At 47.2% G+C, this 52,856-nt stretch overlaps 1 protein-coding gene and 1 pseudogene across 1 annotated transcript; one reads left to right on the forward strand and one right to left on the reverse strand.

The window, feature by feature from the left end:
• Positions 1 to 13,253: 13,253 nt before the first annotated feature.
• Positions 13,254 to 14,673, reverse strand: LOC125507197 (cytochrome P450 89A2-like). Its single transcript, XM_087522964.1, has one exon. It carries the CDS (start codon positions 14,671 to 14,673, stop codon positions 13,258 to 13,260), a length of 1,416 nt encoding a protein of 471 aa, XP_087379090.1. The 3' UTR covers positions 13,254 to 13,257.
• A 21,832-nt stretch (positions 14,674 to 36,505) lies between these two features.
• On the forward strand, positions 36,506 to 37,412 carry LOC147972164 (putative F-box protein At4g21240; annotated as a pseudogene).
• The last annotated feature ends 15,444 nt before the right edge of the window (positions 37,413 to 52,856 follow it).

The raw sequence follows: 52,856 nt of genomic DNA on the forward strand, positions 1-52,856 counted from the left end.
CCTAGTCCTCCTCTCCTCTTCCTCCACTAGGCCCATTAGGTTACCGGGGGGTTCCGGTAACCTCTCGGTACTCCGGTAAAATGACGATTTCACCCGGAACACTTCCGATGTCCAAACATAGGCTTTCAATATATCAATATTTATGTGTCAACCATTTCGAGACTCCTCGTCATGTCCGTGATCACATCCGGGACTCCGAACAAACTTCAGTACATCAAAATATATAAACTCATAAAGAAAATGTCATCGTAACGTTAAGCGTGCGGACCCTGCGGGTTCGAGAACAATGTAGACATGACCGAGACACGTCTCTGGTCAATAAACAATAGCGGAACCTAGATGCTCATATGGGCTCCTACATATTCTACGAAGATCTTTATCGGTCAGACCGCATAACAACATACATTGTTCCCTTTGTCATCGGTATGTTACTTGCCCGAGATTCGATCATCGGTATCTCAATACATAGTTCAATCTCGTTACCGGCAAGTCTCTTTACTCGTTTCGTAATACATCATCTCGCAAGTACCAAGTGATTCATAATCAAGTGGTTCCAAAAGCCCATCAGTATGGAGTTTCTTCATGCGCTTTATACCGATATGACCTAAACGGCAGTGCCACAAATAAGTTGCACTATCATTATCAACTCTGCATCTTTTGGCTTCAGCACTATGAATATGTGTGTCACTACTATCGAGATTTAATAAGAATAGACCACTCTTCAAGGGTGCATGACCATAAAAGATATTACTCATATAAATAGAACAACCATTATTCTCTGATTTAAATGAATAACCGTCTCACATCAAACAAGATCCAGATATAATGTTCATGCTCAACGCTGGCACCAAATAACAATTATTTAGGTCTAATACTAATCCCGAAGGTAGATGTAGAGGTAGCGTGCCGACCGCGATCACATCGACTTTGGAACCATTTCTCACGTGCATCATCACCTCGTCCTTAGCCAATCTTCGTTTAATCCGTAGTCCCTGTTTCGAGTTGCAAATATTAGCAACAGAACCAGTATCAAATACCCAGGTGCTACTGCGAGCATTAGTAAGGTACACATCAATAACATGTATATCATATATACCTTTGTTCACCTTGCCATCCTTCTTATCCGCCAAATACTTGGGGCAGTTCCGCTTCCAGTGACCAGTCTGCTTGCAGTAGAAGCACTCAGTTTCAGGCTTAGGTCCAGATTTGGGTTTCTTCTCCTGAGCAGCAACTTGCTTGCTGTTCTTTTTGAAGTTCCCCTTCTTCTTCCCTTTGCCCTTTTTCTTGAAACTAGTGGTCTTGTTGACCATCAACACTTGATGCTCCTTCTTGATTTCTACCTCCGCAGCTTTCAGCATTGCAAAGAGCTCGGGAATTGTCTTAACCATCCCTTGCATATTATAGTTCATCACGAAGCTCTTGTAGCTAGGTGGAAGTGATTGGAGAATTCTGTCAATGACGCAATCATCTGGAAGATTAACTCCCAATTGAATCAAGTGATTATTATACCCAGACATTTTGAGTATATGCTCACTGACAGAACTGTTCTCCTCCATCTTGCAGCTATAGAACTTATTGGAGACTTCATATCTCTCAATCCGGGCATTTGCTTGAAATATTAACTTCAACTCCTGGAACATCTCATATGCTCCATGACGTTCAAAACGTCGTTGAAGTCCCGATTCTAAGCCGTAAAGCATGGCACACTGAACTATTAAGTAGTCATCAGCTTTGCTCTGCCAGACGTTCATAACATTTGGTGTTGCTCCCGCAGCAGGCCTGGCACCCAGCGGTGCTTCCAGGACGTAATTCTTCTATACAGCAATGAGGATAATCCTCAAGTTACGGACCCATTCCGTGTAATTGCTACCATCATCTTTCAACTTTGCTTTCTCAAGGAACGCATTAAAATTCAACGGAACAACAGCACGGGCCATCTATCTACAATCAAACATAAACAAGCAAGATACTATCAGGTACTAAGTTCATGATAAATTTAAGTTCAATTAATCATATTACTAAAGAACTCCCACTTAGATAGACATCCCTCTAGTCCTCTAAGTGATCACGTGGTCCAAATCAACTAAACCATGTCCGATCATCACGTGAGATGGAGTAGTTTCATTGGTGAACATCACTATGTTAATCATATCTACTATATGATTCACGCTCGACCTTCCGGTCTCTGTGTTCCGAGGCCATATTTGTATATGCTTGGCTCGTCAAGTATAACCTAAGTATTCCGCGTGTGCAACTGTTTTGCACTCGTTGTATTTGAATGTAGAGCCTATCACACCCGATCATCACGTGGTGTCTCAGCACGAAGAACTTTCGCAACGGTGCATACTCAGGGAGAACACTTCTTGATAATTAGTGAGAGATCATCTTAAAATGCTACCATCAATCAAAGCAAGATAAGATGCATAAAAGATAAACATCACATGCAATCAATATAAGTGATATGATATGGCCATCATCATCTTGTGCTTCTGATCTCCATCTTCGAAGCACCGTCATGATCACCATCGTCATCGGCGCGCAACCTTGATCTCCATCGTAGCATCGTTGTCGTCTCGCCAATCTTATGCTTCTACGACTATCGCCACCGCTTAGTGATAAAGTAAAGCATTACAGGGCGATTGCATTGCATACAATAAAGCAACAACCATATGGCTCCTGCCAGTTGCCGATAACTCGGTTAAAAAACATGATCATCTCATACAATAAAATTTAGCATCATTTCTTGACCATATCACATCACAACATGCCCTACAAAAACAAGTTAGACGTCCTCTACTTTGTTTGTTGCAAGTTTTGCGTGGCTGCTACGGGCTTAAGCAAGAACCAATGGTACCTACGCGTCAAAAACCACAATGATAGTATGTCAAGTTGGTGATGTTTTAACCTTCACAAGGACCGGGCGTAGCCACACTCGGTTCAACTAAAGTTGGAGAAACTGACACCCGCCAGCCACCTGCGTGCAAAGCGCGTCGGTAGAACCAGTCTCGTGTAAGTGTACGCGTAATGTCGGTCCGGGCCGCTTCATCCAACAATACCGCCGAACCAAAGTATGACATGCTGGTAAGCAGTATGACTTATATCGCCCACAACTCACTTGTGTTCTACTCGTGCAAATAACATCAACACATAAAACCTAGGCTCGGATGCCGCTGTTGGGGAACGTAGTAATTTCAAAAAAAATCCTACGCACACGCAAGATCATGGTGATGCATAGCAATGAGAGGGGAGAGTGTTGTCTACGTACCCTCGTAGACCGACAGCGGAAGTGTTATGACAACGCGGTTGATGTAGTCGTACGTCTTCACGGCCCGACCGATCAAGCACTGAAACTACGGCACCTCCGAGTTTTAGCACACGTTCAGCTCGATGACGATCCTCGGACTCTGATCCAGCAAAGTTTCGGGGAAGAGTTCCGTCAGCACGATGGCGTGGTGACGATCTTGATGTTTTACCGTCGCAGGGCTTCGCCTAAGCACCACTACAATATTATCGAGGAGTATGGTGGAGGGGGGCACCGCACACGGCTAAGAAAACGATCACGAGGATCAACTTGTGTGTCTAGAGGTGCCCCCTGCCCCCGTATATAAAGGAGAAAGGGGGGTGCGGCCGGCCCTAGGAGGAGGCGCGCCGGAGGAGTCCTACTCCTACCGGGAGTAGGACTCCCCCCTTTCCCTAGTTGGATTAGGACTTGGGGGCAAGGAGGAGAGGGAAGAAAGGAAAGGGGGGCGCCGCCCCCCTCCTTGTCCAATTCGGACTTGGGGGGAGGGGCGCGCGGCAGCCCCTAGGCCTCCTCTCCTCTTCCTCCACTAGGCCCATTAAGGCCCATTAGGTTACCGGGGGGTTCCGGTAACCTCCCGGTACTCCGGTAAAATGCCGATTTCACCCGGAACACTTCCGATGTCCAAACATAGGCTTCCAATATATCAATCTTTATGTCTCGACCATTTCGAGGCTCCTCGTCATGTCCGTGATCACATTCGGGACTCCGAACAAACTTCGATACATTAAAATATATAAACTCATAAAGAAAATGTCATCGTAACTTTAAGCGTGCGGACCCTACGGGTTCGAGAACAACGTAGACATGTCCGAGACATGTCTCCGGTCAATAACCAATAGCGGAACCTGGATGCTCATATTGGATCCTACATATTCTATGAAGATCTTTATCGGTCAGACTGCATAACAACATACGTTGTTCCCTTTGTCATCGGTATGTTACTTGCCCGAGATTCGATCGTCGGTATCTCAATACCTAGTTCAATCTCGTTACCGGCAAGTCTCTTTACTCGTTTCGTAATACATCATCTCGCAACTAACTCATTAGTTGCAAGGCTTATGTGATGTGCATTACCGAGAGGACCCAGAGATACCTCTCCGACAATCAGAGTGACAAATCATAATCTCGAAATACGCCAACCCAACATGTACCTTTGGAGACACCTGTAGAGCTCCTTTATAATCACCCAGTTACGTTGTGACGTTTGGTAGCACACAAAGTGTTCCTCCGGCAAACGGGAGTTGCATAATCTCATAGTCGTAGGAACATGTATAAGTCATGAAGAAAGCAATAGCAACATACTAAACGATCGGGTGCTAAGCTAATGGAATGGGTCATGTCAATCACATCATTCTCCTAATGATGTGATCCCGTTAATCAAATGACAACACATGCCTATGGTTAGGAAACATAATCATCTTCGATTAACGAGCTAGTCAAGTAGAGGCACACTAGTGACGTTTAGTTTGTCTATGTATTCACACAAGTATTATGTTTCCGGATAATACAATTCTAGCATGAATAATAAACATTTATCATGATATAAGGAAATAAATAATAACTTTATTATTGCATCTAGGGCATATTTTCTTCAGTATCATGTCACATATTTTGATTGCATGTGATGTTTATCTTTTATACATCTTATTTTGCTTAGTTCGACGGTAGCTTTATAAGATGATCTCTCACTAATTATCAAGGTACAAGTGTTCTCCCTGAGTATGCACCGTTGCGAAAGTTCTTCGTGCTGAGACACCACGTGATGATCGGGTGTGATAGGCTCTACGTTCAAATACAACGGGTGCAAAACCGTTGCACACGCGAAATACTTAGGTTAAACTTGACGAGCCTAGCATATAATAGATATGGCCTCGGAACACGGAGACCGAAAGGTCGAGCGTGAATCATATAGTAGATATGATCAACATAGTGATGTTCACCATTGAAACTACTCCATCTCACGTGATGATCGGACATGGTTTAGTTGATTTGGATCACGTTATCACTTACAGGATTAGAGGGATGTCTATCTAAGTGGGAGTTCTTAAGTAATATGATTAATTGAACTTTAATTTATCATGAACTTAGTCCTGGTAGTATTAGCATATCTATGTTGTAGATCAATAGCTCGCGTTTAGCTCCCCTGTTTTATTTTTGATATGTTCCTAGAGAAAACTAAGTTGAAAGATGTTAGTAGCAATGATGCGGATTGGATCCGTGATCTGAGGTTTATCCTCATTGCTGCACAGAAAAATTATGTCTTTGATGCACCGCTAGGTGACAAACCTATTGCAGGAGCAGATGCAGATGTTATGAACATTTGGCTAGCTCAATATGATGACTACTTGATAGTTTAGTGCAACATGCTTAAACGGCTTAGAATCGGGACTTCAAAGATCTTTTGAACGTCATGGACCATATGAGATGTTCCAGGAGTTGAAGTTAATATTTCAAGCAAATACCCGAGTTGAGAGATATGAAGTCTCCAATAAGTTCTATAGCTAAAAGATGGAGGAGAATAGCTCAAGTAGTGAGCATGTGCTCAGATTGTCTGGGTACTACAATCGCTTGAATCAAGTGGGAGTTAATCTTCCAGATAAAATAGTGATTGACAGAATTCTCTAGTCACCATCACCAAGTTAGTAGAACTTCGTGATGAACTATGATATGCAAGGGATAAACGGAAACGATCCCCAAGCTCTTCGTAATGCTGAAATCGACGAAGGTAGAAATCAAGAAAAATATCAAGTGTTGATGGTAGACAAGACCACTAGTTTCAAGAAAAGGGCAAAGGGAAGAAGGGGAACTTCAAGAAGAACGTCAAGCCAGTTGCTGCTCAAGTGAAGAAGCCCAAGTCTGGTCCTAAGCCTGAGACTAAGTGCTTCTACTGCAAAGGGACTGGTAACTGGAAGCGGAACTACCCCAAGTATTTGGCGGATAAGAAGGATGGCAAAGTGAACAAAGGTATATTTGATATACAGATTATTGATGTGTATTTTACTAGTGTTCGTAGCAACCCCTCAGTATTTGATACTGGTTCAGTTGCTAAGAGTAGTAACTCGAAACGGGAGTTGCAGAATGAACATAGACTAGTTAAGGGTGAAGTGATGATGTGTGTTGGAAGTGGTTCCAAGATTGATATGATCATCATCGCACACTCCCTATACTTTTGGGATTAGTGTTGAACCTAAATAAGTGTTATTTGGTGTTTGCGTTGAGCATGAATATGATTTGATCATGTTTATTGCAATACGGTTATTCATTTAAGTAAGAGAATAAATTGTTATTCTGTTTACATGAATAAAACCTTATATGGTTACACACCCAATGAAAATGGTTCATTGGATCTCGATCATAGTGATACACATATTCATAATATTGAAACCAAAAGATGCAAAGTTAATAATGATAGTGCAACTTATTTGTGGCACTGCTGTTTAGGTCATATTGGTGTAAAGCGCATGAAGAAACTCCATGCTGATGGGCTTTTGGAATCACTTGATTATGAATCAGTTGATGCTTGCGAACCATGCCTCATGGGCAAGATGACTAAGACACCGTTCTCCGGAACAATGGAGCGAGCAACAGATTTGTTGGAAATCATACATACTGATGTATGTGGTCCGATGAATATTGAGGCTCGCGGCAGGTATCATTATTTTCTGATCTTCACAGATGATTTGAGCAGATATGGGTATATCTACTTGATGAAACACAAGTCTGAAACATTTGAAAAGTTCAAAGAATTTCAGAGTGAAGTGGAGAATCATTGTAACAAAAATAGAAGTTTCTATGATATGATCGCAGAAGTAAAATATTTGAGTTACGAGTTTGGCCTTCAGTTAAAAAGAATGTGAAATAGTTTCACTACTCACGCCACCTGGAACACCACAGTGTAATGGTGTGTCCGAACGTCATAACCGTACTTTATTAGATATGGTACGATCTATGATGTCTCTTACCGATCTACCACTATCGTTTTGGGGTTATGCATTAGAGACAGCTGCATTCACATTAAATAGGGCACCATCTAAATCTGTTGAGACGACACAGTATGAACTATGGTTTGGCAAGAAACCTAAGCTGCCGTTTCTTAAAGTTTGAGGTTGCAATGCTTATGTGAAAAAGTTTCAACCTGATAAGCTCAAACCCAAATCGGAGAAGTGCGTCTTCATAGGATACCCAAAAGAAAATGTTGGGTACACCTTCTATCATAGATCCGAAGGCAAGATATTCGTTGCTGAGAATGGGTCCTTTCTAGAGAAGGAGTTTCTCTCGAAAGAAGTGAGTGGGAGGAAAGTAGAACTTGATGAGGTAACTGTACCTGCTCCCTTATTGGAAAGTAGTTCATCACAGGAATCTGTTCCTGTGACTACTACACCAATTAGTGAGGAAGCTAATGATGATGATCATGTAACTTCAGATCAAGTTACTACTGAACCTCGTAGGTAAACCAGAGTGAGATCCGCACCAGAATGGTACGGTAATCCTGTTCTAGAGGTCATGTTACTTGACCATGACGAGCCTACGAACTATGAGGAAGCGATGATGAGCCCAGATTCCGCGAAATGGCTTGAGGCCATGAAATCTGAGATGAGATCCATGTATGAGAACAAAGTATGGACTTTGATTGACATGCCCAAAGATCGGCGAGCCATTGAGATTAAATGGATCTTCAAGAGGAAGACGGACGTTGATAGTAGTGTTACTATCTACAAAGCTAGAATTGTCGCAAAAGGTTTTCGACAAGTTTAAGGTGTTGACTACGATGAGAGTTTCTCACTCGTATCTATGCTTAAGTCTGTCTGAATCATGTTAGCAATTGCCACATTTTATGAAATCTGACAAATGGATAAACAAAACTGCATTCCTTAATGGATTTATTAAAGAAGAGTTGTATATGATGCAACCAGAAGGTTTTGTCAATCCTAAAGGTGCTAACAAAATATGCAAGCTCCAACGATCCATCTATGGACTGGTGCAAGCATCTCGGAATTGGAATATACGCTTTGATAAGTTGATCAAAGCATATAGTTTTATACAGACTTGCGGTGAAACCTGTATTTACAAGAAAGTGAGTGGGAGCACTACATCATTTCTGATAAGTATATGTGAATGACATATTGTTGATCGGAGATAATGTAGAATTATTCTGCAAAGCATAAAAGAGTGTTTGAAAGGAGTTTTTCAAATAAAGACCTCAGTGAAGCTGCTTACATATTGAGCATCAAGATCTATAGAGATAGATCAAGACGCTTGATAAGTTTTTCAATGAGTACATACCTTGACAAGATTTTGAAGTAGTTAAAAATGGAACAGTCAAAGAAAGAGTTCTTTCCTGTGTTACAAGGTGTGAAAGTGAGTAAGACTCAAAGCCCGACCACAGCAGAAGATAGAAAGAGAATGAAACTCATTCCCTATGCCTTGGCCATAGGTTCTATAAAATATGCCATGCTGTGTACCAGATCTATTGTATACCCTACACTGTTTTTTGGCAAGAGAGTACAATAGTGATCTAGGAGTAGATCACTGGACAGCGGTCAAAATTATCCTTAGTGGAATAAGGATATGTTTCTCGATTATGGAGGTGACAAAAAGGTTCGTCGTAAAGGGTTACGTCGATGCAAATTTTGACACTGATCCAGATGATTCTAAATCTCAATATGGATACATATTGAAAGTGGGAGCAATTAGCTAGAGTAGCTCCGTGCAGAGCATTGTTGACATAGAAATTTGCAAAATACTTACGGATCTGAATATGGCAGACCCGTTGACTAAACTTCTCTCACAAGCAAAACATGATCACACCTTAGTACCTTTTGGGTGTTAATAACATAGCGATGTGAACTAGATTATTGACTCTAGTAAACCCTTTGGGTGTTGGTCACATGTCGATGTGAACTATGGGTGTTAATCACATGGTGATGTGAACTATTAGTATTAAATCACATGGCGATGTGAACTAGATTATTGACTCTAGTGCAAGTGGGAGACTAAAGGAAATATGCCCTAGAGGCAATAATAAAGTTATTATTTATTTCCGTATATCATGATAAATTTTTATTATTCATGCTAGAATTGTATTAACTGGAAACATAATACATGTGTGAATACATAGACAAACAGAGTGTCACTAGTATGCCTCTACTTGACTAGCTCGTTGATCAAAGATGGTTATGTTTCCTAACCATAGACATGAGTTGTCATTTGATTAACGGGATCACATCATTAGGAGAATGATGTGATTGACTTGACCCATTCCGTTAGCATAGCACTTGATGGTTTAGTTTGTTGCTATTGCTTTCTTCATGACTTATACATGTTCCTATGACTATGAGATTATGCAACTCCCGTTTACCGGAGGAACACTTTGTGTGCTACCAAATGTCACAACGTAACTGGGTGATTATAAAGGTGCTCTACAGGTGTCTCCAAAGGTACTTGTTGGTTTGGCGTATTTTGAGATTAGGATTTGTCACTCCGATTGTCGGAGAGGTATCTCTGGGCCCTCTCGGTAATGCACATCACTTAAAAGCCTTGCAAGCATTGCAACTAATGAGTTAGTTGCGAGATGATGTATTACGGAACGAGTAAAGAGACTTGCCGGTAATGAGATTGAACTAGGTATTGAGATACCGACGATCGAATCTTGGGCAAGTAACATACCGATGACAAAGGGAACAACGTATGTTGTTATGCGGTTTGACCGATAAAGATCTTCGTAGAATATGTGGGAGCCAATATGAGCATCCAGATTCCGCTATTGGTTATTGACCGGAGACGTGTCTCGGTCATGTCTACATAGTTCTCGAACCCGTAGGGTCCGCACGCTTAAGGTTTCGATGACAGATATATTATGAGTTTATGAGTTTTGATGTACCAAAGGAGTTCGGAGTCCCGGATGAGATCGGGGACATGACGAGGAGTCTCGAAATGGTCGAGACGTAAAGATCGATATATTGGATGACTATATTCGGACATCGAAAAGGTTCCGAGTGATTCGGGTATTTTTCGGAGTACCGGAGAGTTATGGGAATTCGCCGGGGAGTATGTGGGCCTTATTGGGCCATACGGGAATAGAGGAGAGAGGCCAAAAGGAAGGAGGCGCGCGCCCCTCCTTTGGTCCGAATTGGACAAGGGGTGCAGCCTACTTTTCCTTGTTCCTCTCCCCCTCTTTCCTTCTCTCCTACTCCAACAAGGGAAGGAGGAGTCCTACTCCCCCTACTCCCGGTGGGAGTAGGACTCCCCCCTTGGCACGCCCTCCTCCTAGGCCGGCCGCCTCCCTCCCTTGCTCCTTTATATACGGGGGCAGGGGGGCACCCCATAGACACAACTGTTGATTATTGATCTCTTAGCCGTGTGTGGTGCCCCCCTCCACCATAGTCCTTGATAATATTGTAGTGGTGCTTAGGCGAAGCCCTGTGACAGTAGAACATCAAGATCGTCATCACGCCGTCGTGCTGACGGAACTCTTCCCCGACATTCTGCTGGATCGGAGTCCGGGAATCGTCATCGAGCTGAACGTGTGCTAGAACTCGGAGGTGCCGTAGTTTCGGTGCTTGATCGGTCGGGCTGTGAAGACGTACGACTACATCAACCGTGTTGTGCTAACGCTTCCGCTTTCAATCTACGAGGGTACGTGGACAACACTCTCCCCTCTCGTTGCTATGCATCACCATGATCTTGCGTGTGCGTAGGAATTTTTTTGAAATTACTACGTTCCCCAACATCCCCAACCGTGAATTCCGCACATAGGTAAAAAAAACTTCCTTACATTAATGGACCCCATTCCTTATCTAAGAGCCCTTGATATTGCAAGCAAAGAAAGAACCATTAGAGAAGTACTTGGCTTTAAGAATCCTAGCCCGAAGGCCATTGTCGTTTTGCGATAATTTGCAAATCCATTTGGTCACAAGGAAGGCGTTTGTCTTCCTCAAATTAGAAATCCCTAAACCCCCTTAGTTTTTGGATGATAAAGGTCAGCCCATTTGAGCATGTGATACTTACCTTTCTTAGTGTCCGCTTCCCAGAAAAACCTGGCGGGGATTTTATCGAATTTCGTGTGAACCCCTTCCCAAGAATTAAAAGACACATCGCAGAGGTAGGAATAGCCGAGAGACAGGTGTTAGTTAGAGTGAGACAAGCCGCAGAGAACATAAGCTTCCCTTTCCATGGATCACAACTTGACCACATTTTCTACCGTGGGGTCCTAGTCTAATTCCACAAGAATCTTATACGCGCAAGGAAGCCTTAGATAGTTGATTGGAAAAGAGCCTAATTTGCAGTTAAGCAGACCCGCCACTCTACTACCCTCATTCTCCTACATCTCAATCAAGATCACTTCACTTTTATTGTAGTTAATTTTCACACCAAACATCGCTTCAAAACAGATGAGCTGGATTTTCACTATGCTAATACTAGTCGGGTATGGTTGAAAGAGAAGAATAGTCTCGTCACCATACTGGAGGTGAGTCACACCTCCCGAGATAAGGTGAGAAACAACCCATTTGTGATACCCATCCCCCTGGCTTTGTCAAAAATAGGCAAGAGCGAGTCAACCACGATGTCGAAAAGCATAGGAGAAAGGCGGGGTTTTTTACGAGAGAGGAGAAATGGGGTTGCCTTGGCGTAGACCATGTTTGTTATGAAAGAGGCGTCCTACCTCTCCGTTAATGCAAATCGCAGTCTGTCCATCATAGACAATTTGCATAATTCTGTCGATGAAAGCAGAGACGATCTCCTTATGGTGCAAAACCCTAGAATGGAAGACCAACTGACCCATATCGTACGCTTTCTCGAAATCTAATTCGGGGATAATCGTGGGAAGCTTCTTCTGTTTGACTTCATGTATGTAAGATTTAGTTAAGACATAAAATCCTTCTAAAATAAAGTGTGCTTTAATAAAAACCATCTACAGCCTATCCATTATTTTATTGCCAATAAGGCCAAGACACAGCGCAAATCATTTAACCACCAGCCTGAATAGAACGTTGATTTTTGAAGACATCTCGAAATCTAATTTGAGGATAATCATGAAAAGCTTCTTCCGTTTGAGCTCATGTACGAATTCGTTAAGACATAAAGCCCTTTCTAAAATAAATCGCCGTTTAATAAAAGGTGTCTACGACCTATCCACTATTTTAACGGCAATGAGGCCAAGACGCAGCCCAAATCATTTAACCATCAGTTTAAACATAACCTTGTTGAGAGCAATAGGCCGGAATTGGGAGATTTTGTCGGCTCTGGGATCTTAGGAATAAGTGCAAGAATTGCAAAATTGTTGCACTTAATAACAATATTCCTTAAAGCGAAACCATTTACGATGCTAGCCACCATCGGAGCCAGCTCTAGCAACGCTTAAAGAAAGCAACCAGGAACCATCTGGTCTAGCTAGGTGTCGTGTCTGTTTTCATGGCTGCAAGGGCTACGTCAGTTTCTTGCCCGAGAAGCTTAGCATGATAGCAGAGCTATTGAATATAAAACATTTAAAGTTCATGTATATAGTTGATATTTTTAAAGTTTGAAGGAGAAAAACTTGTTTTTGAAAGTTGATTTAGGATCGACACATATCAACAGTGGCGGAGCTTGGGCTAAAATCATGGGAGGGCACTAGCTGGAGAGGCAAACTCAGTCATTATAGGTTGAGCTGTGTGTGTGGGGGTGGGGGGGGGGGGGGGGGGACCAGATTGGCCCCATGAAGCTCCGCCACTTCATATCAAGTAGCTATCCAAAGTACACATTATTAATAACTTTTGGTTGTTTTTTGCTTATTATTAAGAACTTTATATAGGACTTATTAATCAAGTGACATGACATGTAATAAAGGAACTGAATTTTTTTATTAGATGAATCTCAATGTAAAATCTCACGAGTACAACATCTATCTAGACATAATCAAGTCTCAGTCCACTAAGATTTAGCAAGACTGAACTTAATAATTCAAGAACCGACAACCATCAAATGCGTGGCGTAACACACGCAGAAAGTGGCCTTTTCATCACCTTGAAGAACCCGTCCAGCTCCATCATGTCGATGCCACCGCGGCCGCGATCCTCCGCCGAAGGCGCCCACTCGAACTCGCGCACCATGGCGGCCAGGAAGCACTTGATGTGCAGCATCCCCATGCTCATGCCCGGGCAGTGCCTGTGTGCCGCGCCGAACGGCATCATCCTGATCTCCTTGAGGCCAGGCGACGGCCCGACGCCCTCCGCCTCGCCTCCGGCCAGGAACCGTTCCGGCCGGAACTCGTCAGGGTCCGTCCATGCCTTCCTGTCCCTTCCAATGTCGCCCAAGTTAAACTGCACCCTCAGGCCGTTGGCCGGCACGGGCGACTGCGCGCTTGGAACCACCTTGGCGCCCTCGCCGTGGGCGCCACGCAGAGCGAACGGCACCGGCGGGTGCATGCGTAGGCACTCGAGCACCACGGCGTGCAGGTACGGCATGCCACGGAGGCTTTTGCTGGATAGCACGGCCTCGCCGTCGATCTCGCGGCGTAGCTTGCTCTGGACCTCCGGTTGGTCGATGAGGTGGGCGAGGGCCCACTCGACGCAGGCGACCACCGACCCGGTGCCGGTGCCGAGGAACTCGGAGACTAGGACCACCAGCTCGTCGTCTCGGAGCGCACGCCGGACGTCGTCGGCGGCGTCGCTCGGAATGCCGAGACCGAGAAGCGAGTCCACGTAGGAATGGAAGATGTCGTCGCCACTGCGAAACGATCTAGATTTATGCTTCCTCCGTGCCTCGATGAGAGGGAGGTACAGCTCGGTCTGCCTGCCGATGAAGCCTACGAGGCGGCGGAGCTGCCTCCGGTACACGAGCCTGGCGAGCCACGTGCCGTCGAACACGGCGCTTATCTCGCCGACGGTGAGGACGAGCTCCTGCATCACGCGCTCCATGGCGCGCACGTGGGGCCCCTCGACGCCGTCGCCGAAGCACAGGCGCGCGACCAGCCCGAACACGGCGGCGTTGACCGGCCCGCGGACGGCCACCTCGCCCAGCTGGGCCCGGGCGGACACGTCGGCGAGGAGGGCCCGGGTGGCCTCCCGCTGCATCGGGGCGAGGGAGGCGAGGCGCGAGGGGTGGAGCACGTCGGCGGTGAGGTTGCACCTGAGCGCGCGCCAGTGCGGGCCGTAGCTCGCCGTCGTTATGGTCTCGTTCCGTTCGCCGCGGAGCCCGGTGGACATGACCACGGGGAAGATCCCAGCCGGGCGGTTCAAGAAGGAGTCGGCGTTGTCGTTGAGCGCGCGGTGGGCGATGGCGGCGTCGCGGATCTGGTGGAGGGCCGCCTGAGCTCGAGCACGGCGGATGCTTCGCTGGAGGGCCACGGCTAGGAGGCACAAGAGAACGGCAGCAAGGAGAGTGAAGAACTCCATTGATTGATTGCCGTCGTCGTTGCACTGAGTGAACTACATGTGTGTGCATGTCCCTCTAATATAGACGATCGTCTTTTGATGCAGATACCGCGTCGATGAAAATAACTTCATGATCGACCATGATGGTTCTACGTAGCTTTGGTAGAAAATTAACGTAACCATGCATTCACCTAATACTTCGTCATTAGTTTATCACAGCGAAATGTTCCACATGATGTAATGATGAGGTGTATATATATACTTCCGTCCCATAATGTAATGTAAGGTGTTTTTTTACACTACACTATCAAAAAATGTCTTACATTATAAAACGGGGAGAGTATTATTTTATTTTTGGGATGGTGTGGTGTATATTTTTCTTTTCTTTTGTTTGCACTTTATAGTTGGGAGCAGGTATGAACACGTTGATGCATGGCTTGCAGAGTGCTGAAAGGTTTCGTGGAAGCGTTCCTGCTCCCTCGAGGGGAGCCGCGTCTCATATATATTGATGTGGGCAGTAGCCTTGGCTTAGAGTACAAGAGAAGTTTACAGGAAATCGAGTAGAACAAGGAATAGGAAGGGAGTTTGAGATTACTACAGGATACAGATATTCTCTAACACCCTCCCTTAATCTCAACTATTCTAAATTAAGATTACTCTTGAACTCCTCAAATGGTCTTGCTGATAATGCCTTTGTAAAACCGTCTGCTACTTGATCTTTGGAGGGAATAAACCGTATCTCAAGTTTCTTTGCTGCAACTCTTTCTCGCACAAAGTGAAAGTCAATTTCTATGTGCTTTGTTCTTGCATGAAACACTGGATTTGCAGATAAATATGTTGCTCTCAAGTTATCACACCATAAACATGAGATACGATTCTTCTTGATTCCCAACTCCTCAAGAAGTGACTCAATCCAAATGATTTCAGTAGTTGCATTCGCCAAGGACTTGTATTCAGCTTCTGTGCTTGACCGTGACACAGTGGCTTGCTTTCTAGCACTCCAAGAAACAATATTAGACCCAAAGAATACTGCAAAACCTCCAGTTGATCTTCTATCATCACTGCATCCTGCCCAGTCAGCATCAGAGAATGCACTCACAAGAGAGGAATTAGAACGTTTGAAATGAAGTCCTATTCCCATAGTGTGCTTCACATATCTTACAATTCTCTTAACAGCTGACCAATGTGCAGAAGTAGGTGCATGCAAATATTGACAAATCTTGTTGACAACAAACGAGATATCTGGACGTGTGAGAGTTAGATATTGTAATGCTCCCACAGTACTCCTATACCTTGTGCTCTCCTCCGCCTGAAGTGGCACACCTTCATATGCTGAGAGTTTTTCTGAGGAAGGTAAAGGTGTAGGAACTGGCTTACAATCTTTCATTCCCATGCGAGACAGAAGCTCAATAATATATTTCTCCTGATTTAACACAATACCATCTTGCGTTTTCTTGACTTCAATACCGAGAAAGAAATGTAAGTCACCTAGATCCTTCAAGGCAAACTCTGAGCTCAAATCATGCAGGAGTGCATTAGTAGCATTTTGTGAAGAACTTGCAACTATGATATCATCAACATATATAAGCACAAAAATAACCACTCCAGCCTTGTTATAAATAAACAAAGATGTATCAGCCTTGGAGGCAATGAAGCCAAGATATCTCAACTGTAAGCTCAATCTGGAATACCATGCTCTGGGTGCTTGTTTCAAACCATAGAGTGCTTTATCAAGCTTGCAAACATGCTGTGGTAACTTCTTATCCTCATAACCAGGTGGTTGTCTCATAAACACTTCCTCTTCCAGAATACCATGCAAAAACGCATTCTGTACATCTAGCTGTCGTAGGCTCCAACCCCTGGATACAGCAATGGCTAGCACAAGTCTGATAGTTGCAGCTTTCACATCAGGACTAAAAGTGTCCTCATAATCAATACCATAACGTTGTTTAAAGCCCTTTGCAACTAGACGTGCCTTGTACCTGTCAATGGAGCCATCTGCCTTCTTTTTAATTCTGTATACCCATTTGCAATCGATGATATTTTTACCTTTCTGATTTGGTACGAGATGCCATGTCTTGTTCCTCATAAGTGCAGAGTATTCCTCATCCATTGCCTTCTTCCACTTAGGATCATCAAGTGCACTACTCAATGTTGTTGGTTCTCCTGAAATACACAACATTCCATATGGTATAGTTCCATCTTTTCTTATTTTAGGATTTCGTATACCTTTTTGTAGCCGGGTCATCACTCGTGAGGAAGCTGGTTGGATCATAGGAACACTTGCCGCAGAAGATCCTGAAGAATCTGCTGCATGCGCTGACACAGATGGATTTGTCGCCTCCTGCGCAGAGGATTCCGTAGCATCTGATGTAGCCGCTGGTGTGGCCGCCTCCTCTGACTGCACACGGGTGCCAACCACCCGAGCCGGCACAGTAGATCCCCCGCCCGACCGCGGTTGCAGGCGCACACTGGGCAAGGGGGATCCGGCCCCATGGCTGGTCCCGCCTGTCGCTGATGTGGCAGCGGGGGAGTGGCCCTCCCTCGAATCAGCGCTGCAGCTGGTGGGGGCACGATCCGAGGCTGATTTCCTCGCGTGATCCGAGGTTTGCAGGCGTACAGGAGTTGCAGGAGCCGCCGAATCAACCTCGCTATCTGTGCCAGGTTCGTCTTCTTCCTCAGCATGAAATATAAGATCATCTTGAGCTATATTTTCGAAATTTCGATCATTTTGAGCACCGTTTTCACCAGGGACCTGCACAGGCAACAAAGAAGGACCAGTACCAGCAGAAATATCATCACTTTGATTAGTACAACTGTCGCCCCCATGATCAAAAGACCGAAGATGTGAAGGAAGAAGGAGAATTTCCTTGCGGAGAAGTGCACCGACATTGGGATGAAGAGAAGCAAATGGAAACACGGACTCATCAAAGACAACATCTTTGGATATGTAGACCCTACCAGTAGGAACATCAAGGCATTTAACCCCTTTATGCATGGGACTATAGCCTAAGAAGACACATTTTTTTGAGCGAAAAGCGAGTTTGAGTGTGTTGTAGGGTCTAAGGTTGGGCCAACATGCACAACCGAAAACACGAAGAGATGTGTAGTTGGGTGTAACACTAAGGAGTCGTGTAATGGGTGTTTCAAGTTTGATGACTTTACTTGGAAGCAAGTTGATGAGATATGTGGCAGTTAAGAATGCTTCATCCCAGAATTTGAGTGGCATAGATGCATTTGCTAGCAATGCCAGCCCCATATCAACTATGTGACAATGTTTTCTCTCAGTAGATCCGTTTTGTTGGTGAGCATGAGGGCAAGAGACATGATGTGATATACCAAGTTTTTGGAAGAAAGAATTCAATTTTTCATACTCACCACCCCAGTCACTTTGTATGGCAATGATCTTGGAGTTCAGTTTACGTTCAACAAGATTTTGGAAATTGATAAATACTTGGAATACATCAGACCGTTTCTTTAACAAGTAAATCCAAGTAAATTTACTATAGTCATCAATAAAGCTTACATAGTAAGAAAATCTACCAACTGAGGTAGGAGCTGGCCCCCATACATCTGAAAATATAAGTTGAAGAGGAGCAGTAGACACACTAGTAGATATGGGGTAAGGTAATTGATGACTTTTTGCTTGTTGACACGGATCACAAACTGACTCAACACTATTCTCATAAGAGAGTTTATTTTTGCTAAGAACATATTTAACTATGACTGAAGATGGATGACCTAAACGACTATGCCACCTTGATGATGATGGTTTGGTGACAATGTTTGCTTGCTTGTTGGACCAGGAAGATGATGATGATGATGATGATATGAGTGGGTAGAGGCCTCCCACGCACCGTCCTCTAAGAATGACTCTCCTTGTTCTCAAATCCTAAACCAAGAAAAAATAAGGGTAGAATTCTATAAGAACATTGTTATCAAGAGTGAATCTATGAACGGAAACAAGATTTTTGGATGTTTGAGAAACATGCAAGACATCTTTCAAGTACAAATTTTTCATGGGGTTTTTAACAATTGAACTACCAATGTGTGTGATATTCATACCAGAACCGCTTGCCGTGCGAATTTGGTCGCCTCCGTTGTATTTCTCCCGCATTGTTAACTTGTCAAGTTCTCCTGTGATATGATTTGTTGCAGCACTGTTGGCGTACCAGTTGGTATCCACGCCGTAGGAGACGGCATGCGCCTCCTTCTCTTCTTGATTGTTCTCCTCATAACGCCACCAACAGACACGTGCACCTCCTGGATGATGTCTGTAGCAAATCTGACATTCAGGATAGTCATGTTGTTGCTCATGCGCCTGCTGCTGTTGTTGTTGTTGTTGTTGTCGAGGGCGCCCTCTGAAGCCGCCGCCTCTATTGGCAGGAGAGGGCTGGCGGTCACCACGATCACCACGGCCGCGCCCCCTGCCTCCTCGCCCGCGAGACCTGCCGCGGGACTGACCACGTCCTCTGTAGACGGAATTTGCAGATGAGTGAAAACCGCCTGAGGACGAGTCGCCTAGCATCTCCATCCTCTGGTCAAAAGTAGAAATTTGGGCGAACAGATCATCCGCGGTAATAGTGCCCTTGACAGCGCCGATTGCCGCTACCACAGAATCATAGTCGCGGTCCAGCCCTGCAAGGATATAGTCTACCATCTCCGGATCAGAAACGGGATGCCCAGCAGCAGCTAGTTCATCCCCGAGGCCTTTCATCTTTGCCATGTACGCCGAGCTTGACATGGTGCCCTTCTTGGTATTGGTGATTGCAATTCTCAGGTTGGTTATCCGGGACTGCGACTGCGAGGCGAAGAGATTTGTGACTGTTGTCCAGAGTTCGAAGGTGGAGTCCTTCCCAACGACTTGCGCTAGAATCTCTAGAGACATAGAGTTGAGGAGGTATGACAGGACCTGCTAGTCTTTGGCGATCCAGGGCCTGTACAGAGGGTTCGGCTCAAGGGCCGTGGTCTTGTCTGCCATCGTGATCTCCGTCATCTTGGGCGGAGCGGCGTCAGAATTGTCCAGGAGCCCCGTGACCTGCGCGCCTCGCAGGGCCGGGAGAACCTGCGTCTTCCAGAGGATATAATTTCCTCTTGTAAGCTTCTCAGATGGCTGCGAACCGAGGTTGAGGGCGACGCCGGCTGAGGAAGACATTGGAGATGATGATGTGTGATCTAGGTTTTTGGTATATGGCTAGATGTATGGGAAGAGGTGGCTCCGATTACCATGAAAGGTTTCGTGGAAGCGTTCCTGCTCCCTCGAGGGGAGCCACGTCTCATATATATTGATGTGGGCAGTAGCCTTGGCTTGGAGTACAAGAGAAGTTTACAGGAGATCGAGTAGAACAAGGAATAGGAAGGGAGTTTGAGATTACTACGGGATACAGATATTCTCTAACAAGTAACCATTATGATCAAGCATGCGGATGGTTTAAAGCATTCACCTTCCTATTATTTTAAAGGCACGATTAGATATATACTACCAGTACAACCATTTAGGAGTATGTATCATGCATGCAGATGGCTGAAAGCATTCATATTGTTCAACTCCAAATGCAAGAGGGTGTCTTCTCTCTGAGTTGATTTTCATTAAACCGCACTTTGTCCTTTTGCAAGAAACTAAACTATCTTCAATTGAACTTTCTATAAACAAAACTCCTTGCCACGATCTTTCTGTTAGAAGGGACAGAGGGATATTGGTGGAATTGTTGTTGTATTGCTTGAGCCTCATAGGCATATATATATATATACAGGAGTACATGATCATCTTGGAGTACAAGGCAAGGTAGAATAATATCCTACGCTATCCTACGTTTCCTAATAATCACGATACTCAACATCCTCCACAGTCACAACGGTAGCGACACAGACGGTGAGACTAGAGAAGAATCTGAAGGCAAGCCGACGGACACATCCCCCACAGTCGTAACGGTCGACGCATCACGGAAGGCGTGGCTGGAGTGGAAACCGATGAGGTTGCTCAAGTAAGATGGTAGCCCTTTGTGTCGTTTGTCGAGGTAGCCAGGAGCGTAGGTGGTGTAGTCGTAGTCGAGGTAGCCGTGCGAAGAATGCCGTGATCGTTGTCGAGTCGGGGGTCGCCGGTGTCGAGGTAGTCGTCGTGGAGCCGCAGAAGAAGAGCAGCGGCGGCGGCGGCCTAAGGAGGCGGCGGCGGCGGCTAGAGAAGGAGCGCGGCGGCGGTGCTCGAAGTAGGCGATAATGAACCCGACAGCGTGACGAAGACCAGCGCGGACGGTAACGTTCCCACGCCAAGGGAGTTGGCGCAGTGCATATCACGTGAAAGTCAACGTGCGTGGACGGGTGTCAGAACCAAATAAAAATATCATAGTTTACAACCAAATAAAAACCTCATAGTTTAAAGCCAAATGAAATTTAAATTGCCTCAAATACATTTGAAGGAAACGGGTTGATAATCTATTGGTTGCCAAGGCTTGGAGGGTTTCCGATGGTGGTGGGGGGCAGGGTGGCGTGGTACTGGCGGGTCCTACGACAGCGGCTAAACAAACCACCAACGCCGGCAAAAGATCGGCAGCCGGGTGTGGCGTGTTGCTTGGGAGATGTGTGGGCGTTGGCGGCGACCTGGGCAGGGTCCAACCCATTGAAAACATGGTGTCGGCGGGGGGTGGGGGTGGGAAGGGGGGTGACCGAGTGTCGGCTGCAGATGGAAGAGAGATGAGGGAAATGGTCAATGTGCCACCGAGTAGCGGGCCAGAGGAGGATGAGGGCGGGCGCGGAACCGGACTCAAATTTGGGCCCGGAATCGGTCGACAGACACTTGTCCGTTTGGGTCGTTGCGTTGGGTCGTGATCCGTGTCTGTTTCGATCCAAACTGACGCGCACGGACAGTTTGCATCGACGCATTGGAGTTGCTCTTACTCTTAAGGAGAGCAAAATTAACAAAAAAATGCCATGGGAGTTTGCCCGTGGCCAAGGTTTTTCTTTTGTGTCTGTGTGCGGAGCATGCCTGCATTCATTTTCTGTGCGCGTACCCTGAGGCTGGTCGTAATGCTAGTATCATAGCTAGTATCATGCATGCTAACTAGGCAATTTTGATGAGATGTCATAGCATTAAATGAAGAAAAAGAGGATGGAGTATCATATCATGATATCGTATCATAATAAATGTTATGTTACTTTGTGTCATGCATGGCAGTAAATAGAGTACTACATGATACTAATATATGATACTATGCATTAGTGAGGTAGTATCATATGCATGATACTAGTACCCCCCAATCCCCGCAGCACGGCTGTCGGTGTCAAAACCGGCGGATCTCGGGTAGGGGGTCCCGAACTGTGCGTCTAGGCCGGATGGTAACAGCAGGCAAGGGACACGAAGTTTTACCCAGGTTCGGGCCCTCTCGATGGAGGTAAAACCCTACGTCTTGCTTGATTAATATTGATGATATGGGTAGTACAAGAGTAGATCTACCACGAGATTAGAGAGGCTAAACCCTAGAAGCTAGCCTATGGTATGATTGTTGATGTGTATGTTGTCCTACGGACTAAAACCCTACGGTTTATATAGACACCGAATAGGGTTAGGGTTACATAGAGTCGGTTACAATGGTAGGAGATCTGAACATCCGTATCGCCAAGCTTGCCTTCCACGCCAAGGAAAGTCCCTTCCGGACACGGGACGGAGTCCTCAATCTTGTATCTTCATAGTCTAGGAGTCCAGCTGAAGGTATAGTTCGGCTATCCGAACACCCCCTAATCCAGGACTCCCTCAGTAGCCCCTGTACCAGGCTTCAATGACGATGAGTCCGGCGCGCAGATTGTCTTCGGCATTGCAAGGCGGGTTCTCCTCCAAATTCCATGTACCTGTTGAATAAAGTCCGGTTTCTTTTAGATGTTGCGCTCCTGGGCTTCTGCGCCCAATAATGGCCGCTCCCCACGTGTCAAACGAATATGAAAGGTCTGAGTGTTTTTACATTCACACCCCTAGCCGCGTAAACAAGTTGACCTATTTAAAGAGACGAGGATTTAGATCCAAACCACACCTTCCCCCTTTCGCGAGTGTTCATCAGAGCGCATTCGACAAAGATCCATTCCACCATGGCCAGCCGTCGCGACTCCTCCTCCCGCCCTTCCAGCCCTAAGCCTGGACATTGGGAAAGATGCTCCATCCCGCATACCGAGTTAGTGACGCTCCAGACCAAGGGATTTCTCCCCCCGGCCTATATGATCCCGGTTCGAGCCGGTCTTGCCGTCTATAACGGCGGAGGGCAAGCGGAGAGCGCCCCTAATCCCTCCAAAGGAGAGCGGGTGTGCCTCGTCCCTTATTTAATAAGGGGGCTCGGATTTCCCATCCATCCATTTCTCCGGGGGCTGCTAGAGTTCTATGGCCTCCAGCTACATCATCTCACGCCTGCCTCAGTATTGCATATCGCGGGCTTTGTAGCCCTCTACGAGCTGTTCTTAGGTGTTGAATCTCATTTCAGACTGTGGAGGGAGCTATTTTGCCTCGTGCCCCGTTCCAAGAAGGGGTCTATGTATCAAGTGGGCGGAGCCGAAGTATGGCGCATCGCCGGGACCGGCTATCTGTCCGGAACCCCAAAGAAGGCGTCCGAAGACTGGCCCTCAGAATGGTTTTACATAGAAGACGTCCCGCTGCCGGATCCTGTCCGGATCGGCCTCCCTGAATGCTCCCTTAAAGAAGCGCCTAAGCTAGCTCCCACGGAGCCCTTAGAGGGAAAGTGATAGGGATGTTGTTTACCTGATGGGCCGGATAAGATTGTTAGGTCATTCCGGACTAACCATGATCGGGGTCATGGCCGCATGCATCATGCGAGGGGTGCAACCACTACAGTATAGAAGCCACCCCATGTGGGATTTCAACGGGGAGGACGACACCACCCGCTACGGCCGTAAGGGGCCGGATTCGGCTGCGGCTCTAATAAAGACCTTGTCCGCTTTGTACAAGGGAGAAGAGGAGGATTTTCTCCACGTTAACCCAAAGGGTGGATTTTCCATGTACAATCCTCCAAGCTGGGTGAGTGATCACATCTTGCCCATCCGTTTTATATCCCCATTGTTAAATATTTAATCTTAGCGATTTCGACGCAGGAACTACGCCAGGCTGTTAAAGAAATAAACAGCCCTCCTCCACAACCCGAGGACCCAGGACGGTCCCTCGACCCGGACTCGCAAGAGGATCCGGAGCTTTCGGTGGATCTGATTGATGGAGTGTTCCATCAATTGAGCAAGGACAACGCCCTGGTGGCCATTACGGTCGATTATCCAGGGCTAATCCCGGCCTCCCAGAAACGCGAGGCCGAACCTGCGGTGACAAGCCAACAAGGGGCCGTAGGGCTCCGTGGGCAGAAAAGAGGTGTAGTCCGGACCGGGGCGTCAGCGCAAAGGTATGGCGCACCCCCTTATCCCAGGTGTCGTACCTTCAGGGCATATTAACACTTGTGCCCTCTTCAGGACAAAGAGACCTCACCGAACTATATTCGGAGAGACCGCCAATTGCGCCTCCACCAGCCAGGCTCCAAAGCCTGGCCTGGAAGCGGGGCCGAACACAAGGCGCGCACCGGACGCTCCTCCGACGGAGGATGTGGACAGGTTGTCTGCCACCAACTCTGAGGTGGAGAGTGCCATGAACCACAGGCGTCGCCAGACAATTCTTCGCGACGCTTGTTTCTCCCAAGAGGCGTTAGATGCCTTTAAGTCGGGAGATGCATACCTCCGTGCCGCTCAAAATGGTCTAACCAGAGCCACAGAGCAATATGTAAAAGACATACGGGTAAGAAAATTTTGGTAATTATATATATACCAGTAGCCCCTGAGACTTGAAACAGTTAAAATAACTGATTTAAGAATCATTTGTTATGCAGGTTCTTACAGAAAAGAATTCCCTGCTGTCCAAGGAGCTGGAAGAATGCAAAGCCCAACTTGAGGCCGCACTAGCCGCGGCAGGGGAGCCTAAGGGGGGCCCCCGCTGGTAATATACACTTCGAAAGATGTAACACCCTCGATGCGACTATAGCTCCCACGTGTCGAGGCACTACTTAGAGGCATAATCGCATTGAAGGCATATGTCGCAAGTTAGGCAATCTTCACAACATCCCATGTAATATAAATAATAAGGGAGAGAGAACATAGTTGGCTTACACTCGCCACGTCAATCAAGTACATAAATAACATTACATCAACCAAACACTCATGGCCCGACTACGGCGCCAAAATAAAAGAGAACCCAACATGCGACACAGTCCCAATCACCCCCAACTGGGCACCACTATTGATCGTCGGGAAAGGAAACATAGTAACGTTGAGAGTCTTCGTCGAACTCCCACTTGAGCTCATACGCGTCTCCTGGAGCGGAATCATCAGGCCCTGCATCTGGTGTAATAGTAATCTGTGAGCCACAGGGACTCGGCAATCTCGCACCCTCGCGATCAAGACTATTTAAGCTTAAAGGTAAGGCAAGGTAAAATATGAGTGGAGCTGCAGCAAGCGACTAGCAAGTATGGTGGCTAACTTATTCGCAAAAGAGAGCGAGAAGAGAAGGCAAAGCACGAGCGAGAAACTAGAGAACAACCTGCGCAAACATTACTCCAACACCGTGTCCACTTCCCGGACTCCGCCGAGAAGGGGCCATCACGGTAACACACTCAGTTGATCCATTTTAATTAAGTTAAGGTTCAAGTTATCTACAACCGGACATTAACAAATTCCCATCTACCCATAACCGCGGGCACGGCTTTCGAAAGTTCAAATCCCTGCAGGGGAGTCCCAACTTAGCCCATGACAAGCTCTCACGGTCAACGAAGGAATAGACCTCCTCCCAAGATGTTCCGATCAGACTCGGTATCTCGGTAACTCAAGACACTTCGACAGGTTAAAACAAGACCAGCAACACCGCCCGAATGTGCCGACAAATACCGATAGGAGATGCACATATCTCTTTCTCAGGGCACACTCAGATGAGCGCTCCATACAACTAAAACCAAACCTCGAGTTTCCCCGAGGGGGTGCTGCACAGGACCTAGTTTGGACCAACACTCAGAGGAGCACTGGCCCGGGGGGGTAAAATAAGATGACCCTTGAGTCTGCAGAACCCAAGGGAAAGAAAAGGATAGGTGGTGAATGGTAAAACCAATGTTGGGCATTGCTGGAAAAGCTTTAATCAAGGCGAAATATCAAGGGGTTTCCATTATAACCCAACCGCGTAAGGAACGCAAAATCCGGGAACATAACACCGATATGACGGAAACTAGGGCGGCAAGAGTGGAACAAAACACTAGGCGAGAGGCCGAGCCTTCCACCCTTTACCAAGTATATAGATGTATTAAGATAACATGGCAATATAATGATATCCCCAACAAGTAAAATAAATGATGTTCCAACAAGGAACGGCCTCCGATCTTCACCTGCAACTAGCAACGCTATAAGAGGGGCTAAGCAAAGCGGTAACATAGCCAATCAACGGTTTGCTAGGACAAGGTGGGTTAGAGGTTTGACATGGCAATTTGGGAGGCTTGCAAGCAAGTGGTAGGCATCGTAGCATTGGCATAGCAAAAGAGCGAGCAAAACTAGCATAGCAAAGATAGTAGTGATTTCGAGGGTATGATCATCTTGCCTGCACAGTTGTCAGAGTTGACTGGATCCTCGAAAGCAAACTCAACGGGCTCCTCGTTAGCGAACTCGTCTCCCGGCTCTACCCAAACAAGACAAACAAGCAACAAGGATACAATCAACCGCGTGCAAGAACAAGCAATATGATGAAATGATGATATGCTATGTGGGATGCGATGCGGGATGCCAAATGCAAGATATGACAGGAAATGCATGAACCTGGCCTCAACTTGGAAATCCAAGTGTGCCACTGGAAAGATGAGATGAAATCGCTTGAAAACGATATAAAGAACACCGGAATAGGAGTTACGGTTTGGAAATGGCAAGCGATTCAAAAATGACACCGGTCTGCGATTTACAGCAAGTAGGCCTCTAAATGCAATGAAATGAACATGCTGCAGCACCCAAACATGACAACAAAATACATGGAAGGGATGCACACAAGATTCTTAACAAAAGTCTAGCACTGAGCTACGGCCAAATCATCCATTAACAGGTTCAAACAAGCATGGCAAAAATGCATATGGAAAACAGATCTCAGACTTAGTGAAATCAACACTTGTCTGGAATTTCAGATCAGGTAGCCCTCTTCGGAGCAACAAAACTACATGCTACAGGACCTGATCATGGAAAATTAAAGCATGGCATGGAGCTACTCAAAGAGCTTAACAAAAGTCCCTTAGTGACCTTGAGCCAAAAGGGAACAGAAAATACAATTGCAAGCATGTGAACATAGCAAAAACATAATCAGTTTCAGACTTAGTGAAAAACTGACACATGCTGAAATATAACTCAAGTAGGCATGTTTACGAGCTCGATGCACTCACTACGGTGCAAGTCATGGCAAGACAAGCATACACCCATCAAGAAGGCACAAAATACAAGCTAGATATGGCAAGAACAATAGCATAGCATGCACGGATCAACTACAACATCACCGGCAAAATTGCAAACAAGTTGACAATCTGCCCAGATTCACAAAGTAGCAAAAGTAGAGCTCGATTGACTCAAGCTAGGGTGCTCCATAATTGCAAACAAATACATGAATGGATAGAGCACTACAAGATTAACAAAACATCCTTACTGATCATCCTCAAAAGAGGCACGAATCACTAGGAAACAACATGAACATATGGCATCATGAGATAAACAGCTCCAGGACTTAGTGAAATTATGAAGTCCCTGAAAACAGAATTAGCAAGTGCACCACTTTGCAAGCTTGCACTAGTCACCACACACATCACAAGAATACATGGGTTGCACCTCTGGAAAGATGACAAAACCCTTAACAAAACACATGTAGAGCATCAGGGCATATCACGCACACATTAATCATGGCAAAAATGACAAAAAGCTAAACGGAGTAGCAGATCTGACAATTAACTCAAGTAGCCCTCTTCTAACAACATTTCGGGCATCAAGATGAACTCGAATGAAAATGGTGCAATGGAATGAAATGATGTACTCTCTGAGATGAACATTTTGATATGCTATATGCATGAATCGGAGCTACGGATGCAAAGTTACGATGCGATGAATAAGGGCACATGGATTTGGGAATTCTGAGGACTTAGTAGAAATTTATACCCTGTGCAAAAAGTCAATGGGACGAGGATATCCCGGGACGGAGGGATCCGGGTCGAGATGACGGCGTTTGGATCGGGGGACGGGTGGATCTCATCCCCCCGCCCGGATCTGACCGGAGCGGATTCCGGCGAGTGGCGGCTCGCCGGCGGCGGAGAGGCAAAGCCGGCGATGCGGGGCGGCGCAACCGGCGCGAGGCAAGGCGGCGGAGCGTGCCGGCGATGGTCGATGGCGGCGGGCGCGCAGGAGGCGGCAGGCGAAGCCGGAGGGGGCGGCGACCGGCGTGGTCGGTGCGGTGGCGCGCCGGCGGGGCGAGGCCGGCAGACGACGGAGGCGGCGGACAGCGGCGAGCGCATGGCGGCGGTGGTGAGGCGCGGAAGGGTGCGGGCGGCGGCGGCCCGATCTGGCCCGGGGCGGGCCCGATCTGGGCTCCCTCGGGCCCGGCGGCGGGGAGGAGAGATAGGAGCGGCGGCGCTGACGTGTCACGCCCGGATTCGTCCGGCGCGGGGGCTGGACGTGTCTGGCGGCGGGGTGGACATGTCCGGCGACGAGCGGGGGAATTTTAGGGTTTGGACTGCGGGATTTTCGGAGGGAGACACATATTTATAGGTAGAGGGAGCTAGGAGAGTCCAAATGAGGTGCGGTTTTCGGCCACGCGATCGTGATCGAACGCTCTAGATGATGGAGCAGGTTTAGGTGGGTTTTGGGCCAAATTGGAGGGGTGTTGGGCTGCAACACACACGAGGCCTTTTCGGTCCCTCGGTTAACCGTTGGAGTATCAAACGAAGTCCAAATGATACGAAACTTGACAGGCGGTCTACCGATAGTAAACCAAGGCCGCTTGGAAAGTCTCCGTCCAATCCGGAAATGTTTAATACCCCCGCATGAGAGAAAGGTAGAAATGACCACCGGAGGAGAACGAAGCATCGAAATGCAAAACAGACAACGGGGAAAATGCTCGGATGCATGAGACGAACACGTATGCAAATGAAATGCACATGATGACATGATATGCAATGCATGACACGCAAGAAATTACAAGGCAACAACAGCGAATAACTGCACGACACCTGGCACATCGGTCTCGGGGCGTTACAAAAGATAAGTATTTTGCGAAGCACGGCTTTGGTGCGAATCTGACAAATGAAATTGCAGATGGCGCCGGATTGGATCTGGAAAGGCAACATCTCCTACGCCAGCTAAAGGCTGGTGAGAGGGTGCTGTTGAAGGTGATGGGGGAGAAGAACGATCTCCGAGATGCCAACACCAAGCTGGGCGTCGAGCTGAAATATGTTCGTGCCCAGCTGTCAGACTCCGTGAAGGAGAATCAGCGGCTTTGGCGCGGCATATTTAGTAAGTGCTTGAACGAATCTTTTAAAAGAAAGTTCAGCGGGGAAGTCGACTAACAGAGCAATGTCTGTAGGTGTGCTGACAGGCCGTCCTGGAGAGGAGATGCCCGGTTCTACGGGTGACCTTCTTCCTGAGCTCTCGCAACTGCTCGATCGAGTTCCGCAGGCGATGTGAGGCGTCGCCCAGGCCCTGTGGCCATCCGTCTCCATGCCCGAAGGTCTTGGAGAGCTTGCGGAGAAGCTAAAAGGAGCACAGCGGCGCTTCCGATTGTGGAAGATATCAGCCTGCCGTCAAGGCGCTAGGGAGGCCTGGGACATGGTGAAGACGCGGTATGCAAAGGCTGACCCCAACCACATGGCCGAGGTCGGTCCTATAGGGCCCGATGGGAAGGAGATCCCTGTAAGCTTAGTATACGGCCAAGTAGAGTTGGCCGCAAAGTATTCCCAGCAGGACTGTAAATTAGATAGCCTGTTAGATGGTATTGAAGAGGAATACGATCAGTCAAAATGACTATGTAATTTAGTTGACATTTATAATGCCTTCTAGCTGGATTGTAGATCATTTGTCATGGCCGACCTTTTCGCTTCAGCCTCGGGACCTGACGGTCCGGAGTGTGTCCGAATTCCCATGCAGTTATATAGGAACCGGGGAATGCATGGAGGCCAGGCGTAGGGGTCATTAGTGCGTGAACAGACAAGTGCCCGACTAGTTATGTTATATTACATGGTTAGTAAGAAACATCTTCCAGGGAGAATAGTTTTGTTAGGGGTTCCTTTCCCTGGGAGGCATGCCCTAAGGTGCATGTCCATGCTGCGAAAAGAAACGCAGGAAAAACATTTGGGGCGTAAAGAATAAAAAAGATCATCTTTAGTTCACCGACCGAATATTCCCTTAAGAACGCTAGCTTTCGGCTTCACCCAGTCCGAGGTACACGTCCGGCTGACCCGGCAGTAACAATCGCAGAGGTGCTCCCTTTACCACCTAGCCGAACAATCGGGAACGTAGGGGTAAGCACAGGAGCCAGGCAACCCAGCTTGGCCAAAACTTAAGTCATATCGATGCATATAATGGTGAATAAAAGGTACATGCGGAAGTGTGACGCATGTGTTGGGCATGAAGCCCTTATGAATAAGCTTCTGTTTAAAGAAGCCCCCAGGTTTAATGAGCGCGGATGGCGCGTCACTGTATGAGCCTTTAAGGGCTATAAGAGAGAGAGAGAAAAGAAGAAAATAAATGCAAGACAGAAAATATATAAAAAATGGACAGAGGAAGGAGATGAACATAGAGTCTGGCGCTAGGCATAGAATCTTCAAAGACGGGCTGCGTTCCATGGGTTTGGCTCGAGTCGGTTATCCGATGCGTCTCGCAGGCGGTACGCTCCACCAGTCAGGACTTGGTCGATTATGAAGGGACCTTACCACTTGGGTTTGACTTTGTCCTTTTTCTTGTCCGGTAGTCGTAGAACTAATTCGCCAACGTTGTAATTTTTGGCCCGTACTTCTCTGCTTTGGTATCTTCGAGCCTGCTGTTGATAGAATGCGGAACGGGCTTTTCCCACGTCACGCTCCTCCTCCAATGCGTCTAAGTTGTCCTGCCGATCGAGCTCGGCTTCTCTTTCTTCGTACATGCGCACTCGCGGTGAGTCATGAATTATGTCGCAGGGCAAAACTGCCTCTGCGCCGTACACCATAAAGAATGGTGTGTATCCGGTGGTGCGATTCGGTGTGGTCCGCAGCCCCAGAGTACGGAGTCGAGCTCCTCTACCCAGTGCGTGTTAGATTCGTTGAGGGACCGCACTAATCTGGGTTTAATGCCGCTCATGATAAGACCATTTCACGTTTGACCTGGCCGTTAGTTTGTGGGTGATAGACGGAAGCATAGTCGAGCTTGATGCCCATGTTTTTGCACCAGAGTTTTACCTCGTCGGCCGTGAAGTTCCTGCCATTATCAGTGATGATGCTGCGGGGAACACCGTAACGGTGTACGACCCCGGATATAAAGTCTATCACCGGTCTGGATTCGGCCGTCTTAACAGGCTTGGCTTCTATCCATTTGGTGAATTTATCCACCATGACCAGTAAGTATTTTTGTTTGTGGGTTCCGCCTTTAAGGGGTCCAACCATGTCAAGCCCCCAGACCGTGAAGGGCCAAGTAATGGGGATGGTTCGGAGGGCGGTGGGTGGCATATGGCTTTGGTTTGCAAAGAGCTGGCAACCGGTGCATCGTTGGACTAAGTCCTGAGCGTCTGCCCGGGCCGTCGGCCAATAAAAGCCTGTATGGAAGGCCTTGCTTACGAGGGACCGAGCTGCAGCGTGATGACCGCCCAGTCCGGCATGAATTTCAGCCAGGAGGTTCCGCCCCTCCTCTTTGGAGATGCACCTTTGAAGGACTCTGGTAGTGCTTTTCTTATAAAGCTCTCCCTCGTGGACTCTGTAGGCTTTGGATTGCCGCACTATGCAGCGTGCCTCATTTTGGTCCTCGGAGTTCCTGCCTAGTGAGGTAGGCAAGGAATGGTTCTGTCCACGGGGCGATGATGACCATTATTACGTGGGCTGAAGGTGTTATTTCATTGGCAGAGCCTCCGATTGTGTCAGAATATTCGGTGTCGGGCAGTGCGGTTGGGTCCGGGGTGTTATTGTTCGGCTCCCCTTCCCATACTACGGATGGCTTGAACAGCCTTTCCAGGAAGATGTTGGGGGGGACTACATCGCGTTTTGCGCCGATGCGTGCCAGGACATCCGCCGCTGATTATTTTCCCGGGCTATATGGTGAAATTCAAGCCCCTTGAACCGAGCTGACATTTTTAGGATGGCGTTGCGGTAAGCTGCCATTTTTGGATCCTTGGCATCGAAGTCTCCATTTATTTGAGATATAGCGAGGTTTGAGTCCCCGCGCACCTCTAGGCGTTGAATGCCCATGGATACTGCCATCCGGAGACCATGTAAAAGGGCCTCATATTTGGCTGCGTTGTTAGAGTCCGTGTACATAATCTGGAGTACGTATTGAACTGTGTCTCCTATGGGGGACGTCAAAATGACACTAGCCCCCAGTCCGGCCAACATCTTGGAGCCGTCGAAATGCATGATCCAATTTGAATATGTGCCGTACTCTTTAGGGAGTTCGGCCTCCGTCCATTCTGCGACGAAGTCGGCCAAGACATGCGACTTGATGGCTCGCCGTGGCTTATAAGTTATGTCGAACAGGAGGAGCTCAATGGCCCATTTTGCAATCCAGCCCGTTGCGTCACGGTTGTTTATAATATCGTTGAGTGGTACTTCCGAGGCTACTGTTATTGAACACTCTTGAAAGTAGTGGCGTAGCTTCCGGGATGCCATGAATACCGCGTACGCGATCTTTTGATAATGCGGGTACCGTGATTTGCAAGGAGTGAGGACAGTGGACACATAATAGACCGGCTTTTGAAGGGGGAATCTGTGTCCGTCCGTTTCTTGTTCGACGACGAGCACTGCGCTTACAACCTGATGTGTTGCTGTAATGTATAATAGCATTGGTTCGCCAATATTTGGCACGGCCAGGACTGGGTTTGTTGCAAGTATGGCTTTTATCTCCTCGAGTCCGGCCGTGGCTGCATCCGTCCATTCGAAGTGTTCGGTGCGCCGAAGGAGGCGGTAAAGGGGTAGGGCCTTTTCTCCCAAGCAGGAGATAAAGCGGCTTAGAGCCGCCACGTATCCGGTTAATTTTTGTATTTGTTTGAGGTCCTTTGGGATATCCAGTTGCGACAGAGCTCGGATCTTGGCCGGATTTGCTTCGATTCCTCTACCGGATACAATGAAGCCCAAGAGCTTTCCGGCTGGAACACCGAAAACGCATTTTTCCGGGTTGAGCTTGATGTCGTATGTTCGGAGGTTATCAAATGTGAGCCTCAAGTCGTCTACTAGAGATTTGACATGTCTTGTTTTGACGACCACATCATCTACATATGCCTCTACTATTTTGCCGATCTGGCTTGCCAGACATGTCTGAATCATGCGCTGATATGTTGTGCCGGCGTTTTTGAGCCCGAAGGGCATTGTGTTGAAGCAGAATGGGCCATATGGTGTGATAAATGTCGTTGTGGATTGGTCAGATTCTGCCATCTTGATTTGATGGTAGCCGGAATATGCATCGAGGAAACACAACGAATCGTGTCCTGCGGTAGCGTCGATAATTTGATCGATGCGGGGGAGGGGGAAGGGATCCTTTGGGCAAGCCTTGTTAAGGTCTTTAAAATCAACGCACAGGCGCCAAGATTTGTCCTTCTTTGGTACCATCACCAAGTTTGCTAGCCAGTCCGGATGTTTTATATCTCTGATGAATCCGGCCTCCAATAGCTTTGCTAGCTCCTCTCCCATAGCCTGTCTCTTAGGTTTGGAAAAACGTCGAAGAGCCTGTTTGACAGGTTTGAATCCTGTTTGGATATTTAAGCTGTGCTCGGCCAGCCTGCGTGGGATTCCTGGCATGTCTGAAGGGTGCCAAGCGAAAATGTCCCAGTTTTCTCGTAGGAACTCTCGCAGTGCGGCGTCTACATCAGGGTTTAACTGTGCCCCGATGGAAGCTGTTTTATTTGGGTCCGTTGGATGGACTTGGAATTTGACTATTTCGTCTGCCGGTTTAAAGGAGGTGGACTTGGATCTTTTGTCGAGTACCACATCGTCCCTATTCACCGTAGAGCGCAGCGCAGTCAGTTCCTCAGCCGCTAGGGATTCGGATAGTGCCTCGAGGGCCAGTGCGGCTGTCTTGTTTTCGGTGTGGAGTGCTATGTCCGGATCACTAGCGAGAGTGATGATCCCGTTAGGCCCGTGCATTTTGAGCTTCATGTACCCGTAATGGGGTATTGCTTGGAAGATTGTGAACGCTTCCCGCCCTAGCAGAGCGTGATAACCGCTGCTGAACGGAGCCACATGGAATGTGATCTCTTCGGACCTGTAATTATCCGGCGTGCCGAACACCACATCTAGTGTGATTTTTCCTGTGCAGCACGCTTCCCGACTGGGGATTATTCCTCTAAAGGTTGTGCTGCTTCGCTCAATGTGGTTCCAGTCTATTTCCATTTTTTGAAGGGTTTCCTCGTAAATGAGGTTCAATCCACTGCCGCCGTCCATGAGTACCTTGGTAAGACAAAAGTCGTCCACTATTGGGCTGAGGACCAATGCGGCTGGTGCTCGGGCTGTTCGGAATTTAGGTTCATCACTGGCGTTAAAGGTAATAGCCGTGTCACTCCATGGGTTTATTGTTGCTACTTGGTAGACTTCTGCAAGGCTGCAGAGTGTCCTTTTTCGCATATTATTTGATGCGAAAGTCTCGAAGACTGTTAATACCGTATGGGTGTCTCTGGGGTGGCTTTCTGTGGCCTCCGGAATTAGGAGGTTTTCACCAATTTTGGCCACCTGCCGGAGTATCCAACATGCTCTAAGGTTGTGAGTTGGTGTGGCATCCTCTGTACTGTGAATTTTACAGGGTCCGTTAAGCCATCCTTCCAGTACGGTTCCATGCCCTATAGAGGGTTTTTGCTTTTTGGTATTTGACCTGGGTGTCTGGTTATGCTGCACCCTTTTATTTCGAACTGGGTTTGTATTTAGGGCCGGATTGTCCCAAAATTTTATTTTGGTTTTCCAGGCGCTTTCCATCGCATAATAATTTTGTACAATGGACGCCAAGTCAGCGAAGCATGTGATATCACGGCGACTTATGGCGTTGAGTATTCCCTTGTCCGTGCAATTATTGCAGAAGATTAAGATTGCGTCTTCCCCGTGGCAGTCCCTTAGCCTATTCTTAACCAAGAGGAATCTAGCCTAGTAATGATGTACTGTTTCGTCGGGCTCTTGCCTGATTTTGGATAGATCGCTTATGTTGGGGTGGGTGGGTGAAGTTAAATCCGAAGCCTCACCCCGTCTGAGGCTCAGAGGCCGAGGAATTTCTGAACTCGAAAATTTGGATCCCTGGGTGTTGTCCAATGAATCCATCCCGTCGCCTGACTCTAAGTTCAGGTCTTGAGTGATATCCTCCCCTCCGCGGGTATCCGGCTTGGAGGGATCGGGAATCCAGACATAGCGAGTCCTTAACATAGACGAAGGGTCGCCGCACTGTCCCTCTACCACGGCAACATGGTGGGTGACTTGGGGAGAGTTAATCTCTCTTAGATCGGTTTTAGGCCCAATCTGGTCGTAATCCGTAGCGACTCCCAGGGCGGCGAAGCGATCCAAGAGCTCGTTTATGGAGGAAAGCTCCATTGGATCTAACTGCTCGGCGAGTTCCGAACTGACATGAAGATTGTTTTCGATGGCTCGAGATGTCATCGTCGGCGCAGAAGCCGAACAGGCGGTCATAAGAAAACCACCTAGCTAGAGGGTTTGGCCGACAGCCAAAGCTCCCTTAGCAACGGTGCCGTCTTTAAAGACGGGGCGAGGCATCCTTCCTCATGGCGACGACACAGAGGAACTCTCAATGAAAGCACCAATGTCGGTGTCAAAACCGGCGGATCTCGGGTAGGGGGTCCCGAACTGTGCGTCTAGGCCGGATGGTAACAGGAGGCAAGGGACACGAAGTTTTACCCAGGTTCAGGCCCTCTCGATGGAGGTAAAACCCTACGTCCTGCTTGATTAATATTGATGATATGGGTAGTACAAGAGTAGATCTACCACGAGATCAGAGAGGCTAAACCCTAGAAGCTAGCCTATGGTATGATTGTTGATGTGTATGTTGTCCTACGGACTAAAACCCTACGGTTTATATAGACACCGGATAGGGTTAGGGTTACATAGAGTCGGTTACAATGGTAGGAGATCTGAACATCCGTATCGCCAAGCTTGGCTTCCACGCCAAGGAAAGTCCCTTCAGGACACGGGACGGAGTCTTCAATCTTGTATCTTCATAGTCCAGGAGTCCGGTTGAAGGTATAGTTCGGCTATCCGAACACCCCCTAATCCAGGACTCCCTCAACGGCCCACCGCTTGCCGGAGTGCCTCCTAGCTTCCCTGGCGCCGGCTAGCAGTAGCAGCTTCGTCGCCCAAATCCGGCATGCCTGGTGAGTCTCCTGTTTATTTTCTTTCCCCCACCTAGTATTTCTTTGCCCTAAAAAGTCCTTCTTGTCCTTGTGCCCAGGGACGGAAAGAGACATGGCCGCCACGCCGCCATAGCTCACCGCCGTCCTCCCGCCTCCCCAGGGTAAAATGTCGCCTCCCTGCCTGTGCTTCCCCTGCTTGTTTAGTTCAATCCTCCCGTCGAAGCACTTCTTTATCTTGATGTGGTTCCTGAATCTTGCGGCGCCATTTTTTCGCATTCAGATCTGAAGGAACGCCGGTGGCGGTCAATCACCATGGGGATCATCATGGCAAAGATGCGCCGCGCGACCGCCCTGGACGACCTGCCCGACTGCATTGTCGTCCAAGAGATCCTCGTCCGGTTGCCCCCCAAGGACGTACTTCGCTGCCGCGATGTCTGCAAATCATGGCGCAGTGCCACCTCGACCGATAAGTTCATGCTCGACAACTGCCGCCGCCAGCCCTCGCTCCCTCTCATCAGGCAAGATATCCCTGGGCAGGCAGGAGTCAGCTTCCTTGTCTTCCGTGACGATTGTGCCGGATCCTCCAACCAAAAGCTCTGGGCAATCATCCATGACTCTAAGCTCCATCAGCTCCTGGGCGCCTGTGATGGCCTTCTCATCTTGTCCGATGGATCCAATTTCTGGATCAGCAACCCGGCCACTCGCAAGTATGCTACACTACCACAACCTCGAGTCCCATCGTCCTCGTCAGGGCGTTCCAGCATCTACATTGCCGGCTTCTACCGGCACCATCCATCTGGGGAATACCGGGTGCTCTGGTTCTCGCATGGCCGTCCTACCTCGTTCTCACGGTGGGATCTGACAAACCGAGAATCATCAGGCGACCGCCAATGACACCATCTTTGCCGGAAGATGGCCCCCGAAGGACGCTTCGTTCCTGCTATAGTTTACAAGTCAACCACCGCGGCAACCTGCACTGGTTAACACAACGCTATGCGAAGACTGCCGATGTCATTATGGTGTTCGACACAGTAACTGAGACGTTCCGGTGGATACGTAGTCCTGACCAGTTGGGCCTTTTGGTGTCGTTGTTGGAGATTGATGGCAAGCTTGCTTCATGCAGCAGCTATGGAACCATCATAGATGTCTGGGTGATGCAGGACTATGAGGCGAGGACAGGGCCTTGAAGTACCAGATTGACTTGTTTTTTTTACACTAGGCAAAAGATTTGCCATTTTCATTGATGAAGAGAGAAGGTTAACAATGTATGGCCAAAGGCCAAATACAGTACATCACTAATGTTACACAAATGTTTTGCTCCCGCAAGGCTCCAAAGCGAGCATTCCTCTTTAATCTTGGCGACCAACACTCCCACCGGAACGGCTGTGTTGCGGAAAACTCTAGCGTTTCTCTCCTTCCATAGTTCCCAAGAGATACGCATCATCAGGGAGACAAGCGGCCTTCTCGATGGAGTTTGCTTAGTGGCATTCTGACTCCACCAATCCTTAACTGAAACCATATCAATCCAGTCGTTGGGCTGGACATCGTGGAGCGTGAGCCAATATTTGACCATGCCCCAAACCTGAATGGTGTATCGACATTGAAAGAGAAGGTGGGCCACCGATTCCTGGACTTGTTGGCATAATGGACAAAGGTTGCAGTTCGGCCATCCGCGACGGTGGAGTCTGTCAGCTGTCCAAATCCTATTGTTGATAACAAGCCACGCGAAAAAATTGCACTTTGGGAGCGCCCAATTCTTCCAAACATTATGATTCATATCCGTGCCCACCAATCCAAGAAACTGAGCCCTGTATGCTGAGGCTGCGGAGTAATGGCCATCAGCAGTGAATTCCCATGTGATGGAGTCTTGCATGTCCGGTTTTATCGAAAAAGGCTTTCGCCCCACTTTATATATAAAGCAAACCACCCATTACAACCGGCCATACAACAAGAAACAGAAAATACATCGACAAGATACACAACTCCACGGAACAGCTAACGAGCTCTGAAGGACCAATAGGACACCTGAGCCCATGACGGCCTCAGATCATGACATCAACGACTGCGACAAGGGAGCTATTCTCCACCGGAGGAAAGCCACACTCTGTCCCTCCCAAGGTCAAACTTGTTGTCCCGTCGCTGCCTCCGAAGAGGGCACCCCTGCCCTCTCGTCCAGGATCGAAGGACACCATCATGTCGGCAGGCAGAGTAGCTCACCCCTGAGCACGAATGGACATGCCAACCAGTTGCCGAGGATAGGACAATAGCAGTGGCGACCTCACCCCTAAATGAAACCCATACATCACCACCGTCTCCGGCCAAGACCCAAACACCCACCGCAGCTGCCGAGCATGGACACGACTGAAGACCAGCAGACCACCACCGCACCGAGCCCTGACCACGAAGAGCTCCCAAGGTGGCGCCTTCAAGAAGAAAGCGACGCCGATGCGCCGCCGCCACCCAATCCAGAGATTTTGGGCTTTCGCCCGGGACCAAGAGGCGGAGGGCCGGGTGTAGGTCTCGATGTTGCCCACAAGAAGGAGAACGGCGCCATGGGCGTCGCCAACATCTTGACTGGCCTCTCTGGTCAAGGGTTTCCCCCGACCTAGATCCCGCACCCAACGCCCCTCCGACCTGTAGAACGGGAGAACCAAAGGGTGCCCAAATCCCGGCCGGTCGTGGAGAACAAAGCACCAGGAGGCCACCACCTACAGATCGAAACCATACTCGATGCCGCCTCTCCAGCAGTGGCCGCCGCCACCCACGACACCAGCAGATCGGCCAGATCGGACTCGGCCGACCTAGCCCACGCCACCACCAGATCGGCCGCGCAACCGAGCTCCTGTCGCCACCACTGCAGGTCCGAGCCGCCGCCTCCCAGCACAGCAGCTACCAGATCCGCGCGTCCCCGCCACCGGAGAGCTCGCCGGACCCCCCCCCCCCCCCCCGCGAGCGGCTGACCCGCGCCGCCGGGATCCCGACAAGGGAGGGAGGGGAGAAGCCCTGCCGCTACCAGCGCCACACGGGCTTTGCCCGGCGGACGCCCTCACATAGTGGCGAGGAGGAGGGGACGGGGGGAGGGGCCTCTCACCGGCGGCGGAGATGGGGCTCCCGTGACGCGCGCGCGGGGCGCGTCGCGGGAGGGGGGCACTCCTGTCCGGGTTTATCTGGATGTGGGTGAGTCTTTGATACGTCTCCAACGTATCTATAATTTTTGATTGCTCCATGCTATATTATCTTTTGTTTTGGATGTTTATGGGCTTTATTATACACTTTTATATGATTTTTGGGACTAACCTATTAACCCAGAGCCCAGTGCCAGTTTCTGTTTTTTGCCTATTTTAGGGTTTCGCAGAAAAGGAAAATCAAACGGAGTCCAATTGACCTGAAACTTCACGGAACTTATTTTTGGACCAGAAGAAACCGAGAAGACTTGGAGTGCACGTAAGGGGGTAAACGAGGAGGCCACGAGGCAGGGGGCGCGCCCACCCCCTAGGCGCGCCCTCCACCCTCGTGGGCCCCTCATGGCTCCCCTGACGTACTTCTTCCGCCTATATATCTCCATATACCCTAAAACGATCGGGGGGCACAATAGATTGGGAGTTCCGCCGCCTGCTACCTCTTGAGCACTGCGTTAAATTTCCCCGAAGAGGAAGGGATGATGCAGCAAAGTAGCGTAAGTATTTCCCTCAGTTTTTGAGAACCAAGGTATCAATCCAGTAGGAACCTACGCTCGAGTCCCTCGTACCTACACAAAAACAATAGTTCAACGCAACCAACGCGCTTAGGGGTTGTCAATCCCTACACGGTCACTTACGAAAGTGAGATCTGATAGAGATGATAAATAATATTTTTGGTATTTTTGGTATAAAGATGCAAAGTAAATAAAGTAAAAGCAAAACAATAATAAAGTGATGGATATTGATATGATGAGAAAGAGACCCGGGGGCCATAGGTTTCACTAGTGGCTTCTCTCAAGAGCATAAGTATTCTACGGTGGGTGAACAAATTACTGTTGAGCAATTGACAGAATTTAGCATAGTTATGAGAATATCTAGGTATGATCATGTATATAGGCATCACGTCCGAGACAAGTAGACCGAAACGATTCTGCATCTACTACTATTCTCCACTCATCGACCGCTATCCAGCATGCATCTAGAGTATTAAGTTAAAAACAGAGTAACACCTTAAGCAAGATGACATGATGTAGAGGGATAGTTTCATGCAATATGATAAAAACCCCATCTTGTTATCCTCGATGGCAACGATACAATACGTGCCTTGCTGCCCCTTCTGTCACTGGGAAAGGACACCGCAAGATCGAACCCAAAGCTAAGCACTTCTCCCATGGCAAGAACAACCAATCTAGTAGGCCAAACCAAACTGATAATTCGAAGAGACTTGCAAAGATAACCAATCATACATAAAAGAATTCAGAGAAGATTCAAATATTATTCATAGATAGACTTGATCATAAACCCACAATTCATCGGTCTCAACAAACACACCGCAAAAAGAAGATTACATCGAATAGATCTCCACGAGAGAGGGGGAGAACATTGTATTGAGATCCAAAAAGAGAGAAGAAGCCATCTAGCTACTAGCTATGGACCCATAGGTCTGAAGTAAACTACTCACACTTCATCGGAGGGGCTTGGATGATGATGTAGAAGCCCTCCGTGATCGATGCCCCCTCCGACAGAGCTCCGAAACAGGCCCCAAGATGGGATCTCGTGGATACAGAAAGTTGCGGCGGTGGAATTAGGTTTTTGGCTCCGTCCCCGATCGTTTGGGGGTACGTGGATATATATAGGAGGAAGAAGTACGTCGGTGGAGCTTCGAGGGGCCCACGAGGCAGGGGGCGCGCCCTAGGGGGCTCCCCCTACCCTCGTGACCACCTCGTGGCTTTCTTGACGGAGGGTCCAAGTCTCCTGGATCTTATCTGATGAGAAAATCATGTTTCCGAAGGTTTCATTCCGTTTGGACTCCGTTTGATATTCCTTTTCTTCGAAACCCTAAAACAGGCAAAAAAACAGCAATTCTGGGCTGGGCCTCCGGTTAATAGGTTAGTCCCAAAAATAATATAAAAGTGGATAATAAAGCCCAATAATGTCTAAAACAGTAGATAATATAGCATGGAGCAATCAAAAATTATAGATACGTTGGAGACGTATAACCGCCAGAAGCCTCCGTAGCCACCGAAAGCCAATCTAGACCCGTTCCGGCACCCTGTCGGAGGGGGAATCCCTCTCCGGTGGCCATCTTCATCATCCCGGTGCTCTCCATGACGAGGAGGGAGTAGTTCTCCCTCGGGGCTGAGGGTATGTACCAGTAGCTATGTGTTTGATCTCTCTCTCGTGTTCTTGAGATGATACGATCTTGATGTATCGCGAGCTTTGCTATTATATTTGGATCCTATGATGTTTCTTCCCCCCTCTACTCTCTTGTAATGGATTGAGTTTCCCCTTTGAAGTTATCTTATCGGATTGAGTCTTTAAAGATTTGAGAACACTTGATGTATGTCTTGCCGTGCGTATCTGTGGTGACAATGGGATATCACGTGATTCACTTGATGTATGTTTTGGTGATCAACTTGCGGGTTCCGCCCATAAACCTATGCATAGGGGTTGGCACACGTTTTCGTCATGATTCTTCGGTAGAAACTTTGGGCACTCTTTGAGGTCCTATGTGTTGGTTGAATAGATGAATCTGAGATTGTGTGATGCATATCGTATAATCATACCCACGGATACTTGAGGTGGCATTGGAGTATCTAGGTGACATTAGGGTTTTGGTTGATTTGCGTCTTAAGGTGTTATTCTAGTACGAACTCTAGGGCTGTTTGTGACACTTATAGGAATAGCCCAACGGATTGATTGGAAAGAATAACTTTGAGGTGGTTTCATACTCTACCATAATCTCTTCGTTTTTCCTCCGCTATTAGTGACTTTGGAGTGACTCTTTGTTGCATGTTGAGGGATAGTTATATGATCCAATTATGTTATTATTGTTGAGAGGACTTGCACTAGTGAAAGTATGAACCCTAGGCCTTGTTTAGTATCATTGCAATACCGTTTATGCTCACTTTTACCATTAGTTACCTTGCTGTTTTTATATTTTCATATTACAAAAACTATTATCTTATATCCATATTGCACTTGTATCACCATCTCTTCGCCGAACTAGTGCACCTATACAATTTACCATTGTATTGGGTGTGTTGGGGACACAAGAGACTCTTTGTTATTTGGTTGCAGGGTTGCTTGAGAGAGACCATCTTCATCCTACGCCTCCTACGGATTGATAAACCTTAGGTCATCCACTTGAGGGAAATTTGCTACTGTCCTACAAACCGCTACACTTGGAGGCCCAACAACGTCTACAAGAAGAAGATTGTGTAGTAGACATCAAGCTCTTTTCTGGCCCCGTTGCCGGGGAGGTTAGCGCTTGAAGGTATATCTTTAGATCTTGCAATCGAGTCTTTTAGTTTCTTGTTTTATCACTAGTTTAGTTTATAAAAGAAAACTATAAAAAATGGAATTGAGTTTACCTCATACGCTTCATCTTTTTAATATCTTTCGTGAGTATGATGGGAAAGAAAATTGTGCCAAAGTGTTAGAATAAGAATGCATTAAAATGTTTGGCACTAAATCTTTGAATGATGAGCATGATTGCAACAATGTTAGTATGAATTCCTTGAATATCCATGATACTAATGATATGCAAAGCCACAAGCTTGGGGAAGCTATGTTTGGTGAAGACAATATTTTTTGTCCCCCAAGTTTTGATGAGAAAATTTATTATGATGAAAGCATGCCTCCTACTTATGATGATTATATTGATGAAAGTGGATTTGGAGAGGTCATGACTTTATTTTGTGATGAATCCACTATTTTGGAAGAGGTTCCAATTGATTATGAGAACAAAGTTGCTATCTATGATGATTATTGTGATGACTTATATGCTATAAACAATAATGATATCCATGAAACTTGTCATCGTGATTTTAATTTTCAATTGGATTATGCCTCACATGATAGTTATTTCATTGAGTTTGCTCCCACTACTATTGATGAGAAGAAATTTGCTTATGTGGAGAGTAATAAAATTTCTATGCTTGTAGATCATGAAAAGAATGCTTTAGGTGCTGGTTATATTGTTGAATTCATTCATGATGCTACTGAAAATTACTATGAGGGAGGAATATATGCTTGTAGGAATTGCAATAATATCAAGTTTCCTCTCTATGTGCTTAAAATTTTGAAGTTATGCTTGCTTTACCTTCCTATGCAAGTTGATTCTTGTTCCCATAAGTTGTTTGCTCACAAAATCCCTATGCATAGGAAGTGGGTTAGACTTAAATTTGCTAGTCATATCCTTTATGATGCTCTCTTTATGTTTCAATTCTTGTCTTTTATGTGAGCATCATTGAAATCATCGTGCCTAGCTAGGGGCGTTAAACGATAGCGCTTGTTGGGAGGCAACCCAATTTTATTTTTGTTCCTTGCTTTTTGTTCCTGTTTAGTAATAAATAATTCATATAGCCTCTGTTTGGATGTGGTTTTATGCTTTTAATTAGTGTTTTTACCAAGTAGAACCTTTGGGAAGACTTGGGGAAAGTCTTGTTGATCATGCTGTAAAAAACAGAAACTTTAGCGCTCACGAGAATTGCTGTCATTTTTATTTGGAAAGTGCTATTTAGTTAATTATTTTTGCATATGATTAATAAATAAATTCCTAACGTCCAGCAATTTATTTTAGAATTTTTGGGGTTCCATATCTTGCGCTAGCTACAGATTACTATAGATTGTTCTGTTTTTGACAGATTCTGTTTTTCGTGTGGTGTTTGCTTATTTTGATGAATCTGTGGCTAGTAAAATAGTTTATAAACCATAGAGAAGTTGGAATACAGTAGGTATAACACCAATATAAATAAAGAATGAGTTCATTACAGTACCGTGAAGTGGTATTTTATTTTCTTTCGCTAACGGAGCTCACGAGATTTTCTACTTTAAGTTTTGTGTTGTGAAGTTTTCAAGTTTTGGGTAAAGATTCGATGGACTATGGAATAAGGAGTGGCAAGAGCCTAAGCTTGGGGATGCCCAAGGCACCCCAAGGTAATATTCAAGGACAACCAAGAGCCTAAGCTTGGGGATGCCCCGGAAGGCATCCCCTCTTTCGTCTTCGTTCATCGGTAACTTTACTTGGAGCTATATTTTTATTTGCCACATGATATGTGTTTTGCTTGGAGCGTCATTTTATTTTCTTTTGTTTTGCTTGCTGTTTGAATAAAATACTAAGATCTGAAATTCTTAAATGTTAGAGTCTTCACATAGTTTCATAATTATTCAACTACTCATTGATCTTCACTTATATCTTTCGGAGTAGTTTGTTGTTGCTCTAGTGCTTCACTTATATCTTTTAGAGCACGGTGGTGGATTTGTTTTATAGAAACTATTGATCTCTCATGCTTCACTTAGATTATTTTGAGAGTCTTAAATAGCATGGTAATTTTCTTAAATAATCCTAATATACTAGGCATTCAAGATTAGTAAAAAAATTCCTATGAGTGTTTTGAATACTAAGAGAAGTTTGATGCTTGATGATTGTTTTGAGATATGGAGGTAATAATATCAAAGTTGTGCTAGTTGAGTAGTTGTGAATTTGAGAAGTGCTTGTGTTGAAGTTTTCAAGTCCCGTAGCATGCATGATAAACGTTATGTAACAAATTTGAAACATGAGGTGTTTTTTGATTGTCTTCCTTATGAGTGGCGGTCGGGGACGAACGATGGTCTTTACCTACCAATCTATCCCCCTAGGAGCATGCGCGTAGTGCTGAGCTTTTTGATGACTTGTAGATTTTTGCAATAAGTATGTGAGTTCTTTATGACTAATGTTGAGTCCATGGATTATACGCACTCCTACCCTTTCATCATTGCTAGCCTCTTCGGTACCGTGCGTTGCCCTTTCTCACATTGAGAGTTGGTGCAAACTTCGCCGGTGCATCCAAACCCCGTGATATGATACGCTCTTTCACACATAAAACCTCCTTATATCTTCCTCAAAACAGCCACCATACCTACCTATTATGGCATTTCCATAGCCATTCCGAGATATATTGCCATGCAACTTTCCACCATTCCGTTTATCATGACACATTCATCATTGTCATATTGCTTAGCATGATCATGTAGTTGACATAGTATTTGTGGCAAAGCCACCATTCATAATTCTTTCATACATGTCACTCTTGGTTCATTGCATATCCCGGTACACCGCCGGAGGCATTCATATAGAGTCATACTTTGTTCTAGTATCGAGTTGTAATCATTGAGTTGTAAATAAATATAAGTGTGATGATCATCATTTTCTAGAGTATTGTCCCGAGTGAGGAATAAAAAAAGAGAGAGAAGGCCCCCCAAAAAAAGAGAGAGAAAGGCCATAAAAAAGAGAAGGCCCAAAAAAATGAAAAAAAATGAAAATGAGTGAAAAAGAGAGAAGGGACAATGCTACTATCCTTTGCCACACTTGTGCTTCAAAGTAGCACCATGATCTTCATGATAGAGAGTCTCTTGTTTTGTCACTTTCATATACTAGTGGGAATTTTTCATTATAGAACTTGGCTTGTATATTCCAACAATGGGCCTCCTCAAGTGCCCTAGGTCTTCGTGAGCAAGCAAGTTGGATGCACACCCACTTAGTTTCTTTTGTTGAGCTTTCATACATTTATAGCTCTAGTGCATCCGTTGCATGGTGATACGTCTCCAACGTATCTATAATTTTTGATTGCTCCATGTTATATTATCTACTGTTTTGGACTATATTGGGCTTTATTTTCCACTTTTATATTATTTTTGGGACTAACCTATTAACCGGAGGCCCAACCCAGAATTGTTGTTTTTGCCTATTTCAGTGTTTCGAAGAAACGGAATATCAAACGGAGTCCAAACGGAATGAAACCTTCGGAAACGTGATTTTCTCACCGAACGTGATCCAGGAGACTTGGACCCTACGCCAAGGCATCAGAGAGGCGGTCACGAGGGTGGGGGGCGCCCCCTAGGGCGCGCCCCCTGCCTCGTGGGCCCCTCGATGCTCCACCAACGTACTCCTTCCTCCTATATATACCTACGTACCCCAAACGATCAGAACAGGAGCCAAAAACCTAATTCCACCGCCGCAACTTTCTGTATCCACGAGATCCCATCTTGGGGCCTGTTTCGGAGCTCCGCCGGAGAGGGCCGTCATCACGGAGGGCTTCTACATCATCATAGCCCCTCCGATGAAGTGTGAGTAGTTTACCTCAGACCTTCGGGTCCGTAGTTAGTAGCTAGATGGCTTCTTCTCTCTTTATGGATCTCAATACAAAGTTCTCCCCCTCTCTTGTGGAGATCTATTCGATGTAATCTTCTTTTTGCGGTGTGTTTGTTGAGACCGATGAATTGTGGGTTTATGATCAAGTCTATCTATGAATAATATTTGAATCTTCTCTGAATTCTTTTATGTATGATTGGTTATCTTTGCAAGTCTCTTTGAATTATCCGTTTGGTTTGGCCAACTAGATTGGTAGTTCTTGCCATGGGAGAAGTGCTTAGCTTTGGGTTCGATCTTGCGGTGTCCTTTCCCAGTGACAGAAGGGGCAGCAAGGCACGTATTGTATCGTTGCCATCGAGGATAACAAGATGGGGTTTATTTCATATTGCATGAATTTATCTCTCTACATCATGTCATCTTGCTTAAGGCGTTACTCTGTTTTTAACTTAATACTCTAGATGCATGCTGGATAGCGGTCGATGAGTGGAGTAATAGTAGTAGATGCAGAATCGTTTCAGTCTACTTGTCACGGACGTGATGCCTATATACATGATCATGCCTAGATATTCTCATAACTATGCTAAATTCTGTCAATTGCTCAACAGTAATTTGTTCACCCACCGTAGAATACTTATGCTCTTGAGAGAAGCCACTAGTGAAACCTATGGCCCCCGGGTGTATTCTCATCATATCAATCTGCATCACTTTAATCTTGTTTTGCTTTTTACTTTGCCTTTACTTTTTACTTTGCATCTTTATACCAAAAATACCAAAAAATATTATATCTATCAGATCTCACTCTCGTAAGTGACCGTGAAGGGATTGACAACCCCTAATCGCGTTGGTTGCGAGTAGCTATCATTTTGTGCAGGTACGAGGGACTTGAGCGTGGCCTCCTACTGGATTGATACCTTGGTTCTCAAAAACTGAGGGAAATACTTAAGCCACTCTGCTGCATCATCCCTTCCTCTTCGGTGAAAACCAACACAAGCTCAAGAGGTAGCACATGGCAATCCCTACTCCTTTTATTAACATCAATCGATGGGCATCTCCATAGCTCATTGATTAGCCTCGTTGATGTGAGACTTTCTCCTTTTTGTCTTCTCCACATAACCCCTCTCATTATATTCTATTCCACCCATAGTGCTATGTCCATGGCTCGCGCTCATGTATTGCGTGAAAGTTCATAGGTTTGAGATTACTAAAGTATGAAACAATTGCTTGGCTTGTCATCGGGGTTGTGCATGATGAGAGCATTCTTGTGTGACGAAAATGGAGCATGACTAAACTATATGATTTTGTAGGGATGAACTTTCTTTGGCCATGATATTTCGAGAGGACATAATTGCTTAGTTAGTATGCTTGAAGTATTATTATTTTTATGTCAATATGAACTTTTATCTTGAATCTTCCGGATCTGAATATTCATGCCACAATTAAGAAGAATTACATTGAAATTATGCCAAGTAGCACTCCGCATCAAAAATTCTGTTTTTATCATTTACCTACTCGAGGACGAGCAGGAATTAAGCTTGGGGATGCTGATACGTCTCCAACGTATCTATAATTTTTGATTGCTCCATGCTATATTATCTTCTATTTTGGATGTTTATGGGCTTTATTATACACTTTTATATGATTTTTGGGACTAACCTATTAACCCAGAGCCCAGTGCCAGTTTCTGTTTTTTGCCTATTTTAGGGTTTCGCAGAAAAGGAAAATAAAACGGAGTCCAATTGACCTGAAACTTCACGGAACTTATTTTTGGACCAGAAGAAACCTAGAAGACTTGGAGTGCACGTAAGGGGGTCAACAAGGAAGGCACGAGGCAGGGGGGCGCGCCCACCCCCCTAGGCGCGCCCTCCACCCTCGTGGGCCCCTCGTGGCTCCCCTGACGTACTTCTTCCGCCTATATATCTCCATATACCCTAAAACAATCGGGGGCACAATAGATCAGGAGTTCCGCCACCAGAAGCCTCCGTAGCCACCGAAAGCCAATCTAGACCCGTTCCGGCACCCTGCCGGAGGGGGAATCCCTCTCCGGTGGCCATCTTCATCATCCCGGTGCTATCCATGATGAGGAGGGAGTAGTTCTCCCTCGGGGCTGAGGGTATGTACCAGTAGCTATGTGTTTGATCTCTCTCTCTCTCTCGTGTTCTTGAGGTGATACGATCTTGATGTATCGCGAGCTTAGCTTTGCTATTATATTTGGATCCTATGATGTTTCTTCCCCCCTCTACTTTCTTGTAATGGATTGAGTTTCCCCTTTGAAGTTATCTTATCGGATTGAGTCCTTAAAGATTTGAGAACACTTGATGTATGTCTTGCCGTGCATATCTGTGGTGACAATGGGATACCACGTGATTCACTTGATGTATGTTTTGGTGATCAACTTGCGGGTTCCGCCCATAAACCTATGCATAGGGGTTAGTGTCGTGGTTCTAAGTCTGACAGTAGTGTAGGGGGGTAAGTATGGAGAGGCGAGGTCTTAGCTATGGAGAAGTTGTAAGGACGCAAGGTTTACGAGTTCAGGCCCTTCTCGGAAGAAGTAAAAACCCTACGTCTCGGAGCCCGGAGGCGGTCAACTGGATTATATGAGTATGAGTTACAGAGGTGCGAACCCTTGTCTCGGAGGAGGGGGTGGCTTATATAGAGTGCGCCAGGACCCTGGCCAGCCCACGTTACGAAGGGTTCAATGTACATTAAGGCAGGGCATTACTGGTAACGCTAGTAATAAAGTGCTATGATGACCATAAAAGCTACTTAATGACCGATCGTTAGTGTGCGGGGCGCCTTTAGGTCTCCTGACCGTCGAGTGGTTGGGTCTTGGTCGAGTGATTGCTTCTTGGTCGAGTGTCTTCGAGTCTGTCGAGTGGGGCACCTTCAAGTCGATTGAAAGGCGATTTCTTCTAGAGATGTCCTTGGGTAGGGCAGCTAGGACAGGTCCATGACCCTACCCTAGGTCCATAGCTTCATCATTAGCCCCCGAATGGATCGAGGTTTGAGTGGGGAAGGAGTTGAGGACCTCTCCGACTCGTTTTTCATGCCGTGAGCATATCTTGCTCCGGATCAATGGACCCGAGTGATGACAGCAACTTCCTTTTCAGTCGCCTTGATCCATTCTTAATTATTCGTCGAGCGAGTTTCTTTATGTGTAAGGCTCCGAGTGATGGTGCGGAGGAAATCTTTTAGTCTGACAAGTTTGGTTGCTGCCCGCGGATTTAGTGGGATCCAAATTTCGGGAAGCGCGTGGGACGGGGGAGGCCGCAGTAATCGGATGCGATAGAGCGGAGCCGCCTCGATCCCCGCGCCACCTTTTTCGCCACGTATCACTCGCGCGGGCGTTACGGGATTTGACGGAGCCATCTGGGCCTACCTGTCAGCCACTCGGAAGCGGCCTCATATAAGGCGTTGGACCGGAGTCCCCCGAACAGTGCGCCCCATTACTTCTTCTCCTCCTCACGCCTCTCTGCTGCGCTCGCTCTCGCCCCAGCGCCACCGCACCACACGCGTCTCGTCGGCGACAATGGTGAAGGAAAGGACAGCGGCTCTAGAGCGGGCGAAGAAGGCGACGGCGAAATCGAAGGGGAAGGCGACGAGCCGGGGCGGATCTTCTTCGCGGACTGGCCTGCCGAGGGGTTGGATCCAGGGCGACTGGATCCACTCGAGGATCTCCCAAGAGGACCTCGACGACCTGGCCGAGGGAGGGCTGATCCCCTATGACTCGGCGCGGCTTCCGGGGAAGGAATCCGAGCCGCAACCCAGGGAGGGTGAGCGCGTTCTTCTTGCCACCCACGTCGACCGTGGGTTTTCCTTGCCCCCTCATCCTTTCTTTCGAGGGTTTCTGAACTTCTTTGGGGCTCAACTCCACCATTTTACCCCCAACTCAATCGTTTATCTTGCCGCGTTCATTTCCTTGTGTGAGAACTTCTTGGGTTGTCGACCTCACTGGGGTCTTTTCAAGCATATTTTCACTTGTCGCTCCCAGACAATGAAAAAGGCTAATCCGAGTGACGAGAGGACCCAAGTGATCCAGATGTGTGGGGGTCTTGGCATCCAGATGAGGGGAAAAAGCTCCTTTCCGGCCATGATTCTTCCCGATTCAGTTCGCGGATGGCAGTCGACCTGGTTCTACTGCAAAGACCAGTCGACGCCAGGGCAATCGACTGGCCTCCCTCCCTTTACCATGGACGGAGTGGAAAAACCCTCCCCTTTGAAGGTGCTCCTGGAGGAGAAGGCGCACGTGAAGGTGTTGGTCAACCGAGTGGTCCAGCTCATTCGTGACGGGGTCACTGGTATGGATCTCTTGGAGGTCTTCCTTCAGCGGCGCATCCAGCCTCTCCAAGCCCGAGACCACCCGATGTGGATGTATTCGGGTCTAGAAGACTCCACTCGGATCCACCCGGAGGAGGTCGATGACGACACGCTAGAGAAGTGGCTGTCGAGCATTACCGGGAACAAGGACAATCCCAGAGGAGCCAGGAGAGTTCCCCCATTCGACCAGTCACGTGCACCAGAGCAGGTCTGATTCTGAGTTTTTGCTTGTAATCTGAATTCACTCGCGCAGCTGTCTGTATTGCGTCGACTGACTTTGTTCTCCCTGCTTTCTTTCATGCCATTATTGAAATGTATTCGACGCCCAACGGGGAGCAAGAGCAAGCTCTGGAAGGCGAGGCGAGTGGTGGCGAAAGTGGCGAGTGGACTTCCGATGGTGAAGGGGATGGTGGAAGTGACGACTCAAGTGATGGGGAAGAAGTCGAGTCGCCTCCTCGCATAGAGAGACGATCCAAGCTTGACCAAGAACGGCCGAGTGCCCGCGACAAGGCAACTGCTCAGGCTGGTCAGTCTTCGAAGCGTCCTCGGGTCTCTTCACCAACCCCGACTGAGAAGGCGCCAAAGCACCCCAAAGTTGCAGAGCCGAAGACTCGGAAGGCGCTACCAAAGATCAAGATCGATATCCCTGTCGCCTCCGCGTGAGTGTCTCCTTGTATTCACTCGACGCTCCGTGCTGTTTGTTTTTCTTGTTTTAACTGGACGAACTTTGGAATTGTTAGCGCTGCCACTTCCGGGACCTCAGCTTATAGGGATGATGATGAGGTGATGGAGGATGCGGTCACTTCTAATCCGGGTATGATTTCTGCCATACTATCTTTCTTTGGTCGATTCAACTGCATCGTGCATCATTGGGTGACGTGATTTTGGCAATTTGAACTTTGTACAGCTCCCAACATTATTGACCTCCCTGATGATGATGAAGAGCCTGATAGGTCTTTGACGAGGAAGAGTAGGCGAGCTCCTGTAAGTGAGGCGCTGCAGTCGACGCCGAGGGCGAACCAGTCGTTCAGGACACTGGCGACGTCAATCGGGGTTCTGTTACCTTCGCGGAGCCCCTGTCGAGTGCCTTGCCTTCTTCTTCGACTCTCAGGCCCCTGTCGACCCGCCTTCACTTTTTGCAACTCATCATGTCCCGGAGGACGAGGTGAATGCTGCTAGGGAAGCCATACGCCAGGCGGGCATTATGATGGAGAAGATGAAGACAGTGCGGGACGCCAGCCAAGCCGCCTATGATGCCAGCTCGGCTCTCCAGAGCAATGTTCAGTTTAGTTGGTCGCCGCTTGTTCTGTTAGGATATGCTATCTGAAGATTCTTTCAGAAAATCTTTTCATCTGTACACCCACTGGGTGTGTCGATTGAATTTTTTGGACTAGTGGGGGCACGCTGAGTGCACCCACTGGGTGTAGTCCCCGAGGCTACGGCGGACTGCTGGCAGTCGACCGTAGTCTTTGTATTTTGTCGAGTAAAACCGAACTGGTAGTTTGTTTCTTCCGCTCGATCCGGTCGAGTGGAATCAGAGCCGGTGGGGGCACGCAAAGTGCACCCATTGGGTGTAGTCCCCGAGACCGCGGTCGACTGCTGGCAGTCGACTGTGGTCTGAGTTCTACTTTGTCTCTCTTTTTTTTGAACTCGACTCCGGCGGGCCGGTCGAGTGGGATCAGAACCGGTGGGGGCACGCAAAGTGCACCCACTGGGTGTAGTCCCCGAGACTATGGTGGACTGCGGTCAGTCGACTATAGTCTTAGTATTTGTTGTTTTTTGGTGTGGAATAATTTCTCCCCTTTGATTTCAGAAATCTTGTGATCTTGGAGCTCGCTTCGCTGATTTGGAAAGTCAGCAGATTCAACTGAAACTTGACTTGGAGCTGGCCAGGACGGAACTGCAGACACTCAGAGACGGCGCCGCCGGTAAGACAAGTCTGTCGACTGGTCAGTTTTAGGCCCGAGCCCCTTCTGCTATTTCTGAATCAATCATCATTTCTTTGCAGAAAAATTGAGAGAGGCTTTGGCGAAAA

Source organism: Triticum urartu, chromosome 5A (assembly GCF_056163025.1).
Source record: "Triticum urartu cultivar PI428250 chromosome 5A, HENAU_Tu73, whole genome shotgun sequence".
Taxonomy (NCBI): Eukaryota; Viridiplantae; Streptophyta; class Magnoliopsida; order Poales; family Poaceae; genus Triticum; species Triticum urartu.

Coding starts and splice junctions, on each gene's coding strand:
- LOC125507197 (XM_087522964.1), bottom strand. CDS start 14,673: ATGGAGTTCTTCACTCTCCTTGCTGCCGTTCTCTTGTGCCTCCTAGCC.